This window comes from Aethalodelphis obliquidens, unplaced genomic scaffold, assembly GCF_003676395.1.
Source record: "Aethalodelphis obliquidens isolate GAN/ISIS:26980383/991018 unplaced genomic scaffold, ASM367639v1 scaffold28, whole genome shotgun sequence".
In the NCBI taxonomy this organism is placed as follows: domain Eukaryota; kingdom Metazoa; phylum Chordata; class Mammalia; order Artiodactyla; family Delphinidae; genus Aethalodelphis; species Aethalodelphis obliquidens.
Window position 1 is genome coordinate 22,004,831 of NW_020837972.1, and position 72,089 is coordinate 22,076,919.

Sequence of the window (72,089 nt, forward strand, 5' to 3'; positions counted from 1 at the left end):
CAATTAACGTGTGGCCCATTGAGTTATACCTTCAAGCGACCTCATAAATAAGGAGACAAGTCATGACAAAGTCGTCTGCTTCAGGACAGATTTAAAAAGAGACAGAGAAGTTACTCATACCAACATGGATTAAGCACAAAACATTATTCTGAGTGCAAGACATCAGACCAACAAGAGAGTACATATTTTATGATTCCACGTATATAAAAATCTAGAAAAGGCAAATCTAATCTATAGTGAGAGAAAACAGATTGGGAGTGGGTGATGGAGAAGGGATGCAAGAGAACTCTTTGGGGTGATGGAAATGTCCTTCCATGTCTTTTTTGTTAGGGTAGTTACTTGAGTGTATTCATTGATCAAAACTCACGGCACATGAAGAGAGGCCCAATGTCACGAATCATCAGGGAAAAGCAAGTCAACCCCACAATGAGATGTCACTTCACACCTGTCAGAATGGGTATTACCAAAAAGAACACAAATAACAAATGTTGGTGAGGGTGTGGAGAAAAGGGAACCCTCGTACATTGTTAGTGAGAATGTAAGTTGGTGCAGCCACTGTGGAAAACAGTATGGAGGTTTTTCAAAAAACTAAAAATAGAGTCGCCATCTGATCCAGTGATCTCACTCCTGGGCATATATCTGAAAAATACGAAAACACTAATTCGAAAAGATACGTGTACCCCGCTGTTCACAGCAGCACTATTTACAATTGCCAAGACGTGGAAGCCACCTAAGTGTCCACCAACATATGAGTGGGTAAAGAAGATGTGAGATAGATACCACTCTGAAACATTTTTTCAGTTGTTCGTTTCGTTACTTGTTTGAGGACCACGGATCAGCAAACACTGACAACACAGGTGAAGGGGCTTCAGAAAATTACCAGATTGTTCGCTAGTCTCAGTATTTCCAGTAAACGTGTGTTTTATTCTTCCTCTAAATTCCTAGTCTCCGCTTGTACACATGGAAGTCTCGGTCTCTTAGAGACAGATTCATTAGTCTTGGGAACAACTAACTGGTCGCCTGGAAGTCAATATGAACTTCCAGGCAGGAGATCAAGGGGGCGTTCATTCATTCACTTATTCATTCACTTGCTCATTATTTCATATTCACTTTGTTCATTAGTTCCTGAGTGCCTGCATGGCGTTCAGCAATTTTATTACAGGAAAGTGAATTTAAATCTATTCTAAACACTTTACATGGATTAATTTATTTAATAGTAGCTGTCTAGTCTCCACATGCAGAAAAAAACCCTTTATGCTCCAGTGAGATACTATTATTTGTCTAGAAGGACAGCCTCTAGATTATCTGGTTGAGTCTCTCCTTGAACTATTTTACAACTCTCTAAGTTGTAGCTAATTGGAAGCATTGCAAAAATAATTCTCATAGCAAATCCTACCAGGGATAGAAATTCTATCGTGGAAAATCACCTGATACAGTTCCGGCTGACCTCCCATCCCCTGAAAAGAGCATTCATTTCAAGCTTTCTGATCTATAAATGTGTCTGTTCTTTGGATTCTCTTTGGAACTGGTTATAATATCTGTCTGGTTCCCTCACTGATCAGTGAGTAGAATAGAATACAATCTGTAACATGCATTCATTTTTTTTTTCTGTATGACGGTCATGATTTTACCTTTTGGGAGAATTATCTTTTAACGCATGATATCCTGGGAACCCTAATAATTAGTGGGATGGACAAGGGTACTGACACCCCAAATCACAGGAGATGGAAAACTGGCTTCTTGAGGTACCATCCAAATTCTGGTACAAGGATTTTCTTCTATTCCCGTCCTCCTACACCTCAAGTTGTCCTAGTGTCTAGCTCTCTGGGAGTGTGCTCCTCTTGTGACATTGATACTTTCAAGGTAAGGGGTTAGCACTGGGCAACCTTTCTGGACATTGGTGGGGATGATGCCTATGGAATGGTCAACAAGTAAAATTGTGCCTACTGTCAACAGGAGATCCTCAGCAGACTCTGGGGTGAGGAAGGCTCACATGACATCTGATGCTGGTACCTGATGGAGGATGGGCGGGCTGCATGGCAGCCTCAGGTCCCCTGTGGTCCCAGGTGGTAGAGACTAAAGCGGGTCACACTGGTCTCTGCCCCTGGCACCTCTGTCCTCGTTCCCATTCATGTAGGTTCATGGTCTTCCTTCCCACAGCCTGAGAAATGCTTCTGTCTCTGGGAGGAGCAATGAGTGGTGGTCAAGAATTACTTCTCAGATGAGCGGAGAGGGTCAAAAGGCATAAACTTCGGGCTTCCCTGGTGGTGCAGTGGTTGAGATTCTGCCTGCCGATGCAGGGGACGCGGGTTCGTGCCCCGGTCCGGGAGGATCCCACATGCCGCGGAGCGGCTGGGCCCGTGAGCCATGGCCGCTGAGCCTGCGCGTCCTGAGCCTGTGCTCCGCAGTGGGAGAGGCCACAACAGTGAGAGGCCCGCATACCGCAAAAAACAACAACAACAACAACAGAAACTGCCCTAGTTATTTCAGGCGGAAAGGGATTTCATGCAGGGAACTAGATGCCTCCGAGAGCATTGCAAGGGAAGGAGTAGCAGACAGGAACCAAGACTTCTAGAGCAATCTCATGGACCCGGCCCACGAGGGGGAGGCCCTACCTCGTCCACATTCAGCAGAGTGCGGAGCCAGGATACCCACAGTCAAGCGTCAAGAAGCCACTTATGTGCCCCATGACTGTCCTGGGACACTTGTGAAATCAGTGAAGGTGCACTGGCCACAGATGCACCAAAACAAAACAAAGCAAAGCAAACCCCACCCCGTCCTCCCTCCAATCATGCTTGCCGGTAGAAAGAGCAGAAGCTTCGGGAGGACAGCCTCTTCTCCCAAATGCAGAACCTAATGCACATCCGTACTCCTAGCATCAGGGAGCCCGAAAGGCCGTTTTCCAGCCACAGTGTAGGATGCAACGGGTACCGAGTGTCCATCCAAAATACCTACCCCAATACGGACGAAACAAAACGCAAACTGCCTGAGTCCTTGTGAGACGATGCTCAAACAAACACAGACACTGATATGAGACAGTTTCCTTCCCTCAGCCTCCTCTAAGAAAGCTTCTCAAACTTGCTCTGTGCCCACATTGCAACAGAAGGCTCAGAACCAAACCCGCAAGGTAATGGACCACAGTGCCTCCCAAGAGTGGTGTCAGTAACACAAAATATTCCAGCAAAGAGGCCGATTTCACACCCTTTCCACATGTTTTTTAGCTGAACGGACAAGCTGTAGACCGCACAACCAATCAGAGGTGGAGATTAATTCACACCCCAACGTTCTGGATTTAAATTTCTGACTGCCATAATGCATGACTCAGAAGAACATCGTGGTAAGTGTGATCATAGATGCGAGCTTAATGTTACAGGCTTTGAAAGAACAGGGTGATAGCCCTAGTTTTCAGTCCCACCAATCTGAAAAATGAGGAAATTTTTCCACTGGTGTCCTGGAGTCCAAAGCATCTTATAGATGAACAGTCAGGTACCAAGCTTGGTAAACAGTTGAGGCTGCTGCCCTCTAGAGGGGTTTTTGGAATAGGAACTCTGACGCCAAAGCAGTTTCCTATCTTATTGGTGACATGAAATTGGATTGTCACAGGCTGCAAATACCTTTGGTTTAGCCTTGGTCAAAATTAAGATTAAAACAATTTCCCACAAGTTTCTAATCACTTGAGACGATAAAAAGCAGTTGACACGAGCACTTTTAAAACGCAAAGCTTTTTTTTTTAATAAAGAAGGAAGGTTACTAATATTTGCTTATTCGTTAAGATAAAATTTAATTTAATTTGGATTTTATCAAAAGTTAAGTTACTTAAAAGACAAGGAATTTTCTCTTTCTAGGAAAAGATTTATTTTAACTATTCCATGAAGCATTAACTACTGTCTTTGAGAGTCAATGTCATGATTTTTCATGTGGAAAAAAAAAAGTGTGCCTTATGCACAAAATTTTGTGGGTTTTTTTAAACGATTACTTTTTCCAGAACATTCAAGTAGTTTAAAAAGTGCTGAAAAACTGAAAAGCGGGTGTATTACCCACTTACAAAATTACTTGAGTATAAATATTTTATTTACACCCAAACAGAATTCTTTATCCTTTTACTTCGGTTTAGGTTAATTAAAAACTACTTAAGGTCATCACTTGATCAGGAGAAATTGTCAAGCACGATCATTCTCTTTACTGAAACTGAGACAGGCAAAGAAGAAGCTTCTGAAGACTTTGTTAGTGAGTTTTCTTCCACATTTTTCCTTCTGGCTCAGGTTCCAATACGGCTCTGCATGCATTGGTTCTCATTTGCAGTTTTGGTGTTTTGTTCATCATGGATTTTTTGCATTAATTTAAAAATTTGTCCTTAAAGCCAGGGCCCCAGGACCTGAACTAGGAAAGTCTATTATAGAACCTTATACTGAACAGAATTTTTGCAGAAAACTATACTTGATTATTAAACATTATAAGGTTATGACACATTTTTCATAGGAGATTGATTTTTTTTTCACCAACTTGGTGACCATTAACCTGAGTTGTGACGTCATTGATCTAACACTATTGAAATCAAGCAACATCAAGGCCCTGAACCAAGATGGCAGAGCAGAAGGACGTGCTCTCACTCGCTCTTGTGAGAACACCAGAATCACAACTAGCTGCTGGACAATAACCGACAGGAAGACACTGGAACTTACCAAAACAATACCCCACATCCAAACACAAAGGGGAAGCTGCAATGAGACGGTAGGAGGGGCGCAATCACAGTAAGATCAAATCCCATAACTGCTGGTGGGTGACTCACAGACTGGAGAACACTTATACCACAGAAGTCCACCCACTGGAGTGAAGGTTCTGAGCCCCACGTCAGGCTTCCCAACCTGGGGGTCCGGCAACGGGAGGAGGAATTCCTAGAGAATCAGACTTTGAAGGCTAGCAGGAGTTGATTGCAGGACTTCGACAGGACTGGGGGAAACAGAGACTCCACTCTTGGAGGGCACACACAAAGTAGTGTGCGCATCGGGACCCAGGGGAAGGAGTAGAGACCGCAGGGGAGACTGAACCAGACCTACCTGCTAGTGTTGGAGGGTCTCCTGCAGAGGCGGGGGATGGCTGTGGCTCACCGTGGGGACAAAGACACTGGCAGCAGAAGTTCTGGGAAGTACTCCTTGGCATGAGCCCTCCCAGAGACCGCCATTAGCCCCACCAAAGAGCCTGGGTAGGCTTCAGTGTTGGGTTGCCTCAGGCCAAAGAACCAACAGGGAGGGAACCCAGCCCCACCCATCAGCAGTCAAGTGGATTAGAGTTTTACTGAGCTCTGCCCACCAGAGCAACAGCCAGCTCTACCCACCACCAGTCCCTCCCATCAGGAAACTGGCACAAGCCTCTTACATAGCCTCATCCACCACAGGGCAGACAGCAGAAGCAAGAACTACAATCCTGCAGCCTGTGGAACAAAAACCACATTCACAGAAAGACAGACAAGATGAAAAGGCAGAGATAAACCCACACACCTATGGTCAACTAATCTATGACAAAGGAGGCAAGGATATGCAATGGAAAAAAGACAGTCTCTTCAATAAGTGGTGCTGGGAAAACAGGACAGCTACATGTAAAAGAATGAAGTTAGAACACTCCCAACACCATACACAAAAATAAACTCAAAATGGATTAGAGATCTAAATGTAAGACCAGACACTATAAAACTCTTAGAGGAAAACATAGGAAGAACACTCTTTGACATAAATCACAGCAAGATCTTTTTTGATCCACCTCCTAGAGTAATGGAAATAAAAACAAAAATAAACAAATGGGACCTAATGAAACTTAAAATCTTTTGCACAGCAAAGGAAACCATAAACAAGACGAAAAGACAACCCTCAGAATGGGAGAAAATATTTGCAAACGAATCAATGGACAAAGGATTAATCTCCAAAATATGTAAACAGCTCATGCAGCTCAGTATTAAAAAAGCAAACAACCCAATGCAAAAATGGGCAGAAGACCTAAACAGACATTTCTCCAAAGAAGACATACAGATGGCCAAGAGGCACATGAAAGGATGCTCAACATCACTAATTATTAGAGAAATGCAAATCAAAACTACAATGAGGTGTCACCCCACACCAGTTAGAATGCCATCATCGGAAAATCTACAAACAACAAATACTGGAGAGGGTGTGGAGAAAAGGGAACCCTCTTGCACTGTTTTTGGGAATATAAATTGTTACAGCCACTATGGAGAACAGTATGGTGGTTCCTTGAAAAAGTAAAAATAGAATTACCATATGACCCAGCAATCCCACTACTGGGCATATACCCAGAGAAAACCATAATTCAAAAAGACGCATGCACCCCAATGTTCATTGCAGCACTATTTACAGTAGCCAGGACATGGAAGCAACCTAAATGCCCATCGACAGACGAATGGATAAAGAAGATGTGGTACATATATACGATGGAGTATTACTCAGCCATAAAAAGGAACGAAGTTTGGTCATTTGTAGAGACGTGGATGGATCTAGAGACTGTCACACAAAGTGAAGTAAGTCAGAAAGAGAAAAACAAATATCGTATATTAACATATATATGTGGAACCTAGAAAAATGGTACAGATGAATTGGTTTGCAGGGCAGAAATAGAGACACAGATGTAAAGAACAAACGTACGGACACCAAGGGGGGGCAAGCCGTGGCGGGGTGGGGTGATGGTGGGATGAATTGGGCGATGGGGATTGACATGTATACACTGATGTGTGTAAAATGGATGTCTAATAAGAACCTGCTGCATAAAAAAATAAAATAAAATTCAAAAATTCAAGAAAAAAAAAGCAATAGAATACAAAGGTCAAAGTAAAAGAAACATCCGATATGGAGTCAGTCCTTCTCTATTACGTCGGGACCCTGGTAGCCTCCCGGGTAGGGGCTACAGGACACAGGCTCCTTTCGATTCTGAGCAGTGCCTGAGAGAGTCATCCATGTAATATCAGTAACAGGACAAGGTTGTCTGTTATCACTGCTAATGATGAACAGTTTCAGAGATTTTCACTAATGAAATGAGAAAGGGAATGGAATAGTCCATATGAACATTATTAAAGAAGGGAAAATTATCTTTTTGTCAGGTCAGATCGCAAACCTAGTCTCATAGCAAATGATTAAAATTAATAAGTATTAAAATTACCAATAGAATTTTGAAAGGGGGCCATATACAAGATAAATGTACAAAAATCAGTGGCTTTTCTCTGTATTAACACGTGGAGAGATTCACTCCATACTCATAGGTGGAACAACTTAGTATAAAAATATAACTCCTTCTAAAATTAATATATAAGTTTAATGCCCTTCTAGTCAGCATGCCAGTATGTGTGTGTTTGTGTGCACGTGTGTGTGCTTACGTCAGGGTTGAATGGTTTTAAAGGTCTACCTTGTTGATGAGGTTGTTTAGATTTCTATGTCTTTGCTCAATTTTTGTCCATTTGATCTGTCTTATACTGAGAGTGGTGTGTTCAATTCTCCCTACAGTGTATTTCTCTCCATTTTTCTTTGCTTTTCTACTCTACATAGGAGGAACATTCACTATCCCCATCCAAGAATAACTGCTATCTTTACTTTTGACACCATAGATTAATAATTTTCCCTGTTCTGTTCTTAAATAAATGGACTCATCGAGCAAAAAAAAAAAAAAAAAAAGAGAGAGAAAAGAAATCACCCAACATCAAAGCTATGTTGATATGGTTACAATTAGGAACATAGCTAACATTCTTCCTTGAAAATATTGACTTTCAGGGAAAATTAACAAGGGGCTCTAAGAGAATGTTTTGAAACACAGTAAACAATATAGATGTTCCATGACAAGAGTTTTGTTACTAACCCAACAACAATAAACAAGCAGAACAGGGCACAGCTGATCAAAGACAGACCCTGGATGATTTTATTAACATCTTAACATCTTACTGTAATCTGACTCACTAACAGAATTCACTGAAACTAACATGCTTCTTTTTAGCTATGTGATTTTATCATCTTTTCTTGGTTAGTGAATTAGCTAGCATCCAAGATTTCCTACTAAATTATAGTGTAGAATATATTCACTTGACACAAATGTTTCCTTATTAAAGCCCTTCAAAATGGCCTTCAATTATGTACAGTAAAGATGACAATTTTCCCCTAAAGAGGTTCCTTGTAGCCCTGGGACCCATCAGAAGTGGCCGGGCTTCTTAGGAAATGGAGCGGATGGCCTGATGCACCTAAGGGCGCCGTGGATTGATTCTGGGGCTGTGTCACACTCCCAAGGAGTGTGCAGCCATGCACACATGGAGCCTTTTGCCCTGACCTCCCTCACAGCCGATTTTCTGAATCTGAGAGGTCAAGGCTTTCTATTATTTTTTGACATTAAAATATATTTAATATTCTCAGAGGGATAAGAGAGGATGTTGACTCCATTGAACAAGAACGACCTATTATGGAAAAGAATTAGAAATCATGAATAAAATATTTAATCATCAAAATTTAAAAAAATATCAAAAGACAATGAGGAACCGAATAGATACAGATCCAGAGAAAATTACTGAGCGGGAAAATCAGGCGAAGGTATTTCCCCAAAACACAAGAATAGAGACAAAGAGTCCTGGCAAAACCGGCATAGGCTGTTAGTATCCACTATTAGCAAGGTTTTAGAGAGTCTGGCGTTTGCAAATATTTTTAACGGGAGTATAAATGATTAAGTTTTTCATATGAGGCTTTTTCTAGATTTCTCGCCATGTGAAGCCTTTCTATTATTATTTTTTTATTTTTTTGCGGTACGCGGGCCTCCCACCGCTGTGGCCTCTCCCGCTGTGGAGCACAGGCTCCGGACGCGCAGGCTCAGCGGCCATGGCTCACGGGCCCAGCCGCTCTGCGGCACAAACCCGCATCCCCTGCATCGGCAGGCGGACTCCCAACCACTGCGCCACCAGGGAAGCCGTATTATTTTTATTACATTTTTATCATGCTAGTTCTGTCTTGATGTTCCTGGCCATCAGAAGCTTCTGAATGGTAAGTATATCATTTAAACACCTGCTTTTTCTGGGTCATCCCTAAATCTGATCATCGTGCGCTCCAAGCCTTTGATAAAATGGTTCAACAGAAGTAGACGAGGGCCAGATCGTGGTGTTCCTACAGCAAAAACTGCCCTCGGGTGACTCTTCATCCAGTGACTGAGCAGGTAAGAACCCATCTCCTAAATGCATCCTCTCACTTGCTAAAGTTCAGATACATAGAGCTGAGGTATTCTCAGATCAAGAAATTCATCTCCAAAAGGAAATAAAATTGGCTTTTGCGGGGGGCGGGGCTTGCTCTTGGTAAATGTAAAAAAAACTTCACCGTTTTCTGTTTGAGGGCTCACAAACCAGGTAACTACGCTTCCTTATTAGTCAAGAATATTTCAGTTATGGATGACAGAGACCATATAAAAAGGGCTTAAGAATAGAAGGAAGTTATAGGATTGAAAACTCTAGGGGTACGTCTAGCTTCAGGCATGGCTAGATCAAGGGGCTCAGAAATGGTCAGCAGGACCTGGTCTGTCCCGAGCTTTCTTTTCTGCTTTCACATATGTTGACTTCATGAATAGGCAGCTTCGCTCTGTTTGGGAGCACGATGGCACCCAGGATCTCCAGGATTCATTGTATTAGCTATCATTCCAGTGGGAAAACAGTCCTACAAAGACTAGGAGTAGAGGCCCCTTGGCCTGACCACCCAGCTTGTATCAGTGGTCTACTCCCTGTTGCTACCCATGGCAATGATCTGATCAGCCAGGCCCGGGTCAGGTGGCACCTGCACAGCCGAGAGGTGGGGTGAAACCCATGCAGCCCAAAATGAACAGAGAGTGAGGTTTCCAAAGAATATCACCAAGGGCGTGAAGCGCCCTCCACGCAGTCAGCCCCAGACGACTTGGCCCACCAGGGGGCTCCACTGGGGTCTCCACTTGGGCTGAGCTCCCAATGCCGCGAAGCTATTCAATGGGGGAGGGGACTAGGGGAGCGCAGATGGCAGGGCACACACAAAGGCCCGGGGGTTGAAAGGAGCCCGGCAGACTCAGGGAACCAAAGGGAAGACAGACAGTGGGAACTGGGCCACCCAGCCCGCGGGGACGGGTAAAGGGAATTGGGATCTCAGGTTGCTGGAACAGGTGAATCAACGACGGAAGAGTCAGAGGTCTTAGTCGGAGCCGGGGAGGGGTGGGGAGGTGAGCTCCCTTCAAAGGAGGGAAAGCAGCTCTTTTTCACTTGCCTCCCTGCCTGGGGGCTGAGTCTGTTAGGGCAGAAAGGGCATCTGACAGTCCCGCCAGTGGGCCCAGGCTTTCACTGGGGAAGTTAATGGCACCTCTACCTCCAGACTTTGAGCCAGAGGGGACCCTCCCCAAATAGGTCCCAGTGTTGACTCATTAATAGACTGGGAGGAATGGCCGTGCCCCCCCTGGAAGGAATGGGGAGCAGAGAAGGTGGAAGAAGCTGGTGGGAGGGGGCAGGTTGAGAGAGTCAATCAAAAACCTGGCAGCAAAGAGGTGAGTGTCTGGCCAGCATAGCACCGGGTCCCAGACATCCATCCGGCTGAGACCCTGGGGACCCCTCCCCCCCGCAAACCAGGCATCCCCCCAGGTCCGGCGTTGCAGGCTTCCAGCCCCAGAAGCAACCCTGAAATACATCCCCCTGTTTCACACTCACCATATTCATTCTCGTAAAGGAAAACACCAGCCCATGTTTGGTTCATGTCGGAAACATACTCTTCCTCGGTTGTAACCAGAGTTGGCTAAGGATTCAGGAGTTTGGTGAAAATGAACAGAAGAATTCTATGAGAGTTCATTGTCTCTAGTGGAATTTATAGTAAATAGGATCTTATATTTTTATTCTTTGTAAGTTGTGTGCTACACACTTGTTTCAACCGTAAAAATTATGATACATGTATATAATGTGTGTATACATGTTATATATGTGTGTGTACATATACACCCCAGAGAGCCTGTTATTAAACCTTTTCAAGCAAGAATACTGCACAAGACCCTCTACCTTCGTGGAATTCATGGAATTTTCATTCTGGTGTCAAACACCAGGGTGGCAGCATAGGGAGGATGGAAGAGAATTCAGTCTAAAGAAAAATAGGTGGATGTGAGCCGTGATGGGGGAGGTCAGGGAGGAAAAGCATTTAGTGTCAGACGCCCCCACCTGCCCCCCGCCACAGAAGTCACCCTGACTCTGCAGTCCACCTAACAGTGTGAGCTTGGGCAACTACTGGATCTCCCTAAGACTCAGTTTCCTCATCTGTAAAATGGGAACATAGCATAATCACTCGGAGTCGTCATGGAGATGCATAGTCACTAAAACGTAATTCCTGAGAGCCTGACCCTGAGCTCAGCCCGGTAGGTGCACTCATCTCATTGACTCTTCCAATATCCCTAGAAACCACCTGTCCATTTTGAATGGGGAAACTGAGGCAGAGGGAGGCGAGGACAATTCGCCTCCACGGCACAGAGCTGCTACAGAGAGGACTTAGGCTCTGAGAGCACAGAGTCAGCACCCACACCCCAGATCTCTGTGCTCAGCTGCCTAGGAAGACGCCCAGCTCAGAAAACGTCCAATAAACGTTACAGGCCAGCTCCCTTTCTCTGGACTCTGTCACCTGCCTCCTAAACCCTAAATCCACAAAAGTGCAAATAAATGTGGCTCATTGGCATTCCAAGAAGGTGCCCGCAGCCCTCTGGGAGAGCTCACAGCAGGAGGAAGAGGATTTTCCCATCAGGCACAGCAGGGAGAGCATCCCTGGCCTCTGCCTCCGGCAGTGTCCCCAGATCGCCACCAGGTGGCGGCATTTGCACGAGTTACACGAAGGCTGGTACGGCAGCAACTCCTAAAGTTGAAGCTTGCTGTTTCCCACTCTGCTTCCTTTGTTCCCTGCACAAGACTCTAGAAGCTCACCAGACCCTGGTGCGCCATGCCCCACACTGTGACCCCTGACAAGTTCCTTTAGTCCCTTGTGGATGCATCTGTCCCTGCCCTCAGAGGTCTCCTCCACACTCGCATCTCACACCCGCCCAACAGCTGTCTCCAAAGGAAGACTCGGGGCCAGCTGTCCAGGGTCACAGATGCCAAAGAGAAGCGTCCGCCCAAGGGCCAGACGTGGCCAGAAAGTAAGACCTGGAGGGGCGGCTGTTAGGAGATCATGCATGCACACACGGACCCCCGCCATGTGCACACGTACATGCATGCAGACACATGCACGCACACACTCTTACGGTGCACACACACATAAACACACTTGCACACAATGCACACATGAACGCACATATACACACGTTCACACGTTCCAGGTATGCACATGCATATGCATGTGGAGACGTGTACACAACGCACACATGCATGCATATAGGCAAGGGTGCACATGTGCACGCACACACACACACACACACACACGACCTCCTAAACAGCAGGCAGCACCTCCAGGGTTGAATAAACACTTGCTGAGCGAGTGAAGACACGCACGGGGTCACTGCGGATGCTTCCTCTCCTTCCCGGGGCCTTTGAACCCACCGTTTCCTGGCTTGTTTGCTACCTTCTCACCTGGCAAATTCCACTTAGACCAGCTCTGGCAACGCGGGCTCTGCAGGATGGACTGGCCCACAGATGCGTTTAGTGTGGTCCCCTGCGTGCTAGCAGTTGTGTGTGCTGTCAACAGTTACAAGCTGGGAGATTTCATACACACTCACAAAAGTCCTGTGATCTGGGAGAATCAGAGACCTGGCGAGGTGAGCTGGTGTTTCTACGACCCAGCAGCGGGGCCAGCCAAGCAGAGGCTGTCTCTTGGGACGGGGGTGTGAGTGGGGGGTCACCCTTTCCCACAGGGCAAGTGCCCTTTGTCACACTGGACTTCGTCAGTCACCTGCTTGATGCCGGCAGGCTTTTGAATTTGCAGCTCCTGATTTCCACTTTACTTCCTCTTCCAGGAAGACTGTCGTGAACCCCTACTCCAGTGAGCTTTGTTTGTTTTCTTTTCTTCCATCAGAGAGAAGATTTGTTTATACAGGCCAACCTCGGAGATACCGCCGCATATTTGCTTCCAGGCCATTGCCTAAAGAGAGTCACACGTTTTTTCATTTCCCTGTGTGTATAAAAGTTATATTTATACTGGACTGTAGTCTATTAACTGTGCAACAGCCTTACATCTAGAAAGCAATGCACATATCTTAATTTAAAAATCCCTTATTGCTAAAAAATGCTAACCATCCTCTGAGCCTTCAAAAAGTTGTAGTAACCACATCACAGATCATGGAAGTTTAAAATATTGAATCACCAAAATGTGACTCAGAGACACAAAGTGAGCAAAAGCTACAGGAAAGACGGCACCGATAAACACCCGACGCAGAGTGGCCACAGGTCTTCAATTTGTAAAAAACACGTTATCTGTGAAATGCACTAAAAGGAGGTCTGCCTGTATTTCCTTTCATTTTCTATAAAAAGGACTGATGTAGCCGAGGTCTACTATAGTATCAATTCGTGCCTACCTGTCTTCTGTTTCCCTTCAGGGACCCGGCAAAGTAGAGGGATGGCCTATTCACAGCAGAGAACATCCCTGGAGTGCCTACACTTCCAAGTTCTTTCCGAATTCCCAGTTTACATAGAAGGGGACGGGTGCAGAGAGGTTAAGTGACCTGGCAGGGCCAGGGGTCAAACCGAGGCCACACAGGCTCTGAGCCGCTGCCTCAACTTGCTCTATGCCGACCGCAGGTGGACCTGGGGCTACAGGTAGGCAAGGCGGGTGTAACTCTCATGCAGGGCTCAGATCTCCCTAATCATGCTCTGATTTCTCCTGCCTTGAGCAATCCAGCTCTTCCTGTCCTGAGCGCTTCCTGGGAGCAGGTAACGCTTGCATCCTGACTCTTCTCCAAGGCCTCTGGGTGCATCCTCTACAGGCCACGTCATCTGATGGGACGCGATCCCTTGCATTCACCCCACTGGCACAGTCCGACACCCGCTGGGGTGCCAAGACCCGGCCTGAACGGGGTGCTCCCTGTGTTTCTCTTTCCAAAGACCCTGCAGGGGCATCACCAGGAGCGAAGCTCACCTGCCCATTGAAAGGGACCCAGGAAGCCATGCCCAGATGGTGCTTCTCTCTGGACCGCCTTCCTTCCATCTGCCCCGTGCTGCCTGCCCACCCTGCCCTTGACACTGGAATGAAAATTCCAGAAGGGCAGGGGATCTCATCTAGTACTTTGCCGGTGAATATCTAACAAACAGCTCTCTGGGGGAAAAGGTGTGTATGCCTCTAAGTGTCATATAATTTTACTACTATAATTACAGTTTATAAAGAATAATACCATTTACCGAGAAATTAAATTATATTAATAATCTGTTTATATTTAATAATAGATGAATAACAAATTAAATAACACAATTTACAATGCATACAATTTACAGAGAATAATAAAATAGTCCTCTATCATTACAGTTTATAAAGAATAATACCATTTACAGAGACATTAAATTATATTAATAATTTATTGATCTGTAATAATAGATAAATAAATTAAATAACACAATTTATAAAGCATACAATTTACAGAGAATAACAAAATAGTCCTCTATAATTACAGTTTATAAAGAATAATACCATTTACAGAGAAATTAAATTAATAATTTATTTATATTTAATAATAGATGAATAACAAATTAAATAACACAATTTACAAAGCATACAATTTACAGAGAATAACAAAATAGTCCTCTTGATTGTAAGCCCCGTAGAACAAGCTGGTTTTCACAGGATAATGTAGCCTGTTTTTGCTGAACGCCTGAATCCTTAGCCAACCTGTTTGCCATGGATCTAATCCCACGAACATTGGCTGATGTTTTCGTTGACGTTCAGGAGGAAGAATATAAAGCAACGAAGATGCTGAAACAAAGTTCCGACGCCAAGACTTCACTAGTTTGTCAACAGCAAACCTTTGCTGAATCAGATCATCGTTTTCAAACACGAGAAGAATATTTTCTTGACTTTGGGTACTCTTCTCAATGTAAATGTATTTGTGAATTTAACCTGCATGATTAACACTTTTCTCTGTTATGTTCTTAAGTCTAGACAACCAACAAAACAATGAATGAGCCCCGATTCATAGTATTTGCCAGTGACTGTGGTGTAAATACTCCCACCAGGGCCAATTTCAGCCTAACCGCTGAGACATCACCGAATGAGAATTAGGAAGAGGCCCTCGATAGCACAGCATTCGTTTTTTTAATTTATTTATTTACTTACTTACTTATTTATTTTTGGCTGTGTTGGGTCTTCGTTGCCAGTTGCGGTGAGCAGGGGCTACTCCTTGTTGAGGTGCGCGGGCTTCTCTTGTTGCGGAGCACAGGCTCTAGGCGCATGGGCTTCAGTAGTTGTGGCTCACGGGCTTAGTTGCTCCGCAGCACGTGGGATCTTCCCGGACCAGGACTCGAACCCGTGTCCCCTGCATTGGCAGGTGGATTCTTAACCACTGTGCCACCAGGGACGTCCAGCATCAGTTTTAATCTCACCACATGGATTCAATGGATGGAAATCCCCTGGAGAGAGCACATAATAGGAAAATGTAAACTAGTTAATAGGAACTAGGAAGTTTGGGTGTTGAGCCCCTTCATTGAAAATATAATTTATTTAATTGTAAGTTGATACCATTTTTTTAAAAAAGTAAGGACTGTGTTTTAAATGGAGTGCAAAATTCCTGAAAATGTAGCTGTTGGCTCTTGGACCCACTCTGAAAGGGCTCCAGTGCCCCCCGGGGTTGGCTTGTGCTGCATCCCCGGCCCCTGACCGTCATCTCTTGCACGCTACGCACTCCGTAAAAGCTTGGTTGTTCTGGGCGTCCTGGAACCAGAGCATGCAACGTGAGCCCACGTGCCTCAAAACCCATCCTTCCCTCGAAGCTCAGAGAATGTTACTGCAGGAAGAAGACCCACAAAATAATCTCGTCCTGTACTTAAAAAAAAAGACCCACAGGAAACCGAGGGTGCACTGGAGCTGCTGGAGAAGATGGAGAACCCCCATCCCAACGGGGGCAACTTCACTATTGTCCACTTCCTTTACTGGAGTTCTAGGCTGAAAGACACATGCACACATACATGCAGACACATGCACATGTGTACACATACATGCTCACACATACACATGCACACAGATGCTCAAATGCACACGTGCGCACACACACACACACACAATACCGATTTGTCCACCAGCTGGGAACACACAGGCTCAGAAGCAGCTAGAGCTCAAGTTTTCATCTTCCCCGGGAACCTGGTCTCCGCCCCACTCCCCCGTCTCTCTCTCCAGAGCTGTGATCTCCACGTTCTCTGCATCTCTGAACACCCCCCCAAATCCCTGACAGCTGATGCTCCCCATTGTTGCCTGCATTTCAACTGCCTGCAGAGCTCACAGTTAATAAGAAACGCGTGGAAGTGTGGGGTGGATGTGATTCCAGCTCACATCTGTGATGGGTGGTCTACCCATGAGGGCATCTATTGTTGCCAGGGTGGAATGCGGGGGCAGAGAAGGGATGAGGGCCAGGGAAGATGAAGGGCCTGGCATCCTTGGGAGAAAAATAAGCTCTCGAGTTATCCCCTAAAGTAACCAGCACGACGTTCTTATCAGCATTTCTGAGTAGTGATGCTGTTAAGGGCATTGGGCACGCATGCCTTTCTGTCTTACCCCTGCCTTGGGCTGAAGTAAGCAACGCACGAAGGCTGGAATTTCTAAGGCCTGGATCCCTCCAGGTAGTGAATGACCCGGACTCTGGAACAAGGCAGATTAGGGGCAGGAGAGAAGCACCGCCCATCAGCCACGTGTCTGTGGGCAGGAATCCGTAGCTGAGGTCTGCGCTCCCATGGAAGGGACAGCCATGGGTCCAAGGACGGCTCCAGCCTCCCTGGAAGCTGGCAGAGAAGCTTCCAAGGGCTTCGTGGAAAAGGCAGGAAGTTCAAGATCCTTTTAATGAGTTGACTCAGCTTTCGGAATATCAAGTATTTGTTTTCCTAAGACTGGAAAGAAAGGGTCACCAGCCGGCTCCATCCTGGGCAGCCCAGCTGGCTTGTCCTCGATTTGCCTGGGCCTCCAAAGAGCTCCCTGTCATCAAAGGCCTTTCGCACCTGAGGCCCCATCACCCGCTGCCTGCGACACAGGGCTTGGTAATCCACTCAAATCCCCAGGCCAAACACTGGCACCAAACAGCCCTGCCCCAATGTCGCTTTGAACTTCCATCCCGGGAGGCGTTCTGGTTTAAGCAGGACGGTCTTTGAAGAGGAAGTCCCTGTCTTCTGTGAGCCGGAGGGGAGGACGGGCCTGGGCAGGGCTGAGGTGCGGATTTGCCCAGCCGGCCCTCCATCCTCCGTGGCGTGTCCTGCATCCTCCTCCAGCTGCCCACCGGCCTTCCCAGAGCTGCTCTATCCCTTTAAGGGCTTCTGTAATGTTGAATTTTGACATACTTTCAGACTTATGGAAAAATGCAAGAGTAAAGAGTAGTACACAGAATTCCTGGATACCCTTTATTCAGATACCCTACATCTTAACATCTTACCATATTTGTTCTCTCTCTCTCTTTCCATATATACACACATGCACATATATATGTATGTATAATTTTCCCTTTATCTTTCAAAAAATTAATCTCTAATGATACAATTAAACTCATTCTCCTTATAAAAAGCAAACACGGGCTTCCCTGGTGGCGCAGTGGTTGAGAGTCCGCCTGCCGATGCAGGGGACGCGGGTTCGTGCCCCGGTCCGGGAGGATCCCACGTGCCGCGGAGCGGCTGGGCCCGTGAGCCATGGCCGCTGAGCCTGCGCGTCCGGAGCCTGTGCTCCGCAACGGGAGAGGCCACAGCGGTGAGAGGCCCGCGTACCGCAAAAAAACAGCAAACACGTTCCAGGCCCAGGTAACATCCTGCCTGACCACACCCTTCCCACTTGGTCCTCCTGCCATCCTCCACAAAGGACCTTTCCCTCTGCATGCGGGTCACGCACGTGACTGGAATCATGCTGTTCGTCTTCCTGTACCGTGTTTTCCATCACTCCACACCGTGTTTTTCTATACCCTGTACCGTGTTTTGTTCGCTCAACGATTTATCTCAGAGATCTTGCCAAACTCGTACGTAAAGTCTACTTCATTCTTTCTCAACTGGTGCCTTTTTGTTTTCTCATCAGATTGGCCAAAAAAATTAAAGTTTGATACTATCGAGTATGAGGGAATGTGTTTGGGAGACGTTCTCATTGGTGGGAGTGTAAATTAGCAGAGAGGCTTTAGGGCAACTTGGCAAACCTACTGCAATTCAAAATGCGTCTGCTGTCTGACTCGCGATTGCAGCTCTCTGGATCTAAGGATAGATGGGGGCTCAGGCACATAGGGGCACGCAGCAGGGCTCACCCACAGCCTGGCTGCATGCCAGCTTAGAAGCTGGGGGATGACAGAGGAGATCATGCCCAAGGTGGTTCTCAGCCCTGGCAGCCCATGAGAACCCCATGCAGGTGATTTCACAAACAGCCATACTCAGGCCACATCTCTAGTGATTCAGTTTCATTTAGTTTGGGGTGGGATTCGGGCATCAATATTATTTAAACCTCCTAGGTGATTCTGCTGTTCAGCCAGGATGGGGAACCACCACTCTGATGATTGTGGTAAAATGGTGATGATGGTGATGATGGTGATGGTGATGATGATGATGATGATGGTGATGATGATGACGGTGATGGTGATGGTGGTGATGATGATGGTGATGATGGTGATGATGGTGATGGTGATGATGATGGTGATGATGATGGTGATGATGGTGATGATGGTGATGATGATGATGATGATGATGGTGATGATGGTGATGATGGTGATGGTGATGATGGTGATGGTAATGGTGGTGATGATGGTGATGGTGATGATGAGGGTGATGATGGTGATGATGATGATGGTAATGATGATGGTGATGATGGTGATGATGGTGATGATGATGGTGATGGTGGTGATGATGGTGGTGATGATGATGATGGTGATGATGATGGTGATGATGGTGATAGTGATCCCTCCTGACCTCTGGTTGGTAGCCAGCCAAAGTAGTACCTTCTTTATGTGACTAGACCTAGGGGTGACTTCTGAAACCCACCTTCCTGATGGTGGGAGGGGTGGCAGTTTCCCGGTAGGCCAGCACTGCAGCACTGGGGGAGCCTACCCACCAGGCCTTCCAATGACTTTGCAAGAACCTAATCCCCTGTGTTCAATCCCTTCCTGCTCAAGATAACTGGAACAGTTTCCATTCCCTACGACCGAATCTGGACTGATAAGCTTCCTCTCCCACCACCCACCACGTCTCAGCCTTACTGACACAGGTCTCACCCTTTCTGCAGTAACACGGCGTTTGCCCAGTGCAGGCCTGTGTTACTCCTTCCTGGAAATTCTATAACAGCAGTCTTTGGAGTCACCTTGCCTCTGGCTCTCCACGTTATAATTCCAGCCCCTACTCCTCTGGTTGGGTTCACAGCTGCTGAGGAAGAGAATACTCGAAAATATTGAAACATTTAAAGAGTTGACTTACCGCCAAGACCCACGACTGACGTTTGTTACCACCTGTTGGGCTTCGTCTTAAGAGCTTAAGGTACGTTAATTCATTGTTTTGTTCTAACAACCTTTTGAGGTAGGTACAAGTATGATCCCCACTTCTTATGAGGAGTCTGAGAAACAGAAGTGATAAGTGATGGGACTTCACGTGTATTTAAGGGAGAGGTGGGTCTAGGAGTCAAGATCAGGCCTTGTCACAGCAAAGAGGGGAATTCATTTTATATCACGGTCCACACACATCAAATGAAGCAGACATCTCATTAATTGACCCACTTAGCATGTATTTTGCACTAGGATATTTTCTGATTGATCCTTTTCTATCTTACTGATTTTATTCTAATCCATTTTATCCAATTCTGTTCTATTCAGTACAATCTATTCTGTTAATGCGCCATAGACTCTGATACTGTCTATTCTATTCCAACTTTATTCCATCCTCTTCTCATCTCTTCCATTCTTTCCTTCTTTTTTTTTTTTTTTTTTTTTTTTTGCGTTACGCGGGCCTCTCACTGTTGTGGCCTCTCCCGTTGCGGAGCACAGGCTCCGGACGCGCAGGCTCAGCGGCCATGGCTCACGGGCCCAGCCGCTCTGCGGCATGTGGGATCTTCCCGGACTGGGGCACAAACCCGTGTCCCCTGCATTGGCAGGCGGACTCTCAACCACTGCGCCACCAGGGAATCCCCCCATTCTTTCCTTCTTAACTGGGATTCTAAGAGAAGTAAGCCCTGGCCCCAGCCATCCACTGTACATAAATAATTAACTTCCCCTAGGCACCTCCAAGGGTACTAGTTGTGTTCCATCCTTGAGAGAGTGGAGGAAATGTTTGCAGATCATTTTCGATGATCAAATAAGAAAGACTGGTTTGGAGTCTAAAGTGACTTCACACCGCTACTGGGTCACTCATTCCATCTGCCCTTCAGCCTCTTAGGTATGTAACAGAGTCCCACCCAGGCAGGGCTAACATGTCAATACACTTCAGGTTTTTGCAGCCCTGTTTGAGCATTTGTTTGCTTTTTTTTTTTAACATACCCGGAGTTCCCCAAATTGATTGGCCCCCATCTCTGTCAATGTTCAAGGTGCTGACCCCTCCCTCAACATTTTCCATGGCTTCCTGCTTCTTACAGAGTAAAGTGTAGTCTCCGCATTTTGATGTGTAGGATCCTTCATGGCCCAGCTTCTAGCTGCCCCCGTTGCCACTGCCATTCCTCCTCTCTGTCCCCTGACCACACTGCTGCTTCCTCCAGGCTTCCCTCAGGGACTGCACCTGGCCTTCCATGTCCGGCTCTGGCAGCCCTTCTCTCCACACCCTTTATGCCCCAGGGGGAAGGGGTGGCTCTTTGTCTGTCCTTCTGAAGCCATTTAAGCATCATCCCGAGGCCATGTGAGGCAGACCTGGTGCTGGGCACTGGAGATGCTGCAATGAAAAAACAAGTCCTGGTCTTTATGCTCACAGAGCTCAGTCTCATTAAAGAATATTCATGATCGATAACGTCTTTATGTGGCACTTACTAGGTGTCAAATATTGCTCACAACACTTTACATATATGTGCTCACTGAATTCTCAAAACAACCCTGTGAGGCAGGTCTCACTGTAATTCTCACTTTGCAAATGAGGGCAGAGGCACAGAGAGGGTGAGTCATTTGCCAAAGGCCACACAGCTTTTGAGTGGTCAAGCTGCAACTGAACTCCTGCTGTCAAGCTCCACAGCTCATGCTCTGAAACATTTAGTTAAAAACCAGAGTCTGCACACAAAGGAGAAGTACAGAGACAATCCCAGGATCTTGACCTGGTCTGTGTACTCAGGAGAGGATTTTCTCTGTCTGTACTCTGCCCCAGGTGGATTCTGTCCAAATTTATTTACTGATGACTCCAAATTTATTTCTCAGACCCATTTATGCAGGTGCCTCCTTGATATTCCCGCTGAGATGCCTAATCGGCCCCTCAAACTTTACCCGTCACCCCCACTTCACTCATCTTCCCCACACTCATTCCCCTCCTCCACCCTCATCCTAGAACCAACAGCCTGGTCCTTCCCGTAGCTCGGCCCCCAAGTCCCAGCATCATCCACCTCGCCTCCCTCTTGCGTGCACGTGGGACCCATCAGCAGGATTACACCCAGCATCCCACATACCTGCCTTCTGCTAGCACTGGTCCAGCCTCAGGGCCTCTCGTCAGACTCTGCCCAAGTCCTAACTGGGCTCCCAGCTTCCTTTCTCAGTTTCATTCCAACACAGCAGCTACAGGCTCCTACTAGGATGCAAATCAGAAAATGCCACTCCTCTGCGCAAAACCCTTCCAGGCTCAAGCAAACACGTGCACATGCGTGTTCACAGCATCACTATTCACAGTAGACAAAAGATGGAAACAGCCCGTGTCCCTCTACAGATGAATGAATAAGCAAACTCGGTATATGCCCACGGTGGAATATTATTCGGCCATAAAAAAGGAACAAGTGACTGATTCATTTGACAACATGGATGGACCTCAAAACCATTTTGCTAATGAAAGCACCCAGTCTCAAAGGGTCACCTATTATATGAAGCCATTGGTATGAAATGTCCAGAATGGAGGAATCCATAGAGACAGACAGCAGGTTGATGGCTGTCAGTGTCTGGGGGAAGAGGAATGGGGAGGTGTGCAGGGTTTCCCGTTAAGGTGATGGAGATATTTTGGAACTTGAGACAGTGGTGGTTGCATGACATTGTGAATATACTGCATATCAATGAATTGTTCACTTTAAAATGGCTAATTTCATATTATGTGAATCTCACCTCAATAAATTACTATTTAAAAAACTCTCAATAGCAGAAACGAACACACCGTTGTAAAGCAATTATACTCCAGTAAAGATGTTAAAAGAAAATTAAAAATAAATAAATAAATAATAAATAAATAAATAATAAATAAAATAAATAAATAAATAAATAAATAAATAAATACCACTCAATGGCTCACTACTGACCTCAGAGAAAAGTTCAAGTCCTGGCAGTGCTCCCAGGCTCTGGACCTCGGCCTCACTGCCCTTACCTCTTGCTCTGGGCCCTTGTCCACTCCTGGATCCCTCCAGGTAGTGACACCTAAAGGCCCTCTACCCCCCTTCTGCCACAGTGGCCTCCACTCCTCCAACAGGCCAGGCATGCTCCCTGCCCAGGGCTTTTAATTTCTCTTCCATTTTTGTGGACCCTCTTGTCTGAGCACCTACTTACGGCTTCTCTCGCCTCCGGTGGGTCTGTACTTGTGTCTCGCCTTCTCCGACCACTGTATTTAAAGTGGCAGCTTCCCATGTGGTGCTCCCGTATGCTCCATGCCTTATTCCCCAACACCCTCCTCAACAGCACACAGCTCTTTCCTTACCACTCCTGGTGACAGTCTCCTCCACCCGAAGAGTGCTTCTGTGAGGGTAGAGATTTTTGTTTTTGCTTGTGTTCATTGCTGTATTCCCAGCATTTAGTTCAGGGCTGGGCAGGCCTTCTCGGTAGAGGTTAAGATAATAAATATTTTTGGTGATTCAGACCCACATGGTTTCTGCTGCAGCTACTCCATTCTATGGCAGTAGCTCCAAAGCACTCACAGACAGTGTATAAATGAAGGAACTTGGCTGTGTGCTAATGAAACTTTATTTGTAGACACTGAAATTTGAATTTCATATAATTTTCATACATCACGAAATATTCTTCTTCCTTTGACTTTTTTTCCCAACTAGTTAAAAATGGAAAAATAATTCTTAGCTGGTGGGCCATGTGGAAACATGTAGCCATCTGAATTTAGCCCTCAGGCCATAGTTTGCTGACCCCGATCTAAAACAGAGACTGGCACGTAGTAGGTGCTCAATAAATATTTGATGAATGAGTGAATGAACGAATGAGTGAAGTGACTTTTGGTTTCAGATGTGAGGGATAAGGAGGATTAACCAGGTAAGGATGAGAGGACCAGTGAGATGGAGGGAACAGGATGGGAAAAGTGCTGATACAGAAAGGAAAGCAGCTTGAGGAAGCTCAGGGTGGCCGGAGTAGAGAAAGCTGAGTGCCGAGGATGAGGGTAGAGAGGCAGCAGGGCCTTGGCGTCCCTTTGTTCGTGGCCGTTGTCACAGTGGGTCTGGGTAGTGATGACTAATGCTGATCCAGAGTTTACCTGTGCCAGGTACACTTATACATTCCTCAACCATCACTTTGTCCTCCCAGCCCTCCAGTGAGGCAGGCACCATTCTCATCCTCAGTAGACAAATGTAGTAATTGAGGCACAGAGAGGTTCGGTCAAGTGCCCAAGGTCACACAGATTGTAAGCAGCTGAGCTAGGATTCAAACCCAGGCAGTCTGCCTCCAGAGCCATTCTCCCAAGTGCTGGGGTCTCACAGACGAGTAGGATTGCCATAGTTAACAGATAAAATATAGGACCCACCGTTAAATACAGATTTCAGGTAAACAAGGAATGGTATTTTAGTATAAGTTTGTCCCGTACGCCATTTGGGACATACTTATGCTAAAATTATTTCCATTGTTTATCTGAAATTCAAATGTAACCAGATGTTGTGTATTTCATCTGGCAATTCTATAGCACAGCCTGAGGCGAGCAGAGCTCAGTAAGTGCTGAGCATATGAGGACGGGACTCTCTCTTGTCAGTCTGGCCCGTTGTGCTCCCAAGGACGCCAGCAGTGGAAAGTGCGGGCATCCAAAGTGTGGCGCGGCAGGATCACATTTAATGGCCTAGGAGGTGCTTAGCGAAAAGGAGCAAAGCTGGAGACGGGGGACCGTACAGAGAGCCCTCCGACGCCTCACCCTGGCTGAGAGTCAGACACCCCGGTCCCTCTGGAATTCTCCACGATGGGCCACTTCTCGCACTCAGGCTGAGAATCAGAGGCCGCTTGGTGACCTGCACAGAACCGGGCAACAGGCCAGAGGGGCACAGCCCACCCGCCCTCCAGCTGTCTACCGGGCACAGTAGCTTCTAATTCAGAGGAAAACTCACGCTGGGCAGCTCAGGTCTTCATCAGGGAGACAAGGAAGAATGCTTCTCCGCTGCTTCTTTCTCTCCTGCTACAAAGAGGGCTGAGGGCAGTGGGTGAGCTGCGGTCCCTACCCAGAGCACTGGCAGGCTGTCCCAGCTCACCTGGCTTCTGCATTAAAAGTTATGGGCGACAGAGGCGACCTTTGCGAACCTTCAAGGCAACAGACGTCTCTTCCGGGAGCAGAGCTTTTGTTAATGAATTTATCAATGCACTCCTTGAATCCACCCTATTCCACTTGCTAATAGGAACAATTTTTGCCCAAACTTACAACTGCTGAACAGTATTGGGGAAAGAGTGTCCGGTGTTGCCTGGGGACGTGGCAAGCTATCAATTCCAGTGTTTTCCCATCACGAGGACCCTGGTGATAAGTTTGGGCCCTGGGTTTTGAGAGGGCTGCTGGGAAGCCAGCATTCATGTAGACCAAAGTGGCTTAAACCTTGAAAAAGCTGGAAACTCTTATGTGTATCTGTGGGAACCAGGCAGGTGCGTGATTCACGTGGCCTTGATGTGTTACTGTAGGGATTAGTGAGGCCCCATCTGGAAGGGGACGTTGCTACTTAGCTTTGGCTGAATGTTGCCATTGGTGAAAGTAGGCCAGACCTTCCAACTTTTCAACTAAAGTTGAAAATCCAGATTTTTTTTTTTTTTTTTGGAAATCCAGATTTTTTACAATGTAAATTCTCCTAAATTCTAAATATTGCCAACTATATTTTTAAAGAAAGCAATGTATGGGACTTCCCTGGTGGTCCAGGGGTGAAGACTCCACGTTTCCTTTGCAGGGGACGTGGGTTCGATCCCTGGCGGGGGAACTAAGATCCCGCATGCTGCACGGCGCGGCCAAAAAAGAAAAAAAAATTTAAAAAGCAATGTCATATCATATGGGGAACGGGATGCATCTGTGGGCCAGGTTTGACCTAGGGACTGCTAGCTTGTGATTTCTTATTCAATTATACTGCTGTCTCTGGGTACAGCAAGAGCCATGACTACAGTTCACGGGTGTGTAGGGAGACGTGAGAAGCCGTGGATAATAACACGCACACGCACACGCACACACACACACACACACACACAGGTGCACACGATGAGAAAAGTGGGGTTGGAGAAATTTTATTCAAAATTGAGCAATCAGAAAATCTAGAAGGAAGGTATTATATTCCAGAGTCCATGATTAACCCTAACTGCAGGCTAACTTGTAATGAGCACTTACGCTGTGCCAGGCTGGACCCTTGAGATTTTATATGCACCCATCCCATCCTGAGGAGCATCCTGAAAGGTAAGCGCTGGTATTATCAGCCTCCTTTTGAAGATGGGGAAACGGATGTAGATTTTCACTGGCCAGGCACCTCCATCCACTTCTTAGAAGTGCGGAGGGAGGGAGGAGTTGCTGAGAAGCTCACACGGGGGATGTTCTGACCCAAAGGATGCTACTGTCTCCCTCCGTGAAAGGCACTGACCCGGCCCAGGGCACCCTGAATGCCAGCGCATGTGACACCCACACCCTCTCCTTCCACGAACTTCTGAAAGCTGGTTGTGTACGTTTCCAAACGTGTTTAGGCCAGCTGTATCTGTTGCTGTCGGCGCACGATTTAATAAAACGTAATCTCAACTGGTGAAATGTGAACGCAAAATTGTTTCTGTGAAAAATACTTGGCATACTTTGGAAAAATTTAATCAAAGCAGGTCGCCAAAAAAATAGCCTTCAAAGTCAATGTGGACCAGACAACTGACATCTTTGGGTGATAAATCATGAAATGCATAAAAGAATCCTGGGCTTGGGTTGCTCCTGAGATGCCTTTGTGACCTCACTGCACTTTACAGAGACACATGTGCCTTTTGCACTTGGTTTTGCAACAAAGAAAGTGGAACGCCTGTCAGAAGGCTCCCGCTGAAGAACTCATTCCTGCACTGAACTATTAGCAAATAAATGCAATTTCCTTTCTTTGCTGCGCCGCATGGCTTGCGGGATCCTAGTTTCCTGACCAGGGATCGAACCCGCACCCCCTGCAGTGGAAGTGTGGAGTCTTAACCACTGGACTGCCAGGGAAGTCCCGCATTCCATATTTTTAAGTTAAAAGAAAATATTTTTGTCTCTGTGTGTCAACTCATTATCACTGTTCTAAAGTCATCCGTTACTTTCCAAAGTTTCCACAACTGAGATAATGTGATTCTGTTGTGGGCCAGGTAAATTACTTTTGAAATTCACAAAGTCTACATTCGGGCAGACCTCATTTTATTGCCCTTCCCAGATACTGAGTGTCTATAAATTGAAGGTTTTGTGGCAACCCTGCATCAAGCTTATTGGTGCCACTTTTCCGACAGCATTTGCAGACTTCATGTCTCTGTGTCCCATTCTGGCAATTCTCACATTTCAAACTTTTTCATTATTATTATATGTGTTATGGTGATCTGTGATCAGTGATCTTTGATGTGACCGTTGCAAAAAGATTATGACTTACTGAAGGCACAGAGTATAGCTAGCATTTTTTTAGCAAAAAAAGATTTTTAAATTAAGGTGTGAACATTTTTTAAGACATAATGCCATTACACACTTCACAGACTACAGTATAGTGTAAACACAACTTTTATATGCACTAGGACACCAAAAAATTTGTGACTTGTTTTATTGCGGTATTTGCTTTATTGCGGGTGTCTGGAATGGAACCTGTAATATCCCCAAGGTCTGCCTGTTTAAGCAAAAAGGAGGCTCCTTGAGCTTCTGTCAACAGTGCACAGTGGGAGAATTTACGGCATAACTGGGTTTCTGTTACTGCATCATTTCGTCCCCTCTTCTCCCATGTACCTTTTCACTGCATCGTTTTCATCCTCCTCGTTTCCCCACCTAGCCAGCTCCACCTGCGTGCCATTCACCCACCCACCTGCACAGTTGGCTTCTGATCAGGACATCTATGCATCTAGGCAATACGTACTGATTTGAAGAGCAAACGCTCAGTTTGCAAGGAAAAACCCTCTGCTCCAACTGAATCTCATCAAAAACACAGAAAGGGGCAAGTTGGCTAACTGTTTTCTCAGATATCCTTTGGGGGGAACTGTCTCAAAGAATATTAACTAAATCCACAACTTTTTTTTAAATTTAGTTTTTATTTCATATTGGAGTATAGTTGATTTACAATGTTATGTTAGCTTCAGGTGTACAGCAAAATGATTCAGTTATACATATACATTCTTTTTTTTTTTTTTTTTTTTGTGGTACGCGGGCCTCTCCCTGTTGTGGCCTCTCCTGTTGCGGAGCACAGGCTCCGGACGCACAGGCTCAGTGGCCATGGCTCACGGGCCTAGCCGCTCCGCGGCATGTGGGATCTTCCCAGACCGGGGCACGAACCTGTGTCCCCTGCATTGGCAGGCGGACTCTCAAACACTGCGCCACCAGGGAAGCCCTATATCCATTCTTTTAAAAATTCTTTTCCCATTTAGTTTCCTACAGAATACTGAGTACAGTTCACTGTGCTATACAGTAGGTCCTTGTTGATTATCTATTTTATATAGAATAGTGTGTATATGTTAATCCCAACCTCCTAATTTGTCCCTCCCCCAACCTTTCCCCTTTGGTAACCATAAGTTTGTTTTCGAAGTCTGTGAGTCTGTTTCTGTTTTGTAAATAAGTTCCTTTGTATTTCAAAAAGTCTATAAACAATAAATGCTGGAGAGGATGTGGGAAAAGGGAACCCTCCTACACTGTTGGTGAGAATGTAAATTGAAGCAGCCACTATGGAGAACAGTACGGAGGTTCCTTAAAAAGCTAAAAATAGAACTACCATATAATCCAGCAATCCCACTCCTGGGCATATACCTGGAGAAAACCATAATTTGAAAAGATACATGCACCCAAATATTCACTGCAGCACTGTTTACAATAGCTAAGACATGGAAGCCACCTAAATGTCCATCAACAGAGGAATGGATAAAGAAGATGTGGTACATATATAACACAATGGAATATTATTCGGCCATAAGAAAGAATGAAAATATCATTTACAGCAACATGGATGGACCTAGAGATTATCATACTAAGTAAATCAGACAGAGAAAGACAAATATCATATGATATCACTTATATGTAGACTGTAAAAAAATGACACAACTTTCTTCAGTATTAGCCTGGGAACATATCACCTGTCAGTCATTTGGGACAACATTCCAACGTCCATCTTCAAACTTCAAAAGTCCTCCCTTTGAATCTTGCTGTGGACTCAGGTGGCACTTGGGACCATAGTGATTCAGATACACAGAGCAAATAATGATATATTCTAGGAAAATCCGGGAGGGGTCCCCACTTTTTCCTTCTGCTCTCTGTCCTGCTGATAAAGATGTGGGTAACCTGACTTTTCCATCCAAACAAGCTTCAGATGAACGTAGCTCAGATGCCACAGCCTAAAACAACTTAAAGACAGTTTTTAAAGAAATACATAGACGAAAATTTCATTAAGAATGAGATTGAGCACAAAAACAGAAATATAGATCAGTGGAACAGGATAGAAAGCCCAGAGATAAACCCACGCACATACGGTCACCTTATCTTTGATAAAGGAGGCAAGAATATACAGTGGAGAAAAGACAGCCTCTTCAACAAGTGGTGCTGGGAAAACTGGACAGCTACATGTAAAAGAATGAAACTAGAACATTCCCTAACACCATACACAAAAATAAACTCAAAATGGATTAAAGACCTAAATGTAAGGCCAGACACTATCAAACTCTTAGAGGAAAACATAGGCAGAACACTCTATGACATAAATCACAACAAGATCCTTTTTGACCTACCTCCTAGAGAAATGGAAATAAAACCAAAAATAAACAAATGGGACCTAATGAAACTTCAAAGCTTTTGCACAGCAAAGGAAACCATAAACAAGACCAAAAGACAACCCTCAGAATGGGAGAAAGTATTTGCAGATGAAGCAACTGACAAAGGATTAATCTCCAAAATTTACAAGCAGCTCATGCAGCTCAATATCAAAAAAACAAACAACCCAATCCAGAAATGGGAAGAAGACCTAAATAGACATTTCTCCAAAGAAGATACACAGACTGTCAACAAACACATGAAAGGATGCTCAACATCATTAATCATTAGAGAAATGCAAATCAAAACTACAATGAGATATCATCTCACACCAGTCAGAATGGCCATCATCAAAAAATCTAGAAACAATAAATGCTGGAGAGGGTGTGGAGAAAAGGGAACCCTCTTGCACTGTTGGTGGGAATGTAATTGATACAGCCACTATGGAGAACAGTATGGAGGTGCCTTAAAAAACTACAAATAGCACTACCATATGACCCAGCAATCCCACTACTGGGCATATACCCTGAGAAAACCGTAATTCAAAAAGTGTCATATACCACCATGTTCATTGCAGCTCTATTTACAATAGCCAGGACATGGAAGCAACCCAAGTGTCCATCAGCAGATGAATGGATAAAGAAGATGTGGCACATATATACAATGGAATATTACTCAGCCATAAAAAGAAATGAAATTGAGTTATTTGTAGTGAGGTGGATGGACCTAAAGTCTGTCATACAGAGCGAAGTAAGTCAGAAAGAGAAAAACAAATACCGTATGCTAACACATATATATGGAATGTAAAAAAAAAAAATCGTTCTGAAGAAACTAGAGGCAGAACAGTAATAAAGAGGCAGATGTAGAGAATGGACTTGAGGACACGGGGAGGGGGAAGGGTAAGCTGGGACAAAGTGAGAGCGTGGCATGGACGTATATACACTACCAAACGTAAAATAGATAGCTAGTGGGAAGCAGCCGCATAGCACAGGGAGATCAGCTCAGTGCTTTGTGACCACCTAGAGGGGTGGGATAGGGAGGGTGGGAGGGAGACGCAAGAGGGAGGGGATATGGGAACATATGTATGCATATAGCTGACTCACTTTGTTATATAGCAGAAACTAACACACCATTGTAAAGCAGTTATACTGCAATAAAGATGTTAAAAAATAAATAGATAGATAAATAAATAAAAAGAATGAGATTAAGAACATCCAAATCAAAAGGGTTCATTCAGGGTGTTAAAAATCAAGGGGGGAGATAAAAGTGTGTCATTTCTACAGCGCCTTTGTGCCAGTTAGGGAAACACACCCCTCGGGGCTGATTCAGCCACTCTGATGTGAGGGTTAGCTAGCGAACTGTGGTAGGTCTGGATTAGAAGGAAGTATCCCTTCTCCAGTTTCCTGGACTAGTGCCCTTATGCAGTGTGCAACCTGCCCAACAGTACATAGCAGCCCTGAGTAATAGGAATTTCAGCTTCCTCTTCCAGCTCATGGAGCTTTGTGAAATCAGGGTCACCTGAAAGTCCCCTCTTCCCTGGTGGCTCCACAACCTCAGAGGTCCCTTAGAGTCGCTGAGATTCAGAATGTCTGGATGGTAGGCCCAGCCCTGCCTGTCCTGTTCAGGTTTCACATTGAAGCCACAGTTATAAACATGGGACAACACTGGAAGCTGTCCTTTGCTCTGAATTCTCTAGTCTTTTATTTTCAGGTTTTTTTTTTTTTTCTGATTAAAATGTTAAGAAAGAACCCGACATAGGTTCAACTCATGGTTTTATTTCAATCACCAAGTTATTGATCAAAATGAAAAAAGAGCTTCGCACCAAATAAAAGAGTTCGATTACTGCTGTGTTTGTGGCAGACAGGATGGAGAGAAAATAAACCAATGTACGGGACTCGGAGGCAGTGGTGTCTTCCAAACGGCTCACACAAGCTCACAAAAGCCAAATGTTAAATGTTTAGGAATTTTGTGAGCCGGCTGACAGCAAGTTGGCGGCTTGAACTCGGCCACGGTCGGAGTATCTACACTGCAGGAACTGGCAAGTGCTTCCGAGGAGGGTGATCGTTTTGCCAGCCCATCCCTGACTCAGGGTCAGAATACAGGCTGAGGGTCAGAATGCCTAGGTCCTGGTTTCGGTTGTGCCATGAAGTAGTCATGGGGCAGCTCTCCTTCGTCATGTTTAAGATCGGAAGAGAAGTAATTGACGTTCCCTGCAACACAGAATTGCTGTCAGAAGCCAATCAGAGGCGGCGCTTTGTTTGTTCATTTTTTTGTTTTAACTTAAAAGATGTATAGAAAGGAGGGTAGAGGATGTGTTTTGAAAGAGGTGTCCCCAGAAAGTCTGAGAGTGAACCCCCAAACCCTGGAACTTCTCAAGACAAACCCGATTTCTCTGGCTACAACACGGCCCCTCTGCACTGCTGCCTGGACATCCAGGCACACGCTGCCCTGCCTTCCTTCTGCTCCCGCTGAGGACCCGTCCCTGAGGGCTAATTAAAGCAGAGGTTCTCAGACACCGTCAGCCAAACCGAGCAGCGTCAGCGGCTTGGAAGGACCCGGGATGAAGGTGACCTTGGCGGATCTCCAGCCACAGGGTCCTGGGTTTGGTTCACCCTCCCCAACCTGTTTCTGTTTGGTTTTTTTTTTTGCAGTACGCGGGCCTCTCAGTGCTGTGGCCTCTCCCGTTGCGGGGCACAGGCTCCGGACGCGCAGGCTCAGCGGCCATGGCTCACGGGCCCAGCCGCTCCGCGGCATGTGGGATCTTCCCGGACCGGGGCACGAACCCGTGCCCCCTGCATCGGCAGGCGGACTCTCAACCGCTGCGCCACCAGGGAAGCCCCCAACCTGTTTCTTTATCTTCAAGACGGGGAAAGATGACCTAAGTCAGCATGCCTGTCATCCAGAGCGCATGGTGCGTGTCACGGAGCGCACTGCATCCCTGGCGGCTCTGGGATGCGGTCTGGTTTGGAGGAGGGCCTGCTCCATCCGGCTCCTTCATTTCCACTGAAAGCCCTCGGCCGGCGTTCTCTGTGTCTTGGTTTTAATTCTGAGAAGTTGGCAGTTTTGAGGCTGGAAAGGAAGGTGAGGAAATGCTACCTTTTATCATCCCAGTGATGGCTCACGGAACAGAGCTTATGGAGACGCTGAGGCATGGGGGGGGGGGGTAGGTGAGGAGGGAGGGGGTAACCCACCACCTGCCTCAGGGAAGGGGCCCACCCACAGGGAGGGGACCCGGCCCAGGGATTCTGCCGGCACGCCCGCCTCTTAGAATGATTGAGCTCCATGGTTAGGGTGACTGCACCCCAGAGTCAGCCCCTCACAGGAGCAAACAGAGCTTCGAGCTCCCACAAGCCCCCTGGGGGTCCCCTGCAGCCACGCCCCCTGAGATGACCACTGTTCTGACTCTGTCACCATTAGTCGTCCCCACCCGTGAACTTTGCACCAGTGGAAGCACACGGGACATTCTTTTGCTTCCGGCTTCGTTTCCCAGACTTGGTGCGCGTGAGATTCATCCGCGCGTGCCGGCAGCTGAGGACCTCAGTCTCCCCGTCCTTTGTGCAGACACGCCGCCATTGATCGACCCATTCTAATTCCCTGTGGGTATCTGTGTCGTTTCCAGGTGGCGCTCGGATGTATACGTTTGTCGGGGCTGCCTAACAACGAACCACAGGCTGGGTACCTGACGGGGGCAAAAATTTGTTTTCTCACAGTTCTGGAGACCAGAAGAGCCAGAGGAAGCTGTGAGCAGGGTTGATGTCTCCCGAGGGTATGAGGGACAGTCTGACCCTGGCCGCCTCCTTGGCTTGTAGACAGCCGTCTTCTCCCTGTGTCTTACATCATTTCCTCACTGTCACTGTCAAAGGTCACTGTCCCTGTCTCTGCGTGCAAATTTCCCCGTATTATAAGGAGCCCGGTCATATTGCATTAGCATCCACGGTAATGACCCCACTTAGCTTGATTCCCTCTGTACAGACCCTGTCTCCAAATCAGATCGCATTCCGAGATTCTGAGGGTTGTGATTTCAACATATAAATTTGGGGGTGGGGAACACGACAGGTCTCTCACCAATCAGATGGCCGCGGGTCCTTGTAGCTTTTCTCTGGTGAACATATATGTGCCCTTCTGTTGGGTGATGAGTCTGTTTTGAGTTGAAAATCATGGTTGTTTCCATTTTAAAAGAAGCTTTAAAAGATGTCAACTCCACCTAGGATGCAAGGCTATAAAGCTGGGGGCTCAAGGAGAGGCCAAAGCCTTAACCCACAGACGCTGGGTCACACAGATGCTTGGAAAATTCTGGGCTGCAGAGTTTTGCATCTGATTGGGCATGAAATCCTTTTAAAAATAGCTACAATGTATTGAGTGCTGGCTAGGGAGTAGGCACTGTGCTAAGTGCTTTACACCCAGTAGTTCCCTGCCTGTCTGGAGACCGATGAACACACTGAAGGTCAGAGAGGCTAAGCATCATACCGGAGGTCACACAGCAAGGGAGCGGCAGAGCAAAGACTCGAACTCGGGTCTGTCTAACTCTAAGCCTGTGCCCTTAACCTTGGCCATGATGTCCTTACTTCCACAGGTAGCAGGAAACTGACTGCAAGAAAAGAACACCCAACTCAAAAAGGCATAAGTAGTTGGATACTTATTATTTCACATTATAAAAGACCACAAGCAGACTCAGGGTTGGTCGTCTCAGTGGAGCAGGAATCACCAGGTTCTTTGCATCGTCCTCAGCGTGTTGGCTTCTATCCTCAGATTTGCAAGATGAGGTTGCAAGATGGCAGCTCCAAGAAGCGTCACCTCAACCAACATCTTCCAAAGGTCTGAAGGGGAGAGGTCCATCTGTGGGTGCAGGAACTTGACCCCGTGGTCCGGCGAGTCCGTGGCAAGTCCATGGCTTTGAACCCAGGTGGCCTGCATCCAGGGCCACCCTTTCAACACTAATCCTAACATATGGCTCATGTTAACACAGTGTTTCCTTAATCAGTTCTGTTTTCAACCAGAATCATAACATCTCATAGTGATACCATGCACACAGTTGTCTAAAATACGGTTTGTGCAATAAGTGATAATTCCACAGAATTACTGGCCCAACTGGCACAAAAGATGCCCCGTGAAAATCAGACTCTCTGAGTTCAAACCCAGATTTGAAACTCCCTGGCTGGGTGACGTGGGAAAGCCACTGAAGCCGTCTGTATTGTATTTCCCTTATCTCTAAAAGGAACATAAGCTCACGCACGCCCCGCCAACCTCAGAACACAGCCAAGAACCTCAAGCGTGACAATGCGCAGGGTCATGCTGGAGCTCAGGCCAGCTTTCCAGGGCTGGCCACTACAGTGACTAACGCTGCCCTACTTCCACTTAGTGTTGGGAGATGAATGAAAGCCACACGCCGCCCCCCCGCCCCCATAAAGGAGAGAATCTGAATTGACTCCACGTCACGTTTAGTGACAGCAAATGTTGCAGTATAAAGAATGGTTTATTTGGATTAAGTGTTTCTCCTGTCCCAGGCGCTGGGACAAATTAACCTTGATTATTTTGTAGTCACCCTTTGGAAAGCATGAAGACAACTGGCTGTATTTTTCAGCTTTGTACTAATAGCAGGCATATGTAGACACCAGTGACTGTCTGTAGTTTAAAATCTGATAGTAGCTTTGCTCAGATTATAAATCATGGCTTGAGAAGTCATCTTCTCCTTGTAGGAAGGTCAAACACCATATTATTTTTGTTATCTTCAAATTTAGCTTTAAAAATAATTTAAAAAATTAACTTCAGCAAAAGAAAGTGCTTAATGAATATTACGTTCTGCAGCTTACCTTCCTTCAAGACCTCTTCCCATCTTCCCAATTCACACTGGCCGGTGTGTGCAAACTTACCATCAGTATCACGTCGTGAACTGCAAGACCTTTGAATTCAGATGGGTCTTGGCCAGCCTGAGAAAACTTCAGAGGGGGTGGAAAGCAGCGGGATGTCCTCCTCAGAGTGGCCACTGGGACCCGTGTCTGACCCTAAAAGGTCCGGCTGCAGGTCACAGCTGCAGAAGGTGTGGGAGCCCATGTGGTGTCCAGGAGACACCAGGCTGTACTGGGTGAGAGAGATGGGCCCTGGTCCCACTGCAGCGTGGGGCACGGCGCCTGCAGGGCTGCAGGAGCACAGCTCCATCTCAGACCTTTTGGTGGAGACCTCAGGGATCTCTGATTGTCAGCACGGTCGTGAGAGTCACCAGCAATGCTTCCCAACAGGGATGGAGGTCTGCCCTGGAAAGAAAGCGTTAGACAATCAGTGAACACTTCACTTTGTGCCGGGCACTGTGCTGAGAGCTTCAGACGGACTGTTTTCTTTATTTTTAATATTAATTATTAGTGGAGTAGAGTTGCTTTACAATATGTTAGTTTCTGCTGTGCAGCAAAGTGAATCAGTTATACGTATACACATACCCCTCTTTTTTAGATTCCCTTCCCATTTAGGTCACCACAGAGCACTAAGTAGGGTTCCCAGTAGGTTCTCCTCAGTTATCTATTTTATACATAGTAGTCTATATATGTCGATCCCAATCTCCCAATTCATTCCATCCCCCCCCTTTCCCCCTTGGTAATCATAAGTTTGTTCTCTATATCTGTGACTATCTCTGCTTGGCAAATAAGTTCTAGAGGTACTATCTTAAAGCTATTCCCCGTAACAACCCTGTAGATGTTATTATCCCCGTTTTAGTGGCAACAGGGCCCCCCAAAGGCAGGGGTAGGTGGTGAGTGGACACACCACAGTAAAAAGTGTCAGAGGTGTCAGAGAGCAGCTAAGGCTGGGTACATCTAGAGGTGGTGTATTGGTTATCCGCTCTTTTGGAACAAGTCACCCCAAAACCTAGCAGCTTAAAATAGCAAGCCTGTATCGTTTGTTTCTGTGGTTGAGAAATGTGGGCATCTGGTGCAGGGGTCCCCCAAGGCTGGGCTACAGTCCTCTAAGGGAGGGCTGGAGCGCCCGTCTCCAAGGCGAGGTGCTGGCATGGCTGTTGGCAGGAGGCCTCAGTTCCTTGCCTTGTGGGCTTCTCCAAAGGGCTGCTTACGTGTCCTCATGAAGTGGCGTCTGGCCTCTCCTGGAGACAGTGCTCTACGATACAGCAGGGAGAAAGGCAGAGCGCCTCCGGGGACCTGGTCTCAGGAGACACACCCTATCACTTCTGCTACTATTTTATTCCTTAGAAGTGAACCTCTAAGCCTCCCCCACCCTCAAGGGAGAGGAGTTAGTTTCCACCTCTTGAAAGGTGGAATGTCAAACAGTTTGTGGACCTGTTATAAAACCACCCAAGATCTTTTTAGGGAGTGGTACCCACAGTAGCAAGTGGGCGTGACAGGCTGACGAAACACGAGTAGCCACTCCTGCAGAGACCCCCTTTCCCTGGAGTCACGTGGGCACACGCATGTCCACACACAGGTGTGGTCGACACACTGGACACACACTACGAGTGACCGTGCACCGTGTTCCCTCTCCTCTTCTTTGCTCTCTGAGTGGCTTCTGATTCTTTTTGCTCAACACATCAGCGCTGCTATGACCACTTGGTAGCGTGAAGACAAACTCAGGATCCATTCAAATGCTCAGACGATGCTCTCACTGGGGGATGTGATCCAATCACAGTAGCACAAATATTTCTTATGTCATCGGAGAATCCCAGGACAGAAACAGGCCCACTGAGCTGGGGGTGGGATGCATCCCTCTTTAGTGGGAGAGCTGACAGGGGTGTCTCAGAGACCTTTCTCAGGGCCCTTAATTGTCTCTCTTCCGTGTCTGCTCTGCAGAAGGTGCTGGACGATGTGTCCCCTGAGTAGACTTCTAGAGTCTTCTGGAACAGGTGCTTCTGAGTCAACAGAAAACCTGCTGTGCCCCTGTTATGAGCAATGAGAACTAAGGATAAGGGACCGGAAGTAAGCAGTGCCCATGAGTGGCTGAGGGCGCTGCCCTGGATGGGATGGCGGGGAAGGCCTCCAGTGGAGGTGATGTGGGTGACGTTTGTGCAAAGGCCCGCGTGCAGTCGGCACAGAGCTGTGGGCTAAAGAACCAGGGTGGGGGCGGCAGCAGGAGCAGAGAGGAGCCCGTGGCACAGCTGGGGCCTCGGGAGTGTTGTAAACATGGTGGAAACCCCTGGAGGGGCCGGGGGAGCAGGACTTGCAGGTGGTTTTGGAAGAACCGCACTAGCCTTGGGTGGAACATCGAGTGTGGAGGGAGGATGGGGGAAGGGGTATGAGTGAGGAGTCTGTGGTCCAGGAAGGAGGTGATGGGGGCTGGACGTAGGATTGGGAGCTGATTCAGAGGGAGAGATTCCGGGAGTGGCCCCGACCCACGGATAAGAAGGGGAAGTTCTTGGAAGGCAAAGCAGAGCTGTTTTATTTATTTTTTTTAAAAAAATTCAAATTTAAATTAAAAAAAATTTTTGTATTGAAGTATTTTTTTGTATTATTTTGACTTACAATCATGCAGGTGTACAGCAAAGTGATTCATATATAATATATGTAGTGCATATATGTATTCTTTTCCATTATAGGTAACTACAAGATATTGAATATAGTTCCCTGTGCTGTACAGTAGGTCCTTGTTGGTTATCTATTTTATCTATTTTATATATAGTAGTGTGTATCTGTTAATCCCCAATTCTCAATTTATCTCCTGACCACCTTTTTCCTTTGATAACTCTGAGTTTGTTTTCTCTGTCTGTGAGTCTGTTTCTGTTTTGTAGATAAGTTCATTTTGCATCATTTTCTTTAGATTCCACATATAAGTGATATCACATGATATTTGTCTTTCTCTGTCTGACTTACTTCACTTAGTATCATAATCTCTAGGTCCATCCATGTTGCTGCAAATGACATGATTTCATTCTTCTTCATGGCTGAGTAGTATTCCATTGTGTATATGTACCACATATTCTTCTTTTCAGCAAAAAATAAATGTATTGTCTCCAATAAAGTATAGGGTAGACCTGGTTTTGGGAAAAACTGAATGTAAAATTCAAATCCTTTCTTCAGAGTGTTCTCTCTCTCTCACACACACTGTTTCAAGCATCTTAAATTATGGGACAGGAAATATGACAAGAGCTGTACCACGTGGCGTCTCGTTCATTCCTCCCCATAACCCTAGGAGCTCTGCCCTGTCATCACGCCCATTTCCCAGATGAGGACACTGAGACTTAGAGAGGTTACATGACTTGCCCAAGGTGACAAAGCAGGAGGTGGCAGAGCCGAGGTCTCTTAGGGAAAAATATGCAAGGTTTAAAAAAAAATTAAAAGATGCACTACCATTCTACTTATGAACAGAATGTGACAAAATTTGCCTAAAATCGACATAAGTAAAGTGATATTCCTTCTCCACGTGTTATGGCATAAATGCAGTATAAACTCCATTTTTCTCATTTTAAAACAGTGTCCTAGTAAGACAACATTGTAAATCAACTATACTTCAATAAAATAAGTTAAAAACAAACACACAAAAAAGCATCCTACGTCAGCCAAATAAAAGATGAGAGTCCATTCAAAGGCTCCACTCGACTTTTCTCTGGTACTTCATATCCCCAGTAAAGCAGACCTGCTAAAATCACTCTACTGCTTCTGTTCCTGACTATAAAAGTGATGTCCATTCACCCGAGAAATAAGCACTAGTAACAGTCTGATATATTCCTTCTCATCTCTCTTACCCCCAGAGTTTATGTAAATGCTAGCTTGTGCATGTGTAACTAAAAAAATATTATAATTCATGTCCAGCGAGAAGCATATCTTAAAGAAGAGAGAAGTTGTCTTGTCAACACGAGGAGATGCAAGGGTCCCGGCTGTTCCCAGATAAAGGCAGTCCCGGAGACCTTTGGAATGCCAATACCGTCCCGCCGGCCACACCACACTTCCCGGAGGCTCAGCGACAATTTCCTCTCCTCTTTGGCCAGATGACATTATCATCCACTCAGCCTTTTTGTTTTGCTTTGTTATAGACTGTTTTTGAAAGTCTCCAGACTTCCTGTAGACTTGTTTGTTTTCTAAGCTTTTCTTGTCCTTTCCCTTAACTGTGTAGATCCAGGCAACACTCACTCTCAACGGATCCCCTACCTCTGGTTTTATTTAACGAGGAGCTAGGTCTATGTGAGGCAAAACGAAGATAAACAGACGATCGTGATGGTGACGATGACATCGATGACGGCAGATAATCCATTTTCAAACACATTTATATGCCAGTTGCAGTGTTTAGAGGTTTCCATGTGTTCAGTCACTCAACGCTCATCACTACGGCCATTTTTCAAATGAAGAAACTGAGACAAGCCATTTGCCTGAGGTCACACAGTTGGTAAGGATCAAGTGCTAGTCTCTTTGACTCTAAAATGTTCCTAATCACTTATAAATGTTGCCTCCAGGGGGATAAAGGAAAAAAGAGATAGATAAAGAAAAAGGAGAAAAACAAAGAAAAATGAGGGAAGATGACAGACACGTAGGTGAAGGATGTCTCTTGGGCAAGACAACCATAAAACCATGAGGTTTCATCTTTGCTCAAAAGCTGATTGTGTGGATGGTCAAGGAAGTTGTCTCATAAACCAGGCAGTTATGCAGCAAAATTAGACAGAGTGTGAACAAACGCCAAAAGAATGTATGACTGAAGTTGCCATGAAGAGAGATCAGTAAGAGTGTGGGTTGGAGAGGGAAGGCTTCTTGAGGAGGTGGCTGTGAAGCTTTGGCAGATGTAGAGGTCTTAGAAGAATTACAATTCTTTGATACCCTTCCCATGGAGAGAGGGAGTCTCTGTTATTTCCCCTTGGATCCGGGCTGGCTTGTCACTGCTTCACCCCATGGAGTACAACAGAAGTGACCCCTGAGGCTGGGTCCCTCTTCATTCCCTGGAGCATAATCTGTGGAGCCCCCAGCTGCCACGTCAGCAGCTCAGCTACCCTGGGATTCCCACACTGGACACTCTGATGGATGGTCCCAGCTAAGCCCAGCTCTGCTGAAGCTTTTAGAGCAAGATGTTTTGCATCCAGCAGAGTATCAATAACCAGCTTAGCAAAATACAATGCAGAAAGCAAGCCACTATTTGAAAATATTATTTCTGGATTATTTGTTCTCACAGAGTTGGGTTCAGACAGATGGAAGAGAATTAAGTATTAGAACTAATTATTGTCACTTAACTTACTAGGAGTTTATTTTTTCCCGTGTTATAAGGATTCTGGAGGCAGCCTACTCTAACTGCTCTAGGGACCAAGTTCTTCTCTCTTTGCTCCATTGTATTTATTTGTGACTTTTGCCCTTATGGTTGCAAGGTGACTGAGAATTGCAACCACATTCCAGAAGGTGAAAGGTTAAGGTCAACAGGCAGAGCCAGATCAGCCTACACCCCTTAGAAGAGTTTTCCTGGAAGCCCCACCCACTAATATCTGCTTCAATCTCTTTGGTCAGGATGGGTCCCATGACCATCCTTGGCCCAGAGGGATTCTGGGAAATTGAGTTCTTTAGGCACATGGTGCCTTCCAAACAAATTGGGTTTCTGCTAGTGAGGGAGAAGAGGAAACTGAATATCGTTGACCAGTCCTCTGAAATTGGGCCCCCTGGATTGTGCCCCAGAAGCTGTTAAGCCTCACAGGTGGTGGGAATCGGGAGGCGCTGGGAAGCTACCAAAAGTCATTAAAAGTAATTTGGTTCCAGGTAACAATTACCCCCCACCTGCGTGGCTTTCTTCCCATCCACCCAAGACAGCTCTGGGCACTCGCCCCGCTGCTCTAGGAGTGGGGTCCAGGAGGCCCCGGGGGCAGAAACTGACGGGACAGAGAATGATGGCAGAAGCCTAGAGTGATGATGAAATTCTGAACATGAGGTTTATAATCCTCTTGCACAGGTACGAGGTCAGGTAGAGGTGAGGAGAGAGTCAGGGATGAAGATTTCAGTGGACATCTCCATGGACCACAATGGGTCCTACTTCTCCTGGGCTCAGCCATCATCCCCGAGCGTGTACCGCAAACCCCCGCTAGGGGCTGCAAATGTAAATGTCTCCCGGGGCTGACCTGGTAACATTACTGAGTGTATAGGCTGGGCTTGCCGTGGGGGGAAGGAAAGCCCTGCCTCAAGAGGGTGCCGTTACCCAGCCCCTGCCAGGAATCACCGCGAGACAATGAAGATGCGAAGTAGCAAAATCCTGGATTTTTTTCAAGGAAAGGAGGAAGTCAATTCATTTACTTTACCTTTCCTGGTCTTTAAATTACGGCAATTTAAACAATTCAAGCACTGTGCAAGTCAAACAAACATCTGAGGACAAATCTGGTCCACCTGCCACCAGCAGATAACCTCCCACTCAACATCTATCTCGAGTTAGGAGATACATGCCCTGGAATATGCTTCCTCCTGCAGGACTGAAGTTTTTTGCTTTGTTTTGCTTTGTTTTACTATTTCATGTTCTGATTGACCCTTATATGTTCCCTACTGGTTTTACTTTGAAGCAAAAATGTCTTACATATGTGTCCCCTTTGTGCTTTTAAAAGGCTTTAATATCTTTCATCGCATTCGGTCTTCAGAAACCTGGAGGTAGACTGGGCCATCCCATTTGCAAATAAAAAGTGAGCAACTTTAGTAAGCAACTTTAGATAACTCTTGCTAATTGCAAGATCCATGTTTAAAACCAAAGATTCTGTCTGTTCCTGAGAGTAGAACTGAGCGACCTACAGACTTGTTTCCAAGTTATTCTAAGACTTGTAATTCTAGATCCTTTCTACTCAACCACACCAAATTTCCATTTCTGGGATTTATTCTCATGAAACAGACCAAAGAAGACCCAGGGAGTACTTGAGAATGATACACAGATATGGATAGAATTCCCCAGCACATTTTCTGCTGGCATGACATATTATCAAGTTGGGTCAATCCAAATTCCTCAGAGTTCAGCCTCCATGTCAGTGAGCATTCTTTTTTTGTTGCTTATAGCAACATCTTTGTCTCATTAAAGCAAAGGATCATTTACTGGAATTCTACAAGGGAGCTCCCATCAGTAATGGGAGGGCCGGAGGGCTAGACTTGGAAAAAGAAAGTAGCCCTAGGGACCTCCATAGCAGGAAGAGCTTGGAGGTCTCATCAGTTGCCACTGGGATGAATCTGCTTAAATTCATTAAACAAACAAACAAAAAAACAAAACACTTTTTTTTCTGTCCAGGCAAATGTCACTCCAATTTAAAACCCATGGGAGAAAATCTGCTGCCCATCACCGCTGGAACTTTGATGACCTGCTGGAAAAGATCTGGGACTGTCTGAAACGAGTTGAGCATTTACACCAAACCCAAAGGCCAGTTAGTTGGCCAGATTACACATCCCCAGTGGTGCTGCCTTACTCTGGGACCATGGTGGAGGATTTCTGCATGAAGGTTCACAAAAATCTTATCAAAGAGTTTAAATACACTCTTGTGTGGGGTCTCTCTGTGAAACATACTCCTCAAAAAGTGGGTAAAGACCATACGTTGGAGGACGAGGATGTCATTCAGATTGTGACGAAGTGACACCGTCCCCTTCCCCACCTGCCGGGCCAACCATAGCAGCTTTCTCCATGATCGGACACCTGACTGCAAGCCTTTCCTGGCCTTGGCAGACACTGGATCACGATACAGGGGCGGGAGAGGGAGGCACCCAAACTGAACTTCACTTGTCTTAACTTGGTGTCACCTTGTATGTTGAGCTGCATAAAAGACCTGGTTGGCCCAAAAAAAAAAGAAAAGAAAAGAAGGAGAAGTCCATTCGGCCAAGTTTGGATCACACGCCCATGCCTTGTTTAGAAGAGGCCAGACGACTTGATGTACAGACTCACTAAGATGCACACTGAGGGTAGAATTCCTTAAGAGGTTGCTTTCTGAAGTCCATTCTCCCCTCCTCCTTCCGGGAGGAGATCTAGTTTGGCATTCCCCAGCCTCCTTTGCAGCTAGATGTAGCCACGTTCCTCCGTCCTGGCCAGAAGAATGTGAGCAAAGGTGACCCCATCTGGCCCAGGAAACGTCTCACTTGCTCTTGCCGGGCTCTCTCCACCCATCAGCTCGCTGGAATGGTGGCTGCTGAAGGTGATCATGGAAGCTGAGGGTTAAAGGTGGCGGAGTCGAGCTTAGCCTGGGTCCCTGAGTGACCACATGGAACGCAGTGCCCCACCCTCCACTGCCTTGTGCATGAATAAGACACAAACTTTATCAGGTTGAGTGATGGATTCTGTGGTCTTTTAGCTACAGCAGTTTGGTCTCTCTTAACCTATAAATGCTATTACCCAAATAAGGGTAAGTGGTCTTTTGGTGGTCAAAAAACAAGAAGCATCCCGTGTTCACAGAGGAGGAATTAAAAGGAACCTGGAAACTCATGCGCCTGGCGTGAAAGTAACATCCCTTCTTTTTTTCAACATGTTAGGAAGAATTTGGCCAATTTGGGGAATTAGAATAACCCAGCTTCTCAAGGGCCATCTGTAACAGGTCACACGTAACTTGGACACTCCCCAGAGACCCTCCAAGGAGCCACATACAGAGATCACTGGGTCCTCTCCCATCCCCCACCTGGTCTGTGGATTCTCATAAATCCCGATCAGCAGGGCTGGTCTCACTGCTAAGCATTCTGACTTTCCTCTCCGCCCCTGGCACGTTTTTCTGCCTAATCCAGTGATAACAGAAGCTAGAGGATTTACCCACCTTCTTCCCTGCCCTTGAGGTTACTGAAAAAACATAACTCATAAACCTGGCCTCACTGGGGGCCTGACACTGTGACACAGAGACACAAGATCTTTTTTGAGCACTTGTGGGAAAATCAGAGAGAGAAACGGCTGGCCCATGCAGGCATTCCAAGCCCAAACACAATAATGAATTTTGCACACATCAGTGGGTTCTGACTCTGTTGCCAATTAAACCCTCTGTGGGGGGCAGGCAGTCCACTTAATCTTTGCTGCCAAAGACACAATCCCCCCAAATACCACAGGGGTGGGGGTGGGCGGAGGGGTGGAAACTGTATTACAAAGACGACCCCAAATCCTACCCTATTTCTCTGAAGTTTTCCTCATTCTCTTTCAGTCTACTCATCCCTGACTCTGCCCATCAGTAAGGAATGACCAGATACATGGAAGGGGAGTAAGTCCCCCCGCTGACCTGCATTACCAGAAGTGGGAGTCTGTGTACTTTAGGTGCCAGGAAAAGAGTGGTCCAGCTACCCAAAGGGTGAGTGTTTTTGCTTAATATGAATTCAAAGGGAGCTTCTGAAACGAAAATGAAGGGGATGTGGGAGTTACATAAGTTGTGGTATGAAATTCTGCCAATAGCGTCATTCAGAATCGAGAGGTGTTTGTGTTTTCGTTCCTTCTTTTATTTTCTTTTTAAAAGAAGAACCCCCAAGGGGTTATCAAATCAAATTTATAGTTAAAATAATCTTTAAAAACTCAGCTTAAAAGAAAAACTGGCCCCAAATGTAATGATTAAGCTGGAGCCAAATGACAGCCTGGGAGAAGCCCCCCTTTGGAAACAGGGCCTCCTGGGTTCAAGCGCATCGATGCCCCACAGTTCGCTCTTTATACTGGCGAAGCCCTGGCTGCCCCGGGCCTCAGGTTTCTAGTTTGTAAAACAAAAACAATGATTTAAAAAGACTGTAAGGTTTCTGGCACATAGTAGGAGCTTATGCAATGTTAGCTATTACTATTGTGAGCAGGGGTGTTTAAACAGAGCTTAACTTGCATTTCCTGTAGGGACTTAATTAACTTCTTGGCTTTTAAAGAAATGTTTACGGCTGGCCTGGAAGAGTCTGGTAGAAAAGAAATAAATACTAACCAGCCTTTGTATAATGTTGCTATTTACACACGCAGAAGAATTTTTGTACATACTACTTCGTTTCTCATTACAACTCTGAAGCGGCTAGAACTGGTATCCACTCTATTTTCTCTATATTTTACAGAGGAGAATATATATTAGAATATATATTATATATATATAATTATATATATATAATATATCTGAGAATATATATTATATATATAATATATCTGATTATATATCAGATATATTAGGTATATGTGATTTTAGACATTATACTTAATATATAATCAGTTTTCTCCTCTGTAAAATATATTTTATGCATTATATGTGAGTATATATGGATATATATGTATACATGTTATGTGTGTGTATATGTGTGTTTACATGTGTATCGTGTATATATGTATACATATGTGTGTTTATGTGTGTATGTATGTATTGGATATATATGCATGCACATGCGTGTTTATATGTGCTCCTGTGTGTGTACAGGTACACGTGTGTGTGTACTCACATACACACCAAAGTCAGGCAGATGACAGTGGTTAGCGGTGACTGTTTCCTCACTGAACACAGAGTATTTGAGCTGAAATGTAAAGAATGAGCAGAACTGGCCCAAGGAAGTGTTTTTAAACGGGAACAAAACCCACGGAAGACACACAAGGGATAGGACCAAATTAAAAACTCTGTACAACTCTCCTGACCGCAAACACAAGAGAAGCTAGAACAGGAAGAAAGTACTTGCAGAGTATATCACAGGCAAAGGATCCTTAGCCCGGGGAGCCCGTGGCACATTCAGGGGGAGACGCACAGCAGGAGATCCGAGGAGAAGGGGCCCTGGGAGTCGGGAAGAGCTGGGTGGTGGCTGACAGTCACGGACAGGAGAGGTGTGCAGAGAGTGGGGAACCGGGCCAGAGCAGAGCCTGGAGGACTTGGCCCTGGAAGGGAGAGGTGGGGAGAAGAGGAGGGAGTGAGGCAGCAGGGCGGGGGGGTGGTAAAGTGGGGAAACCAGGGAGCAGAGGTGGGTGGGAAGGGACCCGTGGAGGTGGAGGGTAGCGAGCCAGGCTCAGGGGAAGTCACCTTCCAGGGCAGTCACAGTGGGGAGAGGAGAAACGTGGGGCTGCCGTGTTGGGGGAAGCTTTCTTTGTTGCCAGGGGTAGGTTTTGTTTTGTTTTCAGTGATGCAGGAGGCTTAGCCTCTTCCTATTCCGGAAGGAAGGAAGGAGATGGGCCTGGGGACCAAAGCCCAGGAGCCTCGGCCATCAGCCCAAACCTTGGTCTCTTTCTACAGAAAGATGTGGTCTCCATGAGAAGCTCTTCTCACAAGACCAAAGCAGCGGGCCCCACAATAGACCGTGAAGCAAACTTATCTTTCTGGGGGAAGGAACAGGGATGCCACGGACCTGCTGAGACACAGGCTAACCCAACAGCCCACCTTGATGGGCCCTTCGTCCCTGCCGGTCAGATTTGCGGCTGGAAAGAAATGTTGGCCAAGTGATGGGAAAACTACGAGATTCCACAAAGAGAATTTGGGAAGGTGTAGATCCTGAAGCTTGGCTGTGGCCGGCAGGACCTCAGGGCCTGCTGACGGGGATGGTGTCTGCAGACCTCAGCGTTACAGAGTTTAGACATACCTATTCTGTTCAAACTAGTTATGCTAACGGTACGTCAATATACTTCGGCTAAAGAAAGGCAGGACGGTGGCGTGGCTGAGCGCCAGCCCAAGGCCAGGCCACCGCGCTCCAGACCTGGGCTCTGCCCCTGCAACTGTGCGGGTCCTTGGTGAGAACTTCCCTTCTCTCTTCTTGCCTTTCCCATCATTGAAATGCAGTTACCTCACAGAGCTCTTGTGGGGCTTAAACAAATTCCTACACGTGAAGCACCTAGCACAGAGCTTTGGCATAAATAGTAGCTACTCAGAAAACAGTAACACCGTAAGGCCTCGAAGGACTCCTTTGACCATCGCCCTTAATATGGTACTCCGCCCTTTCCCGTGGGAAACCATACTTGCCCGTTTCACGGGTATTCCTCTAAACCCTTTTCAACTGATTTTCATGAATATATGGACAAGAATATGACCTGGTAGATTTCCGTTTTTACATGATGGCATCATATCCTATAAATCAATATGATGGTTTTTTTTGTTGTTGTTGTTTGCGGTACGCGGGCCTCTCAGTGCTGTGGCCTCTCCCGTTGCGGAGCACAGGCTCCGGACACGCAGGCTCAGCGGCCATGGCTCACGGGCTCAGCTGCTCCGCGGCACGTGGGATCTTCCCGGACCAGGGCACGAACCTGCGTCCCCTGCATCGGCAGGCGGACTCTCAACCACTGCGCCACCAGGGAAGCCCTGATGGTTGTTTTGACTCAGTAGCATGCCTTAGAGAGCAGTCCATGGACTAGCGTGTGGGTCTAAGTGACTTTCTGGGTTTTTTTTCCTAAATGACTTTCTTTAATCCCGGTAATCCACCGCATGGCTCTACCTGAGCTGAGCCATCTTTGATCACCTGGGTCAATTCCTGTTTGTCATCATTACAAATAATATGTCTGTAACATCCTTGTTCCAGACTTTAAAAATTATAAAACATTCCAACATGGAAAAATGTGACAATAAGATAACAAAACTCATGGCCCCTGCCCCTAGATTCAACCATTATCACCATTTTATCCCAGTAGCTTCATCCATCCCTTTTCCTCTGGTCTCCTCCCTCCCTTCCCCTCCCCCTTCCTTTCTCCCTTATTTGGGATATAATAGTTTAAAGCAAATCCCTGACTTCATGTCATTTTGCCCCTGATCTCTATCCCTAAAAGGAACATGTCCACTCATTTAAAGTGATGGCGATGGGGTGAGGGTAGTTTCAAGAGAGAGAACCCCATTTCTCACCCTGGGAGACAGAGCGCTTGGCTGGAGGCGCTCTGACACTGCTCAGCGGGGTGAAAAGTGCCTTGCAGGTGAGAAGCGCCGTTTTCGTGATCCCTGCTGGAGAACGTTCCTGAAAATACAGGAGGAAAGCCACAGTTCTCTCCTGACTTTTTGGGCCTCACATTGCATCATAGCTGTTACAGATGTTTCGGAAATCGGGACTTACAGACCACCTGCGTCTCCTCCGGTGTCAGCTGAGGTTGGTAAACCCCTGCCAGTCCTACAGCACCTTCCAGCACCCAGGGAAGCGGCTCCCACAGATATGGTGGAGATGAGCCGGCACCGGTGGTGTTCAGCATGCAGACCTGCCCTCCTTGTTCACGATGGGAGGAGCCCCGTTATCATGACCGCCATTCCCCCTATTTAAAGCAAACTAACAAAACGTGGCAGTCAGCACCCGGGGCGCTGTCGGATGGAGGGATGCGGCGCCAGCTGGCGGGGCCCCCTGGTTGATGGCAGTCACTGCTGGGTGAGAGCTGGGCCCTCTCCCTTCGCAAGAACTCTGAGGTCAGCAGCGCTGATAGCCTCGGCATCAAAGCTCTAGAACATGTCAAAGAGTCAGGACCCGGGGCGGGGGCCCAGCCCAGCCGCCCACCTGCAGGGGCCTGTCAGTCATCCTCTGGGCAAGGATGCTCCCTCCTCTGTCTGCAGGTTCCAGAGGCCGACCGAGTGGGTTCGGATCCAACTTCTCCTCAGGCACCTCGTGTTCTTAGCTTGACCGTGTCCAGAGCAGAGCTAGCAGGGAACACTCTCCAAGTGTCACTGGTGAGTCACCTGCTTAGGGTGATGGTGTCGGGGACACGTGAGGAGGCAGCTTCCCTGGATCCAGAGGCTGCGGGGCAATGGCTGCCCCTTGGATCCACTAGAAAGGGCCAGTGCAAGGCAGGCCTCTCTGGCTGAAGCAGACGGAAACGCCAGAACACAGCAGGCCCAGGCCCAGATGTCTGAGGCTCTGGGAGCTGCTAAATTCCAGGCGTCCTTCGATGTGTCTGCTCTTCCCAGGTGAGTGGGAAAAGCAAGGACGCTTCCTCTACCCCACCTCTCCACTGCCCACCCACCTGAATTTTCCAGTATCGTGGAGCTCCCCCGGGAAGGGCTGAGCAATAACTCCACTGCCTGCCTTCCCACGAAGCGGCCCGCGTTTCCTGCCACCCCCATCCAAAGCCACCGCTTTGCACATCTCCATCTGAAAAAAGGTAAAAAAGGAAAACCGTCGAGGGAGATGACGGGCTACACAATGCCACGTGTCCAGGGCCCGCCGCGTTCAAAGCCCGTCTGCTCGAGTTTACGTGCGTTTCCTGTGCCCCTCCCCCTCGCTTTGTCCGAGCTGCAGGGATTCGCGGGGATGGATCATAACTTTCTTCCGAGGTGAGATCAAAGGGTCTGGGAGAGGCCTGCTTGTCGTTTTCCGACAAAGCAAACTTCCCAGCGTCTGTTCCGGCCTCTCGACGGGCAGGGCGGCTATGAGGATGCTGCAGACTTGCCCGACTTTCCGGGTGGGGTTTTCAGCCCCTGCCCTCCCAGAGGTAACAGTTGAGCTCTAGAAACGCAGGGGCCCGGGTCTGGACACCGGCAAAGGGGGCAGGCCTACGCTGGTTCACACCCCACCAGGCAGCACACCTGGAGCGTGACGTCATGCTGTTGGGACGGAGCCCAGAGCCTCCCCACGTACCCAGGTGGGGTTTTGCCTTCTTGAAACAGACGTGTATGAATCCCACCTGCACCGCTTGAGGAATTTTTCCACGGGGACGTCCCCAGTGTCCCCGGCATCCTGCTCTACGTTCAGAAGTTGAGATGATCTGTCCTCCTTTGGAAGCTGCCTTTGACTCCCTACCTGTTTCCTGGGGCTTTAAGTAAAATCTTCCCTGGTTTGTGACTTAGGGCTGTGGGACAGTAATAAAAGTGGCCGTGCTTTCTTTTTTATTAATTTTTATTTTATATTGAACTACAGTTGATTTACACTGTTGTGTTAGTTTCAGGTGTACAGCAAAGTGATCCAGTTATCCATATACGTGTATCTATTATTTTTCAAATTCCTTTCCCATGTAGGTCATTAAAGAATATTGGGCAGAGTTCCCTGTGCTACACGGCAGGTCCTTGTTGGTTACCTATTTTATATACAGTGGTGTGTAGCGGCTGTGTTCTCTTCTTCCAGAGAGTTTTCTGTCCGTCTCCAAGCTTAGTTCCAGAGGCCCTGGGAAGGAGTGTGTGTGTCTGTATGTCTGTCTGTATGTGTGTCTGTATACAAGTCTTTTGTAAGTGTGCATGTGTGTGTGTGTGTTTATGTGTACACGTGTGCGTGTAAGAAGAAGGCAGCTTTTGCCCTCATTCTGCTTAGAGTCAGACTTTGTGGAAAGTGATTTGCTTTTTCAATCACAGTCCAGGACCTTGGAGTCCAAACTGCAGTCAATGCCCTTGTTTTGACTTCCTCTGCCCCCAACAGGCCGATCAGCACAGGAAAGAAAAGACAGATAGAACCTCCTAAGGCTTTATTTAGCATCTCCTCTTTCAGCAAGGCTGTCTGCCCCGTTAGCTGACCGGCATCCGTCTGGATTCCTTTGGTCCGGGCAGTGGCTCCTGATCACAGCCAGGAAGACAGTAAGGCCCTGAGTTGAATTGTTAGGGGTCTGGGGCCCCCGGGCGGGACTGACTTCCTCCTAGCAGGGCCCTGACTTACGCTGGGCCCTTAGACCCAGATTCTGGCTTTCACAGCCACTGCGTCCAGCAAGGGTCCACACGGGTGAAAACCCTTCAAAGATTTGCCAGATTCTCCCGTAAGGCTCTGTAATTGTTACCGACCAGGGTTCTCGGCCCCCTTGATCAATAGAAATTGATCAGAGGCCAGACAAGAAATTCAGGCAAGGCTTTACTGGGGCCCCTGTAGGGGCTGCTGCAGGGGGAGCGAGAACCAGTAACAGGTTCCCTTGCTTGCCTGCTCCCTGAGCGGGGTGCCGGCTGGTTCCTTATATGGGGTGAGGGGAGGGGTGTGTCCAGGGGTCGGGCTGGAGGCGTGGCTCAGGTGGTCTGCCCACCCCTTAGGTGGTGCTGAGTGCAGGGGGCCTGCGCGGTGCCCTGCTTTTGCCCCCGACCCCCTGCTTTTGCTCCTGGCTCTTCAGAAGTGGCAGTTGGGTTTTCTGGTCTCTTTGTATCTTTTGTCCAGAATTTGTCCCAACTGTGCATGCACGCAGTTATTTTTAGTGCCATACAGTTTCTCTGTATTCTGTCGCTCAAGGAGAGGTGAGTCCAGGTGCAAGCCCTGCAGCAAAGGGTCCCAGGTCCCAGGTCCCAGCCTGTCTCATAATGGTGAGAAGAGGATTCGGAAGTTGGCGGAGAATCGGCACGGGCAGCTTGTGTTAGTGGGTGCGTGTGTCACGTGCATCCCCTCACTGACCTTCATCCTGACCTGGAAAGAAGGGGCGATGATCCCATTGTGTGGACAAGAGTCTTGAGGCTCAGACTTGAGGCCTGCTGCAGCGTGGACTGCCCTCAGTGAAAGAAGGCGAACACAGAGAGAGACACACTGCGTGATTTTGTGTGTATGAAATGTCCACAACAGGCAAGTGCATGGACACAGGAAGCAGAGTGGTGGTGGCCAGGGGCTAGGGCAAGAGGAATGGGGGTGACTGATGAAGGGGTACAGGGCTTCCTGTGGGGGGATGAAAACGTTTTGGAGCTAGACAGATGTGGGCTTTGCACAACACTGTGAGTGTACTGACTGCCACAGAATTGTACACAATTAAATGTTTAATTTTATGTAGTGTGAATTTTACCCAAGAAAAGAATATATAACTAAAAAATATAACTAAAAAAACAAAAACAGAAACTTACTGAGATATGCCTACTCACACACAAGGATGGCTAAAATGATGGACAGCACCAAATATTGGTGAGATGTGGGGCGGCTGGACGTCTGGGGCATCGTGGGCGGGCGTTTAGGACAGTGTGACTGCTGTAGTGGAGTGCTAGGGCTGCTGTGACAGAGGCCACGGGCCGAAGAGCTTCAACAACAGAAAAGTACTTTCTGGAGGCCAGGAGTCCAAGACCGAGATGTCGGCAGAGCTGATTCCTTCCGAAGGGAAGGATCAACTCCAGGCTTCTCTCGTTGGCTTGCAGACAGCTGTCTCCTCTCTCCATGTCTTCACGTCATCTTCTCTCTGGACATGTCAGTATCCAAAACCCTCTTGTTAGGAGGACCCTCGTCATGTTGGATGAGGGTCCCCCCGCCATGTGACCTCCGAACTCCCTTACCTTTGTAAAGCTCCCACCCCCAGTACAGTCACACTGTGAGTTAGTACTTCATCACATGAATCCTTGAGGGGACCCGATTCAGCCTATAATAACTACTCTGAGAAATTGCTTGGCCAGTTCTTAAAACGTTAAACATATACTTACCATACCATCTACTAGTTCTGATCTAAGTATTTACCCCAAGAGAAGTGAAAACATATGTCTCCACGAAGGCTTACATATACACGTCAAAGCAGTTTTATTCAGTGTTCCCAAACTGGAAACCAATGTCCACTAACAGCTGAATAGACATAATTCGCAGTATGGTTGTAAGTGGAACAGAACTCAGAAGACGGAAGGGCTATAGGTGGTTCATTCGGCGACGTGGCTGAACCTCCAAAAGGATTAACTTGCTTGCTTTAGGTCCTTCCTTTAGGTCCAGGCATTTACAAAATGTTTTTTTTTGGGGGGGGGGTCAAAAAATGGAAAGACTAGAACTAGTTGAACATGTGTCTCTTAGAAGATGAGAATCTGCTGAGGGATCAGTTATCTTTTTCTTTCTGATTTGCCAGTACTGAACCTCAAGATGGCCTTTGTACTCAGAACGAAAACATCTTCTAGTAAAGACCTCGAGCAGGATGGAGAAGATCTGAGCTCTCCAGGGTCCTGGGTCATGTGGGTGTAAGGACAACAATCTCGAAGAGGGCCTTAACGGGGAGGAGGAACGGCAGCTATCGATCAAAAGAAACAGGAGAAAAGGCTCCGTGATTTAAAGGGCCATGGATACTTGCAATGAAACCACTGGGGAGGGATGTCGGCGCAATGCTGTAATTTAAATGAGAACTGGTAACGTGGAGAATGGCCTCCCGCATCCTGGTCCCTGGTCCCTGAAGAGTTTTCTTCTCCAGTAGGAGCCTCCCATGACACCATGGTTTCATTTAATTTATGTGTGTTGCTGGTGAGAGGACATAGAAGGCTGACAGGTTATAACGCAGACATGTCGTGGGGGGAGACCGAGAAACTGTTTCCCGGAATGAGGGGAAACAAGCCTGAAGTCAGATGCCAGGGTGATGAACAGGTAGAAATGTTGTCATTCCAACTGCTAACAAAGGTTGGGTCGTTAAAAACTGGGGGTTGCGTTGAGAATGGAGAGCTTCTTCCCTGAATGCTCAAGCCAGATCTAGAGTTTGTGTGTCCACCCTCTTACCTCCTGGACCCTGTGCACGCCAGCCCCCTGCCCCCTGCTCCCACCTTCTCCCGTCACAGAGCTGCCTGCATTGTAAAGTGTCAAGTGTAAATACCAGGGTGTTACGAGGATCAAATGAAATAACAAGCAGGAAGGTGACTGGCGGCGACAGGTCCCAGTTAATGCTGCTGGAATACTCGTCTGGGAGGGAGACGGAGTAGGGTCTGGTCTCACAAGGGTTGAGTCCCACCTCTGACATTTCCAAGCTGGATGGCTTTGTCTCCCGGTTGAAGAAATGGTGTAATAGTGGCACCTGCTTCCGTGGGTGGTGGAGATTGAGTGAGCCGGCTGGGCTCATTTCCAACAGACGGGAGTCTGGTGCATCCCAGCAACAAGGCGTGAGTGCTACGGCCTTGGCCGTGAAAGACAGTGGGAACTGTGAAGGACTCAGTGAGAAGAATTCCTAATTCCTGAGCACCTCCTGTGCCTGGTTGGCCCTAAGCACTGACCGTACCCCGTCTATGCAGCCCTCACCCCGGTCCCCTGAATGCAGGTGCTCCTACACCTTGGGAGGAAACCAAGCCACAGAGAGGCCAAGTGACCTACATGAGCCTTTCCGGCCAGTTGGTGACAGAACCAGAATTCACACCAGGGATGCTGTGATTCCAGGACAACTTACCATGCGGTTTTCAGTGAAGGGAAACCTCATCAGCCAGAACATCTAGGAAAAATTTTGTAGGCGTAGGAATTGATCTAAACCCAGATTCTGCTGTTTGGGTTAATTAATTGTGTCCTGCTCCCCCGGAATCTGTCTCCCCAGCTGGAAAACAAACTGGTCATTCACCCCAAACTGATTTACGCCTGTGCACTGCTGTGTGCGATAGACAAGGAAGAAAAGTCAGTTTCTTAAGGAAATGTTTAATATGAGAAGAATTGCATTTAGGGGCAATGGGTATCACCACCAACACACTAGAATTCTCTTCGTCCACTACGGAGATCTCTGCAGATTTACCTCTGGGCCAATAATTCAAACCAAAGGAACTATTCGAGTGCGTTCATCCCTTTCCTTCCTTCCTATCTCCTGCCTGCTCCTCTCAAACGCACACATCCTTAGAAACACATCCCAAATCATTTTGCCCGCCCTGATATACCCCTACCGACCCTTATGCAACCAAACGTTTTCCCCATAGCAACAGTTTGAAGACAGAAGACTTTTAATTATGCCGCATTCAGATGGAGAGCTCTTTAAGTCATCATCTCTGGTGCTTTCTTTTCATGCAAATATGATTCTGGGTTCCATGGGCGGTCTTGATTTTTAAGAACTCCAGATGTTCAGAGGAAGCAATCGTCATGCTTTCTCTCTAAGTGCCTTAATGGAAAGTTTGCGTCTAGCATGTTTCAAAGTCCCCCAAAGAGAAGCTTTCATACTTGAGAGCAAAGTAACTGAATTCAAAACTTTTCTTAATAACGGAAAAGGCTTGTGTGACACACAGAAGCTAGAATAATACCGGGAAATCAGAGGGGACTTTGCTTTACCAGAAAGCCTCCAGAATAAAGATTGGTCTTGATTGGAGGGAAGGAGGGAGGGGGCTGAGCGGGATGGGGTGGGTGGCGTCTGCACGGAGAAGGAGGTCAATGTCTTTCTCTCCCTAGAACGCTAGTTCTTATCCAACTTTGAGACCAGGGTCTGCCAGTGCTGTCCTGGGAAGCGCCCGGGGGCTTTAAAGGAACACTTGTGGGTATCGGTTTTTTTTTTTTTTTACATCTTTATTGGAGTATAATTGCTTTACAATGGTGTGTTAGTTTCTGCTTTATAACAAAGTGAATCAGCTATACATATACATATGTTCCCATATCCCCTCACTCTTGCGTCTCCCTCCCTCCCTCCCTCCCTATCCCACCCCTCCAGGTGGTCACAAAGCACCGAGCTGATCTCCCTGTGCTGCGCGGCTGCTTCCCACTAGCTACCTACCTTATGTTTGGTAGTGTATCGGTTTTTGATCCAGCTCTGCTGACCTCCCCTCTGAGGGCAGGGTGGCTATTAAATGTTTTCCCTCAACGCCCAAGCAGACCCTCGGCTTGTAACAAGGGAAGAGGCATCATTTGCTTCTTATTCTTAAAGCAGCGACTTGCCCACGTTAATACCAGGCGCTGACTGAAGCGGTCTTCCAGACGCCCACAGCTGTTTTCTCCAGATCCTTACCTTGTTACCGAAAGTGGGATCTGTCTGCTTGCCCCCCGAAAGTGAATACTCGAGGGGCAAGGTTGGTGGAAAGGAAAGTTTGCTTTAATTTGGAGGCCAGCAACCTGGGTGGGGAGGGGGGAAGGCGGACTCGGTCCAAAGGCCGACTCCCCTCTGACAATCAGGGGACAAGAGCTTTGAAAGGAGAGTTTCAGGGGTGCACAGGCTGAGGGAGGGGCTCCACGCAGAAACAGCACAGGCAGCTCCGACAGGCTCCTTGAACTTGGTCATGTGGTGGTCTGATCGCTGTCAACGTGACGGTTCTTAAGTGCAGTTAATCTTCAGTTGCAGGGTCAGTTTTGTTCCCATTTCCTTGAGGCCAGTTCTCGGAATTGTGGCAGCTTGTGTCATGGCTACAGTCTGGTCATCACGTAGTTAACGTCTTCCACCTGGTGGGAGTTTCAGTATCTATAAAACAGCTCACAGGACACAGCTCAGAATATTATAGCCATGAAAGAGGAGCTAAAGGTCCTTGACTTTATCTAATGGCTGAAGTATTATTATTTTGTCCTGTTTGCTTTTCCTTGCTTCTCTATTTTCTCACTTTTCTGATTAAACTTATACTTTGGCTAAAATTTTTCTACAGACAAAAGGCAGGCTGAGGACATGGGTGGTGTGGGGAGGGGGGAGAGCCACAGGGTCCTGCTCTGTTTCGTGTTTGGTTTTGGAAAATGTGGCATATTTGATTTCATTTTGGTTGCTTCTAAATAAGAGGCCAGTTAACTGACCTTGATGAAGTTTATTGAGTTATTGAAGTTAACTCAGTAACTGTATGAATTTACATCACTCTCCTCTTTTCCCCTCCTCACCCTCCAATTATCTGTGTTCTAAGGATTATTTTCTTAAGTCTCTGCAAGTAGGAAACAAAAAGAACCTCAATTATTGTGTTGTTTCCTTTATTTGGTGCACCTGCTTGCAGAAATTTAGGTATAGTCATGATTCTGTTTGATTTTTTTTTTTTTTTTTTGCGGTACACGGGCCTCTCACTCTTGTGGCCTCTCCCGTTGCGGAGCACAGGCTCCGGACGCGCAGGCTCAGCGGCCATGGCTCACGGGCCCAGCCGCTCCGCGGTATGTGGGATCCTCCAGGACTGGGGCACGAACCCGTGTCCCCTGCATCGGCAGGCGGACTCTCAACCACTGCGCCACCAGGGAAGCCCTGAAACTTAAAAGCTTTTGCACAGCAAAGGAAACCATAAACAAGACAATAAAACAACCCTTAGAATGGGAGAAAATATTTGCAAACAGAGCAACTGACAAAGGATTAATATACAGGCAGCTCATGCAGCTCAATATCAAAAAAACCACAAAACCCGATACAAAAATGGGCAGAAGATCTAAGTAGACATTTCTCCATAGAAGATACACAGATTGCCAACAAACACATGAAAGGATGCTCGACATCATTAATTATTAGAGAAATGCAAATCACCACTACAATGAGATGTCATCTCACACGGGTCAGAATGGCCATCATCAAAAAATCTACAAACAATAAATGCTGGAGAGGGTGTGGAGAAAAGGGAACCCTCTTGCACTGTTGGTGGGAATGTAAACTGATACAGCCACTGTGGAGAACAGTATGGAAGTTCTTTAAAAAACTAAAACTAGAACTACCATATGACCCAGCAATCCCACTACTGGGCATATACCCCAAGAAAACCATAATTCAAAAAGTGTCATGTACCACAATGTTCATTGCAGCTCTATTTACAATAGCCAGGTCATGGAAACAACCTAAATGCCCATCAACAGATGAATGGATAAAGAACATGTGGCCCAAATATACAATGGAATATTACTCAGCCATAAAAAGGAATGAAATTGGGTCATTTGTAGAGATATGGATGGACCTAGAGACTGTCACACAGAGTGAAGTTAGTCAGAAAGAGAAAAACAAATACCGTATGTTAACACACATATATGGAATCTAAAAAAAAAAAAAAAAAGGTCCTGATGAACCTAGGGGCAGGGCAGGAATAAAGACGCACATGTAGAGAATGGACTTGAGGATGTGGCGAGGGGGAAAGGTAAGCTGGGAGGAAGTGAGAGAGTGGCATGGACATATATACACTACCAAATGTAAAATAGATAGCTAGTGGGAAGCAGCCGCATAGCACAGGGAGATCAGCTCAGTGCTTTGTGACCACCTAGAGGGGTGGGATGGAAGGAGACGCAAGAGGGAAGAGATATGGGAACATATGTATATGTATAACGGATTCATTTAGTTATAAAGCAGAAACTAACACACCATTGTAAAGCAATTATCCTCCAACAAAGATATTAAAAAAAAAGAAATTCCTATATTTGGTAGCAGATTTGTTTTGAAGATTTTATATATATGCACATTATTCCTATGGGTGCTCCAAATGGAATCCAGCCAGGCAGAGGACAATTACTCGGCCCTCCCAGTCTTTGCCTACCACGCATTTTTGTTTTGTTTTGTTTCAGCCGTGCCGGGAGGCATAAGGGATCCTAGTTCCCTGACCAGGGCTCGAACCTCTGTCCCCCATAGTAGAAGTGCAGAGCCCCAAACACTGGCCCGCCAGGGAACCCCCACCCTAAGCAATTCTCGTGTAAATAGGATAGGTAGCCTTTTTAAATCTTAACTTTTCATTAAAGTGTAACACACAAGGAAGGGTCAAAATCATGAATGTGTTACCCAAAGAATTTTCTCAAAGAGAAGGCACCTTTGTAACCAACACCGTACCCATAGAGAGAATTTTGCCATCTTCCCAGAAGCTCCCCTGAGGTCCAGTCACTATGCCGCTCACAGGCTGACTGCATTTGTCACTGGTATCGTGCCGTGGATGGTGCCAAAAATGCTTCCAAAGTGCTTTTACCAACTCACGCTCTCCCAGTGAGAGTCAGAGTGTGCTTTCCCACACCTTCCCCAGCCCTGGCTACAGCCAAGCTTTTCAATCATTGCCGCTCCAAGAGATGAAAAATCATAGGTGAATATCATCTTAGTTTGGACTTTTAGAATTATTAGTAAAGCTAAGCCTTTGTTTCCTTGTGTTTATTGGCCCTTTTCTGGGACACACCTGTATTGCTGTCTCGTGACAATAGGAAAAAAGAAAAGGAAAAGAAAAACAAACATCTGGTCTCCACATCGGGATCTGGCTGAATAAACTATGGGAATATACTGGCAAGAGATGACCCTGCAGTTACTTGAAAAGAATGAGGTACAACTATAATTGCTCTACAAAATGATCACCCGGATATAAACGTAGTGAGGAAGGCAAGAAGCCAAAGCTTGTATGATAGGATCCAATCTTGGTTCAATTTTTTTTAAAAGTATGTGTATCACAGAATTCTGGATGAATATTCCCGAAATCATTGACAGTGGCTATCTCTGTCCAGTGAGACTGAGAAGAAGATGGGAGAAGATTTTTAGCCTTTAATTTCTTCTTTTTTTTTTTTTGCGGTACGCAGGCCTCTCACTGTTGTGGCCCCTCCCGTTGCGGAGCACAGGATCCGGACGCGCAGGCTCAGCGGCCATGGCCCACGGGCCCAGCCGCTCCGCGGCATGTGGGATCTTCCCGGACCGGGGCACGAACCCGTGTCCCCTGCATCGGGAGGCGGACTCTCAACCACTGCGCCACCAGGGAAGCCCTAATTTCTTCTTAAATAAACATTTTATTTGGAAAGGTTTTGATTTACAGAAAATGTGTAAAGATAGTACAGAGAGGCTATGAACTTAAAAGTGTTCTAAAAACAAAAGTGCCCTCGTTTTGTAAAAAGTAGTCCAGAGAGTTCCTGTATGTTCCTCTCCCAGATCCACACCCGGCACGTCTGTCAACGCTAAAACACCAGCTCGGGGACGTTCCTCTCCCCCAGACTCCATGCTCTCCTCGGATCTCACCAGTGTCCCCATTAATATCCCTCTTCTGCCCCAGCATCCCATCTGGTCCCACACCGGATGCAGCCCTCAGATTGCCTCACTCTCTTCTCATCACGGGCATTTCAATCTTTCCTCCTTTTCCAGGACCTTCGCTGATGGGGAGGAGAAGCACTGATCAGGAATGTTATAAAGTGTGCCTCGGTTAGGGTTTGTCAGATGGCTTTTTCTTGATGAGACTGTGTGTGGGGAGAATGCTGCAGAGATGACGTGCCCTCCCGTTTGCACCACATCAGGGATATAGGACATCCACTTGGTACCCTGGCGATGGCAACCTTGACACCTGTGGTGTCCCCACGTCAAGGTACCGCTTGTCCCTTCTGCATCCTCTCCTTAGAAATGAGTCTCTATTGGATTCCACAGATAAGTGATATCACGTGATATTTGTCTTTCTCTGTCTGACTTACTTCACTTAGTATGATCATCTCGAGGTTCATCCAGGTTGCTGCAAATGGCATTATTTTGTTCTTTTTTTTTAATTGAAGTATAATTGATTTACAATGTCATGCCAATCTCTGCTGAACAGCAAAGTGACTCAGTTATACACATATAGACATTCTTTTTTTTCATATTCTTTTCTATTATGGTTTATCACAGGATATTGAATAGAGTTCCCTGTGCTCTACAATAGGACCCTGTTTTTTATCCATTCTAAATGTAATAGTTTGCATCTGCTAACCCCAAACTCCCAATCCATCCCTCTCCCTTCCCCCCTCCCCCTTGGCAACCACCAGTCTGTTCTCTATTTCCATGAGTCTGTTTGTAGATAGGTTCATTTGTGCCATATTTTAGATTCCACATATAAGTGACATCATACATATTTGTCTGACTTACTTCACTTAGAGTGATAATCTCTAGTTGCATCCATGTTGCTGTAAATGGCATTATTTCATTCTTTTTTATGGCTGAGTGATATTCCATTGTATATATGTGCCACATCTTCTTTATCCATTCCTCTGTCAATAGACATTTAGGTTGCTTCCATGTCTCGGCTATTGTGAATAGTGCTGCTATGAACACTGGGGTGCATGTATCTTTTCAAGTTATGGTTTTCTCTGGATATATGCCCAGGAGTGGGATTGCTGGATCCTATGGTAGCTCTCTTTTTAGTTCTTTAAGGAACCTCCATACTGCTCTCCATAGTGGTCGTACTTATAAAAATGAACTTTTTTTTAACAAAACAGAAACAGACTCACAGATCTCGAAATCCAACTTATGGTTACCAAAGGGGAAATGTGGGGAGAAGCGATAAATTAGGAGATGGGGAGTAACATATACGTGCTACGATATATAAAACTGATAACTAACAAGGACCTACTGTATAGCACAGGGAACTTTACTCAATATTCTATAATAACTTATATGGGAAAAGAATCTGAAAAAGAATGTGTGTGTATATATATTTATATATATATATCTGATTCACTTGCTGTACACCTGAAACTAAAACAATATTGTGAATCAACTATACTCCAATAAAAAAAATAGAGTTAAAATTTTAAAATAAAATATTTATTAAGCAAAAAAGAAAGAAAGAAAGAAAGAAATGAGTCTCTAAGTGCGGCCCGCCCTCCAGGGGCGGGGCCGGGGGCCGGAAAGTCTCCCCTCCCCTCCCGGAGGGGGAAGAGCCACACATTGTCTTTGCCAATTTTCTTTTACCTTGAAGCCCTTCTGTAGCATCTTCAACCTGTGCACATACTCCTTCCATAATTTAAAAATACAGTTCCTGGGGCTTCCCTGGTGGCGCAGTGGTTGAGAGTCCGCCTGCCGATGCAGGGGACACGTGTTCGTGACCCGGTCCGGGAAGATCCCACGTGCCGCGGAACGGCTGGGCCCGTGAGCCATGGCCACCGGGCCTGCGTGTCCGGAGCCTGTGCTCCGCAACGGGAGAGGCCACAGCAGTGAGAGGCCCGCGTACCGCAAAAAAAAAAAAAAAAAATATATATATATATATATATATATATATATATATATATATATATATATACACACACACACACAGAGTTCCTGAAACAAATGGGAGTTGCTGATTAAAAATCAAGGGTAGGTCTCCTTCATATTTTGCCAAAAGCAAATATTTTGTTCTCCGGGAAAGAAACCACGCGCAGTACACTTCCCGATCCTGGGCAGGGGAGATCACGATGACTCCATCTCTGTCTCGAGGAGGTAGGTGTCCGAGATGAAGGACCCTTTGAGCCAAGACCCCAGCCCTGGGCCAGAGGAGGCTGCCAGTGTTCCGGGACCTGCTGCTGGGGCCACGTGTTGAATGGGGGAGGGGGGAGGACGAGCGGAGCAGAGGCGCTGTCAGAAGCACGCAAGAAACCAGAAACTCATTAGCTGCAACCTCAGCTGTGACCTTTGCCCCGTATGTGACCTTGAGAAAGCCTCTTAGCTTCCATGGCCACTTCCGTGGGGATCAAGTGAGCATTCCGAGTCCTGCCTGCCTGCGTGGAAAGTATCTTTTGATGACTGATTAGCTAATGCTTGGAAACAGCGCCGGCGCTAGAAGCCAGGTCCCAAGAAAGTGCTAAGCAGTGTTATTAAGGGATCAAACAGGAGGGCTTTTGTGTGTGATGCCAAGATGATTTTGTTAAATTATGAAACTTGCTTTGATAAACTGCCTGGAGGTACCATCTGTGACATGCTTAATGTTTTTTTTTCCCCACTTCCCTGAACTTATTGAATTATTTGTACACAATTTATTTTACTTTCGTAGGGCATTAAATTACTCTGAGACCTTGAAATATTTTACAGCCAATTCAAGGGATCTAGAGGCTGTCAGGAGAGTTTTTGATGAATTTCTGTCTTTAGGAGATGAAAGGGGGGGAGGATACTGCAAATTGGGCGGGGGGACTCATGGTGTGGAAAAGGAGCTTTCAACTCTGTTCAGCGTGGGTCCTTTAAATTCACAGCTGCTGCTGAAATGTTTTTATAAACTACAGCAAGGAATTGGAGTGCATTTCGTCATCTCCGTATCTTAACCAGAAACATTGATTGAAACCTTTTATTATAGGAAATTTGAAATATGTATATACATAGAAAGAAGAATATAATGAGTCCGTGTCTGTATCATACAGCGCCCGTGACCATCAATGCAGGACCAACCTTGTGTTTTTGCTACCCCTTCTCACTCCATCAGTCCCATGGGTTATTTTGAAGCCAAGTCCAGATATCACAGCGTTTCACCTGAAAATAAAAAAAAACCATTTTTTGTAGGATAAAAGAGTTGTAGCCACTTCCTCTGGGATGTGCCAACTGTGACATTAAAAAAAGCCCTGCTTCCCTGGTGGCGCAGTGGTTGGGGGTCCGCCTGCCGAGGCAGGGGACGCGGGTTTGTGTCCCGGTCCGGGAAGATCCCACATGCCGCGGAGCGGCTGGGCCCGTGAGCCATGGCCGCTGAGCCTGCGCGTCCGGAGCCTGTGCTCCGCGGCGGGAGAGGCCACAACAGTGAGAGGCCCGCGTACCACAAAAAAAAAAAAAAAAAAAAGCCCTGGTCTGTCCCTGGAAGACAGTTGAAACCACTATGAACACTTGTTTTTGTTCTTGTGACACTGAAGCAGCTCAGTGGCTGGAAGAATCCAAGCATTAAAAGGGCACCATGGTCCTGGCTGCTCAGCTTGAAGAAAGGGTTGTCCAGACAGGTGGGAGAATCCCTGGACATCTCTACCTCACTCCCACATCTAAGCCCCGGCCCTGGGAAAGCGAGCAGAAATGTTTGTCTTGGATCACATGTGACATCACAGAGCTGGGCCTCCCTGCTTGCCTGTGCTAACCCATGACCCCTCTTTCTGCAACGTCTTCTTGCAAAGCAGCCTCCTCTACCTTTCCTCGGCTGTGTCTTTCAGAAGCTACTAGCAGTACATTGCCCCTAGTATCACAGCTCTCAAACGTTTCTGTATCTCAGGATCTCCTGGGCAGCTTGTTAAACATTTTATTATCATATACACCCTACTTGGTATAGAATAGATAAACAACATGGACCCAGTGCACAGCACAGGGAACTCTACTCGATATTTTATAATGACCTATAAGGGAAAAGAATCTGAAAAGAGAAAGAAAAAAATATATATGTATGTACAACTGAAATCACTTTGCTGTACACCTGAAACTAACACAGCACTGTAAATCAACTATACTTCAATTAAAAATAAATCTTACATACTCTCACACTTCACTGATGGAAGTGTACATTAACGATGTAACCTATAGGAAGTGCAACTAGGCTGAAACTATCACAATTTTGAAATGCTCATATCATTTGACATTTAAAGAGGACTGTGTCTTAGGAAGACTTGCCCATGTGTGAATGACATCCATGTGGCATATTTCTCATAGTCAAAGACTGAAAGCAACCGGCATGGCCTATGACATAATAACATAAGTGAGCGCCCATCCACACAGGGCAATATGGTGCAGGCATTCAAAAGAATAAAGACCGGGCTCCCCTGGGGGCGCAGTGGTTGGGAGTCCGCCTGCCGATGCAGGGGACGCGGGTTCGTGCCCCGGTCCGGGAGGATTCCACATGCCGCGAGCGGCTGGCCCCATGAGCCGTGGCCGCTGAGCCTGCGCGTCCGGAGCCTGTGCTCCGCAGCGGGAGAGGCCATAGCGTTGAGAGGCCCGCGTACTGCAAAAAACAAACAAACAAAAAAAGAATAAGGACCATTCTCCGAGATGTATGGTTAAGTGAAAGATCCAAGGTGCAGAACTGCAGAAATAGAACGTTGCCATTTGAGAAGGGAAAATAGAATATATGTGCATGTATTTCTGTGTAGATACAGACATATGGAGATATGGACTTGTATATCTAATTTCATAAAGGAGACCAAACATATTTATACACATAGATTACACACACACACATTTTAAGACACATTGTCACACATGCAAATGGGAAGGTCAAGGTGGAAACCCTGCTCTGTGCTCCTGACTCCTTAGTTACCATGGCAGAGGCTGGTAGACCTTCTCCTCCTCTCTCTACGACTTAATGAAATATCAGCAAAGCTAAAGTCTCCACAGCTGCACTCTTGTCTCTCCTTTGGCTCTAGAAGGGCAGCCCTCTCTCCATCCATCCAGCTGACTTTTGGATAATCATTTTAGAGTAAGTTGCAGACATCAGTATCCTCCACCCCTAAACAGGGCAGCACACGACCTTCCCTAATCTATTCCAAAACCTTGCCACACGCATGCCCGTGACTTGGCACTTATAGAGCTTGTTGGTTTATCCAGCTGGGTGAGTGGTAGGAATTTGCAACCAACACACAATTAAGAGGAGGTGCGGTTACTGCCCCAGAGCTTTCTTACACCACATGTTATTACAAAAATGTTAAACACACAGAAAAGTGGAAAGGCTCACACAACCAGTATCTGTGTACCCACTACCTAGTTCCTACTATTAATATTTTCCTAGTTTGAGTTATCATATCTCTCCAGTGATTCTACGCACCATTAGCACGTCTTTATACATGCATTTTCAAGTCGGCTGCAAACGTCAGGATGGTCCTCCACACACACGTCAGCCGCAGACCTCTCGTTGCTTGTGTTCTGTAACCAAGGCATCTCATGTCCATCCCCACCATCCCCACGGTTACCAGTATATTAAAAAGGAGAAGGAATAAGCAAGCTTAGGGCATTAACTTAGGATAAACTGTGATGTTTATCATCATGGCAGGAAAGATCATTGACAGCATCTATTTCTCCATTAGATTTCCTCCATGCTGAATTCTCCCTGTGCACCCGGACCATGAAATGAAAAGAAACACCGTCCAGGTTTGGGTCTCTCCCAGTGCCTGGAATTCAGTGGCAGATCTGATTTTTTAAAAATTTGCTTGTATTTCAGAAGTTCTGTGTTATACCGGTAACCCACCCACTGTACTACACTCTTTTCCTTTTTTCCCTCTAGGGAAAGCTTTTATTAGTTATCAGATCTCTAGCATGAAACATGCAGTTAAGAGAAAGTAGTCTCAAAAAGAAAGAAAACAGAAAAAAGAAAAAAAAGAGAGAGAAAATAGTCTCACGATTATTTCCCTGCCTTCCCGTGTCTGATGTCTGCATCTCCAGACTGACAGAGATTAATGCGCAGTTAACCTCGTGTCGTCTTCTCTCTGCTTCACGCTCTGCAAGTTTTATTCTTTCAAGCAGTTGTAAACTTTTGGGGATCAGATACACCCAGTGGATCTTAGCAGGGCTGAGTGAAGAGAAGAGGAAGGGGGAAGTCAAAAGGAGAGTTATAAATATTGATAATAGTACTCAGATGTATTCGGCAATGACCGTGTCACGCTCTACACCAGGCCCTTTGCACATGCGATCTTTTCCAATCTGTTCAATCCCGTCAACAGTTCTGTGAGACACACACCACAAGCAGTGAGCCCTCTTTAGGGGATGTTTCTCAATTGGGTACCCAAAGCCCAGTTTAGGAATTTTCATAAAAATGAACTCTTAGGGATGGGTCTAGCTTTGGAAAGAATAACAGAATATTCATTGTGCACTTGCTACATTCCAGCCGCTGGCTGAACACACAGCATTGTGCCGTCTGAGTTGACTTTTGTGATGCTCGGAGGGAAGTCTTATTATTTCCCCTCATTTTATACATGAGGAAAGTGAGTTACAAAGCATCAAGAGTAAATCTCTCTAGAGAGTAAATGTTTCAGAGATGGGCTATCTACAGGTCAAATTGATTCTGTTTCTGAGTTTGAAGAGCCCAGGAATTTCATCACTTAGTTCAGCTGACACACTGATGAAGGGCTTCCCTTGTACCAGGGGCCGGGGTCGGGAAGCTAAATGATGCACGGCCTTCCACGCCCTCGTTGGCATTTAGTCCAACTAGACGGACCCATCAATATTCCACTCACGCACTGCATGATTGGCCTCTAGAAGGAGAACCGGACAGATGGTCCAGAGCCGTGGATACACAATCAAATGATTATCGTTGGGGTGATTCGTTCCACAGGAGAAGGTGAGTGGGGCTGCGGCTCTGGGGGAAGAAGTCAGCAGACCGGGCCGAGGCGGGAGCTGAGCTGCAGTGCGGTCACTCAGCGCCTGCGCCACCTCTCCGGGGCCCTGAGACTGGGATGGCCCTGCATATGGTGTCCCAAACTGGGGCACAGGGCATGCCTGCAGGCCCCGGCATTTTCACCGGATGCCCGCTGGCCCTATGGAACTGCAGCGTGACCTTGTGCCGGGAGCTCTCTGTAGCCTGGAGATTGCAGGGCGATCGCTGGGAGGGGCCTGATGCGGAGCTGTCAGTCACCAGAGGGGGAGGAGGGCTTTCGTCCAGAAAGCGTGGAGTGCAGTGGTGCCGGGTCCCCTCAGGCTCCAGGCACTCAGGACGGCTCTGACTTCTTTTCGGCTGCACTGTCAGGTCCGTGCAGACCAGTGGTTACGTGATGAAGGGTCCTCGTTGTGGAAACGACCTGGTCGATCCTCAAAGCGAAACAGAGGCCACATGACCCAGCAGTGCCACTCCTGGGTGCGCCCAGGAGAAATGAAACCATGCTCTGCACAGAAACGTGTACACAAACACTGAGCAGCTCTGTCCACAGTGGCCCAAACGTGGAAGCAACCCCAGTGTCCCTTCGCCGACGACACGATGCACAGTGTGGCCTGTGCATACGACGGAACTCGACTCAGCCATGAAAAGGGATGAAGCACTGACGCCCTGGCACCGTGGATGAGCTTTGAAAACCTCGTGCCCAGGGAGGGAAGCTGGCTCAAAAGGGCATTATCGCATGAGTCCTTTTTTTTTCTTTTTGCGGTACGCGGGCCTCTCACTGTTGTGGCCTCTCCCGTTGCGGAGCACAGGCTCCGGACGCGCAGGCTCAGCGGCCATGGCTCACGGGCCCAGCCGCTCCGCGGCATGTGGGATCTTCCCGGACCGGGGCACGAACCCGTGTCCCCTCCATCGGCAGGCGGACTCCCAACCACTGCGCCACCAGGGAAGCCCTCGCATGAGTCCTTTTACGTGAAATGTGCAGAATAAGCGAGTCCACAGAGACGGAAGTGAATTAGTGGTTTCCAGGGGCCAGGGATGGGGGCGTGACTGCTCATGGGTAGGAGTTTTCTTTTGGGGATGATGGCAATGTTCTAACCTGAGATAGTGGTGATGGTTGGACAATTCTGTGAATATAGTGAAAGCCACTGAATTTTACACGTTTAAACCTGTAAAGATATGGATTCTCTCTCTCTATGTGTACATATATATATTTAATATTTTATATAGATTATATGTTTATATTTATATATATCGTATATGTTTATATATTTAGAAAATATATATTACATATATTTATAGATGAAAGACTTCGAGGCAGAAGGTAGGGGCTGAAAGCCTGACTCTGCTTGTGACTCTGTGACTGTGAGTAAGTTTCTCGACCTCTCTGGCCTCTGTTTCTTCATCTGCAAAGTGGGGGCAATAACTGGGCTCCCACGGGGAGCCCAGAAGTGAAGGGGTCTGTGTGCAGGCCGTGCTCAGCTCAGCAATGGGCGTGTAGTATGGGACCCATAAGTGTTCACTGTTCCTACCCCATGTCCCTTCCCGCCAGTCCCCGCTCAGCCCCGTCATCTGGACCTGGACCGCTGCAGACACCTCCTCCCATATGCATCTTCCAGCTCCCATTTCGCCGGGGAGGGTCTGCTCTGCGGCCGCCCATCCCGCCTTCGTGCACAGAGGTTGGAGCTGCGCCCAAGCCCGAGTCCCCGGCCCTGCCACCTACTAGCTGCACCTCCTGGGTCAAAGCCAGCTTCTTTCTTGAGCCAACTTTTGCTCAGGTGTGAATGGGAATCATAAAAATAAATAGCATAGAGGGTTATCGATATCATAATTAATAGGTATAAAGCAAGTCCCGAGAATGAGAGTGATGGGGAGTTAATGTTGAACGTTTGCCATGATGGTTACTGTTAACCTCCTCTCCTTTCCTTCTTCCTGGACTGGCTTGCCATCCGCATTCTAAGTTCAACAAGCCTGGAAGGAGGGCTTCTAGGTGCCAGGGACGACCCCTTTTCACTTCACCCTCACTATAACGCCGTTTGAGAGATGAAGACGCTGAAGCCCAGAGAGCTTCAGTCACCGCCTCAGGGTCACACAGCTGGCGGGGGCCAACGCCAGGTCCACCGGCCTGAAGTCTGTGCTATTTCCGCCACACACCAGTGTCTTCTAAGTGATGATATGCACCTCTGTTGGCTCACAAAGAGATTTTAGGTGTAATGCAGGTAGACATTAGCACAGAAAGGCTACTGTATTTATGTATATTTTATTAATAAGAAAAATATTTACATTTACCTCCAAGTGGTCATTTCACAGGTATTTTTGCTTATCTTGAAGCCAAGATGGAAAGTCAGTCGATTTTTTTTTAAGTTACAGTAAATAAGTTTTACTTTGAGTTTAAGTAAATAATATTGTAGATAGTAAGCGCCAAAAAAAAAAAGAAAAAATGTAAAGGCATTTCTGTCCCTTTCCCCACACACTGAACTCACAATAGGGGTCCGACGTTTCCGCCTAGAAGAGTTTCCTGCTCACAGCAGTTGCCCTGCACACAGCACACGACTTTTTGTGCAACAAAAGTCTATCTAACAATTGTGCAAATGACCAAAAGGAAATACATGGGGGGAGGGGGACGGTGGGGGCCTGGTGGAAATTGGCATTTCCATCCCAACTGGAACCAAAGCAAATGTGACTCACTTCGGTGCCTCAAGTGATATTTTAAAATCTCAAACACAGAAACCATCTGAAAAGATTCTGCTTCTGGGTTTCATCCGGAAGAGCAGGAAACAGCCTCGCCTCAGAAGTCAAGGCTTTTCCTATTTATTCTCCATCACCGTGTGACGCTGTGGTGCTTCTCCAGCCCCAGCTGGAAGTCCAGCTCTGTCCCTTCTGTCTGTCCTCACCTGGGGCATCATTTCCCAGCCCCTCGGTGAACGGGAGGAGAAGGCAATTAGGGGACCACCAAAGGTGTGGAGGGAAGTGTGTCACCAGGACGCCCTCCCAGCCCATCCTGCCGTCCGGGTTTCTCGATGGTGGCCGGGTAGCCCTGGTTAAAGTGTGGTCACGTTTTACCTCAAAGCCTCCTTTTGGGGTGGGTGGTAGGTGAGTTTCTTCAAGACAGTTTCTAACGTCCTGTGACCAGGCCATTGAATTCTAACATTCTGCTCTGCAAATGACCTTTAAGCGCTGTCTTGCAACTAAACCAGCAATGAATAATAATAATAATAACAATAATAATAATGATAGCTATTAGGTATCCAGCTCGGTGCCAGGGATGAAGTGAGCATTTTTCCAGCGTTCCCTCTTCAATTCTCACTCCAATCTTAGAAGAAAGGATGAAGGTCCCCTTTAGGACCTGGAGAAAGTAACTTTCTCCAGTTCACACACCTGGTCTGAGGCAGAGCCAGGATTTGAACCCACAGCCAGGAAGGCCCCTGCAGGCGGGGTTTTGGGGAGCTCAGCTCCATCCCTGGGCCTCACACAGCACTCAGTGAATACTTGGTCAATGAATGCATGTCGGACTCTGGTACATCTCCTGATGCAGAGGTTCTCGGAGACGAGCCATTATTAAATGAAAAACGCCCAAATAAGGAAGGAAGGTGATATGGGATGCTTCCCAGGGCGTGGCTCAGCTCTGTATGTGCCGGCGAGCCCAGCAAGAAAGGTTATCAGTTCTCAGTCCACCCCTGGGTGCAGCTGACCGCATCCTAAGTCCATCAATCGCTACCACAACAGCCCCGTCCTCGGCAGCCCCAGCTCCTTCTGTGCCGGCCAAGCAGGGGTGCCCTGGGCTGTGGCCTCCCGCAGAGGAGGGGTCGGCTGGCCCTGGGAGCTGCACATCGCTTCACACTTCCATCCTTGTGTGAGCGGCTCTCGCGGACCCGCTGGCGCCTTTCTTGTGCGCAGCAGGGGTGAGGCAGTGATGAGAAGCTTGTGCGCTTCAAAGAGCAGGCGGGCGGACAGGGCTGCCCTTTCCGCGGCTCCCTCCCAGCTCCCAGCTCCACGCAGGGCTGGTCCCCAGGCCGGGCAGAGCCTCTGAGCCCCCATGGGGCTGTAGACCCCAAGCCAAGGTCCCGGAGGCCCGGCCTCGGTCCTGGGGTCCCCCTGGCTGTTGCTCTTTTCTCCCCCTAGAAACTCGCTCTAAGATGCTGGGGAAATGCGGGGGGAGGGGGGAGGGGGGGAGGGGGAGGGGGAAGCTGGGGCCCATCCCACCCCTCAGGGGTCGGCAGAGAGCATTGCCTCTCACTGTCAGGACTCCATCACTTATTAAGAAAGGAAGCCTGGGGCAAACAAGGCCTCGGACCGGCAGTGCCATCTTTTATTATTCTGAACTCAAAAGAATGGCGCAGTTGCAATAAATGTGGCCAACCCAGAGCATCAGGATTTCTCCAGAAAAATAAAGGCAATTTCCTCAGGAAACTATGAAATCCACCTCGGGTCTAATGAGAGTCATTTGCCCTTTATAACGCAGAGGTTGCATTCTGTTAAGGCTGCCTACCTGCACCTGGTGGAATGTCCTAGGCATGATTGTGCTGCCTGTAAGGTCACCGCAGGGTTTATTTTAAAAGTACTGCCTCCCGGTCAGTACTGAGTACTGAGTACTGAGCTCGGCCTGGTAGAATGCGCCTTCCTTCCTTCCTACGGGCGTGTCTGGGGGCAGCAGAAGGACCCCATGCGGAGGCTGTGGGTAGGCTGGAGGTCTTTTCTGGAAGCGAGCTCAGGCCAGGCTGAGGGGAACGGCGAGGGGGTGGGGGACTCCGTGAATCCACCCAGCCAGGCCAGCCCTGGTCTCCATGACTACAGAGAATGTTCTAGAAAAGCAAGGGCGATGTTCACCTCAGGGCAGGAGGCCTGGTGAGCAAGCCGCCCGTCAAACTTCTCATGTTGTGGGTTCCACGTGAACAAGAGTGGAAAGTCCCAGGAACCCCTCGGGGGTCTGAGACCTCCAGCGCTGGGATGGGGGGAGCAGGGGCTTGGGCGTCCGGCAGAGATGGGTCCCCTCCCTACCAGGCTCCTAAGGTTTGTGTGCCTGTGTGTGTGTGTGTGTGCGTGTGTGTGTGTGTTTTGTTTGTTTGTTTTGAATCCTCCAGAAAACTGTGGTTTTCCAGGTAGCTTCAATTAAACCTTGGGCGCCTTACTTCAAGCACTTGCACGGCTGACATTTCAAAGGCCTGATGCTCTGGCTTGGCCGCTGTTTGACTTTGCAGGATCCCTGATGAAGAGCATGTGTTTGGGATTGCGGTGAGCCCCCTACACACGAACCTACAAGTTGCGAACTGTCAAAGATGCAAACCTGGGCTTCCCTGGTGGCGCAGTGGTTGAGAGTCCGCCTGCCGATGCAGGGGACACGGGTTCGTGCCCCGGGAAGATCCCACTTGCCGCGGAGAGGCTGGGCCCGTGAGCCATGGCCGCTGAGCCTGCGCATCCGGAGCCTGTGCTCCGCAACGGGAGAGGCCACAACACTGAGAGGCCCGCGAACCGCAA